The sequence below is a fragment of the Tamandua tetradactyla genome, chromosome 3, assembly GCF_023851605.1.
Source record: "Tamandua tetradactyla isolate mTamTet1 chromosome 3, mTamTet1.pri, whole genome shotgun sequence".
Lineage (NCBI taxonomy): Eukaryota > Metazoa > Chordata > Mammalia > Pilosa > Myrmecophagidae > Tamandua > Tamandua tetradactyla.
In genome coordinates, this window is record NC_135329.1 from 95,425,120 (window position 1) to 95,496,979 (window position 71,860).

The 71,860-nt window shown below is 44.7% G+C and overlaps 1 protein-coding gene across 2 annotated transcripts; it reads left to right on the forward strand.

Moving 5' to 3' along the window:
- The first annotated feature begins 1,297 nt into the window (after positions 1-1,297).
- Positions 1,298-29,982, forward strand: MARCO (macrophage receptor with collagenous structure). 2 transcript variants are annotated; one of them, XM_077153551.1, is made up of 13 exons: positions 1,298-1,524; positions 10,542-10,643; positions 11,541-11,765; positions 13,011-13,046; positions 15,812-15,910; positions 16,018-16,053; positions 16,553-16,651; positions 16,740-16,802; positions 24,370-24,414; positions 27,741-27,839; positions 28,372-28,416; positions 28,950-29,126; positions 29,379-29,982. In XM_077153551.1, the coding sequence occupies exons 1-13, from the start codon at positions 1,416-1,418 to the stop codon at positions 29,507-29,509; spliced, it is 1,266 nt and encodes a 421-aa protein (XP_077009666.1). In that variant the 5' UTR covers positions 1,298-1,415; the 3' UTR covers positions 29,510-29,982. The 2 variants fall into 2 exon arrangements, with proteins under 2 accessions (XP_077009666.1, XP_077009667.1); XM_077153552.1 differs by lacking the exon at positions 15,812-15,910.
- Positions 29,983-71,860: the final 41,878 nt, after the last annotated feature.

The following is a 71,860-nucleotide window of genomic DNA, read 5'->3' on the forward strand; positions in this document are numbered from 1 at the left end:
CCCGGCATCTGCTTCCATCCCATGGCTGAATCAGGTGGCCTCCTGGATGTTGAAATTGTGCTCCCCTGGTAAGCTGTGCTGTGCATGGCAGGGCCAGTTACTCTCACTTTCCGCAGGTTCTTGTTCTCATCACTTTCCTCCCCTCTTAGTTCCAAATAGACCAGATGGCTCTTGGTTTCCTGACCCCAGCTTATCTGTCCGGAAGGCCCCTGCCTTCTCTTGCTCTCCTGGCCATCCCTCTAAACCCAGCGCTGGCCTCTCCTTCAGGAGAGGGATGGTAACAACTGCAGTGATATCCCCACTCCTGCTCCCATCACCTCCACTATCCCCCTTTCCCTGGCGTCCTCTGCTGGTAGGGCACTCCTCCCCTCTCAGGGGCTTTAATCACTGCTTCCCATGACAGACTCCTCTGGACTTCAGTTGTTGCGCATCCACCTTGTTTACTAGGCTGTGAGCCTCTTTAAGGCAAAGTCCTTGCCTCTGTTTCCCTGGCATCCAGGAGGCTTCCAATGATTATCATCGCAGCCCCACCCAAGGGCTTGGCAGATGCCGGGTGTGTCCTCACCGCCTCACGTGTATTGACTCATTTAAGGCTCACGACAACTATTAATATCTTCCTTATTTTACAAATGAGGGATGGGAGGCGCTCAGAGCTTTGGTGGCTTGTCCCAGGTCGCTGTAGGGAAAGAATGGAATTTGAGTCTGTATCTTCACCCTATGCTGTGCAGCTTCCTGGGTAGGGAATGTCAGCTGTGAGGGAGGTTGGGAAGGCATTTCTTCACTCAAGGAGTTCCGATCCCACAGGGTCACAGCCTACGTATGCCATATATACACATGCAGGACGTGGGAAAACTGCAAGGGAAAATGTAATTACGTGCTTAGACATGTGGCATCTTAGTTCCTGGATGATGCTGCTCCTGCCAGTTCAGGGACCACTTGAGTAGCAAAGATATGTGCTCTAAGTGTTGAAGTAAGTCAGAGGAGGGGCATTTCAGTGTGGGCTGGAGAGGTCCCAGGACAGAAGCTGGATCTGGCACAGTGGTGGGGATGAGCTGGGCAGAGAAAGACCTCTTCCCCAGGGACATCCAGCTCTTGGCTCTCAGGGTCATGGGCACAAGGAAGTGGTTTGGGGGGCTTGTAACTTGTGCCTCAGATCCCACCCACCCTGACTCCCTCAACAGGCAGCTGCACTAGGGCAGGAGCTCCGTGTGTGAGTTAGCCTGTTTTTGAGAAATGCCTGTTCTTGATCGTGTCAGGAAACATTTTGCAAATCAGAGATCAGAGCCAAAGGGAAGTGCTCTATGGTCTACAACCAAGTACAGTGGTTAAAGAGGAAAGATCTTTCCTGGAGCGGTTCCTCTTGAGGAGAGCAATTCTGCTGGCTTTGGGACTTTGGTCATCTATAAAGCTTAGCAATGGAAAATAAGGAGGTTTTCAAGGAGGAAGAGTTCTTGGTTAGCAACAAAGAACCAGCAAACCTTGACCAAACAATGTTCACTGCAAGGGAGACCTTCGAAATCAATGGTAAAGTACTATTACCCAATAATGCATTTGCCAGGCAAAATATTCTCTGTTGATGATATCAGAATAGACAAGTCAATAGAAAGATTAGGCTTGCACCATAGTAGTATTTTGTTTCTTATCTTTCTTACTAATACATTTGAAGTGCTTAACTCTGGAATGTCTACAAAGCTAATGATAGATGTCATATCTTTAGTATACAGTTGTTTCTTTTGTCTTTTACCTTCATAATTCTCTTCAGTTGTATTTAAATATTTTCCTTTAGTTAAATGCCAATGCTTATTAAGTGTCCCCTCCATTTTTTTTTTACTGTTTTATTCTTATTTATGGCTTGTGTGATGAAATGTCAGTGCAAAACAAGGGGATTGAAAAAGTTTCAGAAAACTGAAGCCAAGTGCCATGTGTTTTCAATATAATTCCTTTGAAACTCTTTAATGGGACTTCTATTATGACTAATGCCTTGAGCAGAGAACACTTTCTCTATTTTGTGTTGGCTAGAATATTTTCATAGCTTCATAAGTAGCTCACCTTAAATTAAGTTTAGGTTTAAAAAATTCCATCAATTTTTGTCTAGTTCTTCACTCAGTGTTACAAAGTGATGCATTTCTGAAATCATCTAGGATCTGCAGAACTTAAGGTCACCAGAGGACTTGCTTTCCACAAGGATCTCTGATTATCCATTCTAGAGCATCTTCTTGGAATCACCTTCCAAGACCATGAGTCTATCCCCACTCCCCAGTGATTCTGGATGTTGTGTATTCAGGAACAGTTGCTAGATTCTCCCCTGACCTGTGGTCCCCTATGCTCCACATATCCAACTACTAGGAATAAACAGGTTACTGGCTGGAATTTATGGGAGTACAAAGATGAAGAGTCCAGGGCTCTGACCTTTAAAGAATTCATAGTGAGATAACAGACAAAGCATGTGTATTTACATATTTAGTACTTTGGGGAGTGCAGCATTCTGGATACCTGACTATTTAAGCCTACTGAAGATGTTCAAGTCAAATCAGCTGATGAAACATAAAGAGTACTTATACTGCTGGGGATTGCACTCAGCATCCCTCTGGCCTCAAGGAGCTCACAGGCTTGTCATGGGTGAAGGAGTATGGGCAGGTGAGACCCTGTCCACAATTGACCATTCCTATACAATTCATCTCCAGGCATGGCTGAGATGTGCACAGTATTATGGAGGCATCTCACCTGGCAAGGAGTCGGCAGAGGCCAGAGAAGACACCTCTTCTAACGTGCAAAAGATGGATTAATTAGAGAAAGGAGATGATGGCTAGAGCAGGGGTGGGGTGCCACACATTTATGTTATATATTCAGAGAAATGCAAATAACTCCAAATGGTTGGACCAAATCTGGGAGGGAAGCCCAGTAGGGGCTGATTTATTCCGAGGTCAGTGGGAATTTTTGAGGGGTTGAATTTGGAGTTCACTGATTTGCGTTTGAGCTTGCTCCCCATCACAGATGGAAGCAAGTTAGGGACAGTAATATTGAGGACAGAGAGGAGCTTGGCAGCAAGTGCTGATAAGAGGCAGTGGTTGTAAGGAATGAAAAGAAGGAATGTTCCGTAGAAGTGTTAGACATCAAATCGGTAGGACTCTACAGGTGGTGCAGATCAGGAGAGGGAAGTCAAGAATGAATCGCCAATTTCTGCTTGGGTTATGGGTGCCACTAAGTAAAAATCTAATGAAGAAATCAAATCATTCCAACTTGGATGGAGCATTTTCCTAAACGTATTAATATTTCCTGCCTTTAAATTCAGAGGTCATGGGGAAAAATGGAACTTTCTAGATGAGAACCCTGTAAGCATTAATCATTGTGACTCTCTATACATAGAGACCACCTCAGACCACTGAAATGAATAAAACTACTTGCTTCAGTGCAAAATGGTCCCCGACTTCTTTGTTGGTTTTTTTTTTGTCTGCTGAAATTTGTATTTAGTTTTCATAAGAAGCTTGACATATTGTTAACTCTTGTGGCCCTTATGGTCAAACAAAACTCCAGGTCTTTCCTCAGGAAGTGATGTTCAGCAACTTCTCCACCTCTTAGAGTTCAACAATTGAGCGTTCAAGCTGGAAGGAGAGTCTTTATATTTTCCCTGCTGACAATGTATGATTTCTGGCATGCGCTTGTTTCTATTTGTTTTTGAAAAATATGAATGTTTATCTGGCTTGAGTCTTCCTGTCACTTTCTTGATGGATTTGGTTTTCTGAGGAGTTATTATCACACTGGCTAACTTTTAGGTCTGTGGACTGAAATTTGCTTGGACTCCTCACACTCAGTCATAAACTATTTTAGCCTTCAAATCTTTCTTCATGATTTTTTTCCAGCCAATTTCAGTTTCAAGAATGTTCTTGATAGAGAAAACCCAAACAAAATACAGGTAGGGAAATGACAGGTTTTATTGCCATTGTTTGTTTTAATAAACATTATTCCATTGCTCCCAGCAAGGGAGCTTACTGTCCATTCTTCCTGTTCTGAAGATAAATTTAAACATTTTTCCCAAAAAACCTTAACCTTCAAGTCCATAGATACAATCTTGCTGACACTGCTACTATTATTTCATGTGATGACTTTGTTCTTAGTCATGTCAACATTTTTCAACATCCTTTAAACATCTGACTGTACCTTAGTTTTTTTTCCCTCTTTCTTTTATTTCTTCTGTAGAAATAATTAAAGAGTCACAGAAAGTTGCAAAAAAAAAAAAATGTTCAAGGACGTTTCCAGGTACTTTTCACCCAGTTTCCCTTGGTAGTAACATCTTGCATAACTATAGTACAATGTCAAAACCAGGAAATTTATATTGGTATAATCCACAGAACTTACTCAGATTTCTCCAGTTTTACGTGCACTCATTTGTGTGTGTGAATATAGTTCTATGCCATTTCATCTCTTGTAGATGTGAGTAAATACCAGCAACATCAAGATTCAGAACCATCCTGTCATCAACATGGTCCTTTGTGCTAATCCCTTTAGCACCATCACCCTTTCCCAACCAATTCTTATCTTCTGGGGATCACTATTCAGTCCCCATCTCTATAATTTTATTTCAAGAATGATTTACAAATGGATTTGTACAGTATATCACCTTTTAAGTTTGAGGGTTTTTTCACATGGCATAATACCCTTGAGATTCATGTAAGGTGTCACATGTATCAGTAGTTTGTTCCTTTTTATTGCTGAGTAGTATTCCATAACAAGAATGTATCACAGTTTGTTTTAGTGGTGGGCATTGGGGTTGTTTCTGGTTTTTAATTGCTACAAATAAAGGTATGGCCATTCATGTAAAAGCTTTTGTGTAGCCTAAATTTTCTTTTCTCTGGGATAAATGTGCAAAAGTGCAATTGCTGAGTTGTATTTTGGTTTTGTAAGAAACTGCCAATCTATTTTCTAGAGTGGCTGAACTATTTTACATTCTCACCAATAATGTATGAGTGGGCCAGCTTCTCCACATCCTTGACAGCATTTGGTGTTATCACTATCTTTTATTTTAGCCATTTTGATAGGTAGGTGGTGAGATCTCTTTGCATTGTCAATTTCCATTTCCCTAATACCTAATTAAGTTGAACATCTTGCCAGGTGCTCATTTGCCACCTGTATATTCTATTTGGTGAAATGTCATTTCATGTTCTCATGTCTTTTGCCCATATTTTAATTGAATTGTTATTAGTGGTTGTTTTAGTTTGCTAATGTTGTTACAATACAATATACCAGAATTGGGTTGGCTTTTATAAAGAGAATTTATTAAGTTGCAAGTTTATAGTTCTAAGGCCATAAAAAAGTAAGTTAGGCATGATGCCTCGAAGTAAGGCATCTAGAGAAAGATACCTTGACTCAAGAAATGCTGATGGCATCTGGAACACCTCTGTCCAGTGGGAAGTCATGTGATTGGCATCTGCTGATCTTTTAGCTTCTAGTTTCGAACAGCTTGCCTGGAGGTGTTTTCCTTCTGCATCTCCAAATGTCTGTGTAGCCTCTGAGCTTTTTCCAAAATGGTTTCTTTTTAAAGGACTCCAGTAAGTGGATTAAGATCCACCTTGAATGGGCAGAGAAACACTTCCAGGAAAATAAACTAATCAAAAGTTCCCATCAACAACTGAGTGGGGTCCACGCCCGTGGAAACAACTTAATCAAAAAGATCCCACCCAAACAATAGGTCTGCTCCCTACAAGACTGGATTAGGATCAAGAAAATGGTTTTTCTGGGGTACTTAATAGCTTTAAGCCAGCACAGTGGTGATCATGTTTTGTTTTGTTTTTTAACTGTTTAGTTTTGAGAATTCTTGTTAATACTTATGAGGCTTAGGCCATGATGCTTTTAAATTAATTAATTTAATAGCATTATTACTATTATTCTTACCAAAAGATTTCCATTTCTCTAGCACCATTTGTTGAGAAGGCTACCTTTTCTCCATTGAATTGATCCTGAACATTGGCCAGAAATCAGTTGGGACTATTAGTGTTGGTCTATTACTGGGTCCTCCCATCTCTGCTGATCTGTGTGTCTATTCTCCACCAACATAGCACTATGCTTGATTATTAGGGCTGTATTTTAAGCTTTAAAATCAAGTAGTGTGATTCCTTTTACTTTATTCCTTTTTTTCAAACTTGTTTTTAGTTCTTCTAGGTCCTCTGCCTTCCCAAATAAATTTTAGAATAATCTTACCCATATCTACAGAAGACATCACAGGGAATTTGATAAGATTTGTATCATACCTATAGGTCAAGGGGAGGGGAATCTTGACTTGCTCAGTCTTACAAGCCATGAACACAGTACGTCTCTCAATTTATTTAGGTCTTAGCTATCTTTTTATTCTTTTAATCATGGGCTTGTAATTTTCAGCATACAAATCCTGTACATGTTTTTCTAAGTATTTCGTTCTCTTTAGAGTGATTGTAAATGTTACTGTGTTTTAAATTTAGGTTTCCATTTGTTTATTGTTTGTATTTAGAAATGTGATTGCGTTTTATATGTTGATCTTATATCCCGCAGATTTGGTTAACATTAGTTCCAGGAGTTTTTTTGGTATATTCTTCGTGGGTTTCTACATAGATAGGCATGTCCTCTGCAAATAAAGATGATTTTATTTCTCATTTTCCAGTCTCTATGCCTTTTTTTCACTTGCTTTGTTGAACCGGCTAGAACTTTCAGTACTGTGTTGAATAAGAGTGATTAGAGCAGACATCCTTGCCTTGTTCCTAATCCTAGGGAGAATGCAGTAAGTCTTTCACCTTTAAATATAATGTGAACTCTGGAGTTTTTGTAGATGCTCTTTTACAAATTGAGGAAGTGTTTTTCTATTCTAGTTTGTTGAAAGTTCATATTGTGAAAGGGTGTTGGATTTCAAGTGCTTTCTCGGCATAAATTGATATTATATGATTTTTCCTTAGTCTGTTAATATATTTATTAATAAACAATAAATTTATATTTATTTATTAAGTCAGTTAATATATTTATTATATTGATTGATTTTTGAATATTGATCTATCTTTGCATACCTGGAATAAATCTGAGTTGGGGTATATAATTCTTTTCCTCTATTGCTGGATATCATTTACTAATTGTTCTGGTTTTAATTTGCTATGTACTCCAGAAGAGCCATGTTCTTCTAATCGAATCTTGTGGGGTAGACCTATTGTTGGGTGGGACTTTTGATTAGGTTGTTTCCATGGAGATGTGACCCCACCTATTCAAGGTGGGTCTTACTCCACTTACTGAAGTTCTTTAAGAGAGCTGATACAAAGAGCAGAAGATGCAGGTGTTTGGAGATGCAGAAGGAAAAAAGCTCCAGGAGATGGCAGAAGCCGAGAGAATCATTGGAAAGCAGAAACTGGGAGAGAAAGACAGCAGATGTTGCCATGTGCCTTCCTCTGTGACAGAGGAACCTGGGTTCCAGCTCCCTTTCCTCCAAGAAGGTACCTCTAATTGGTGCCTCGATTTGGACATTTTCACAGCTTCAGAAACATAACTTGTAACTTAATAAATCCCCTTTATAAAATACAATCCATTTCTGGTGTATTGCATTCCTGCAGCTTTAACAAACCCAAACACTAATATTTTATTGAGCATTTTGCTTCATAGTTCATAATTAATATTGGTCTTTAGTTTTCTTTTTTGTACTCATTGATTATCATATCAGAGTAATCTTAATTTCATAAAATTTAGAAGAATTCCCTCATATTCCATTTTCTACGAGAGGTTGTGGTAATTTGGAACTATGTATCCCTGAGAAGTATGTCTTTAAATTTTAATCCATTCCTGCGGGTGTAAACTCTTGTAAATAGGACTTTTTGATCAGATTACACCTGCTAAGATGTGGCCCAGTTGAACCAGGATGGGTCTTATCCTATTACTGGAGGCTTTATAGTAAAGGCCACAGAGAGAAAACGCCACAGAGGGAAAAGCCAGAAGCTGGAAGTCAACAGAACACAGAGGCCAGGAGAGGCCACCATGTGTATTCCTATGTGAGAAAAAAGCCAAGGATCAAGGACCAAGGACCGCTGGTATCCCACTCCAGAACACCACAGTCTCATGGGAGAGAGCATTGCCTTGATGACCCCTTGATTTTGGACTTCTCCTAGCCTCAAAACTATAAGCCAATAAATTCCCATTGTTTAAGCCAACCCATTACCTGGCTTCAGCAGCCAGGTAACTGAAACAGAGATTGTGTAAAATTGGTGCAAATTCTTCTTTAAATCTTTATTAGAATACCCTGGTAAAACCATCTGGGCCTCTTGCTTTTTTCAGGAGAGTGTTTAATTAACAATTCAGTTTCCTTGATGGTTATAGATACTGAGATTATCTATTTCATCTTGGCTGAGTTCTGGTAGTTTGTAAGATGCAAGAGGAAAGTTATTTGTAATATTTCCTTATTTTCTGTTTAATGGATTCAGAATATGTATATCAGTGATATCTTCTATTTCATTCTTGATATTGGTGATTTGCATCTTCCCTTTTTTTACTTTTGTCACTCTCAATAGAAGCTTATCAATTTTATTGTTTTTTTTCAATGAACGAGTTTTTGAATTATTGATTTTCTCCCATGGACTCTCCCTTGACAGAACTCATGCATGCTACATCTGGTGGCTCCTTGGTCTCCTGGCTGGCTCACCAATTGTTCCAACCCAGCTACTGGGCAGCTTGGGTTGGGGCAGCCCCCAAACCAAGGAATACACCAGGCATAGAGTTAGACATAAATTTTAATTAGGCTTTATGAACAGAAGATTCTTCCTGATGGCAGCTGATCGAAAAATGGAAGTTGGAAGTCAGTGCTACACAAGGGGGGTGGGGGAGGTGCAAGGGCTTATAAGGGTTTAGGAGAAGGGTAATCTGAGAACGGAGTTTCAGCAAAGTCTCATGGCACAGGGGTCTGGTGGTCTGTTATTAGCAGTGATCAACAGAGGGGAGTTTCTATGTCTTGTTTACAATACCATTCGTACACTCTTTCCCCCTGAGAGGGTCTAATGACCTTTAATGTCTGTCTCAATCAGGTTGGTGGCTACATGCAATGACCTGCTCTCAGTATGGAGGGGATTCCAGGGCCTTGGATCCTCACAGGAGTATTATTGGGCCATGCCTTGCCCTTGATGCCCCTAAACAGGGAGACAGCTGATGTGGAGCAGAGAACAGAACCAGGAGCTTGGCAGCCTTCTCTATAATGTCCCAAACTGGAAATAGCTCATCAATAGAGAGATATTAGAATGAATTGAGGGAATATTTGACAGCTATTAAAAAGAGAAATGTTAAATCTCTGTCCACAAAGACAATGTGGAGAATGTCCATAAAAAATCATTCATTGTGAAAAGCAATGTACTGCATTATATGTATGTTTTCATCTGCTTGGCTGCTGAAATGCCAGAAATGGACTGACTTTCAACAAAACAAATTTATTAGTCTACAGTGTGGAAAATGTCCAAATCAAGGCATCATTAGGACGGCAGCTGCTTCCTAAAGGTAGGCTGCTTAGGTGATCCTGGACACCTCTGTAGAATGGCACCTGGCAGTGTCTGCTGTCTCTCCCTTTTTCTTCTGAGTTTCATTGCTTCCAGATTCTGGTTTCAGCATCTTCCTCTCTATTTCTGCAGCTTTCTCTCTCCACTTTTGTGTGTTTCTTTCTGAGTTTCATTCTCTTATAAAGGACTCCAGTAAAAGAGTTAAGACCCACCCTGCATGAGGTGGGTCACAATTTAAGATCCTACTCCCCAAAACATCCTACTTCAAATGGGTCTTCACCCACAGGAATGAATTAACTTAAGAACATTCTTTCCTGGAGTTCATAAAGCCTCCAAATCATCATAAAGTGAAATGAGCGCATTCATGTAAAATTAAAAGAGAAAGAAAGTCTACCTGCATATACCTGAGTTTGTAAGTTTTCATGATTGGGGGGGATGGGAAGAAGGCCACATCAGAATACCAGCATTAGCTTACCTCGGTAAGATAGGGAAAAATGAACCCTTTTAATGCCTCTCTATATTTTTGGATAAACCATACCAGGCATGTTTTACTTTATCTAATTTAAGAAGGAAGAAAATGAAGACCTGCTTGTGAATTTCAGATCTGCATCTTATAACCTAATAAATTATTCAACTCTCCAAGCCTTACTTGTTTATAAAATGAGACATTCCTCCTCCTCCTCCTCCTCCTCCTCCAGGAATTTTGAAACTTAAACATGTTAATTCACTGGTTCATTCAATAAATTTCTATTGCGAGGCCACCAAGGGCCAAGCACCCTGCTGGGGCTTTGTTAGTGGACAAGGGCTGCACAACATCTGTTCATGAGAAACTTATTCTCCAGCTAATGCTATCTGGCATAGATAATTATTCAGATGCACAGATGAATGACCAATAGGAGGATGGGTGGGGGGAGATTTGGGGACGGAGGCCTTTGCTATCTTTCCCATGCCACCTCACAGGGAGCCCTCTACTCTCATGGTGGGGGTTCCTGGCATAGAGTAGGGCCCCTTGCTCTCCACCCTCTGCAACAGCCACCTTCTGCCTGGGTTGTGTTTCAGATGCAAAGCCCAAGAAGAGGAGAGGAGTGAACTGTTTCTTGGCTTTGATAGTCATCTACCTGATGCTGCTCACCGCGGGTGCCGGGCTGCTGATGATGAAAGGTAAAGCGGTTCTGATCCTGCCTGGGTCCCTCCTGGGGTGACCCAGCATAGCTGTCTCTTACACAGGCTGAGGTTAAGTAGAGAGGCCTGGGGCCACTGCTGCTTGTATGCTGGGAGAAGGTCCTCATTCCCTGGGCAGCCACACCAATGGTGTGCACAGGCTGGGGAGTGTGTGTTCCCTGTGTATGTGTCTATGTGAAGGAGAGACTGTACATGTGAGCCTGTGTGTGCCTACACAGTGAAAAGTGCCGTAATTTCACACAGGATGGGATAAGCCAGGTGCATCTTCCTTGAAAGATGCCCATCCTCCTTGTGGGAAGGGCTTTGCTGATGGGCGTGTTCATTTTAACCTGTTTTTCCTTTTGAAGAGAATGTTACTGGAAGCAATTCCATCAGCATTCCTTGAAGTCACTCAAGGATGTACATACATACCACGCACCTTTCAAGGTCACGCGTGGGTCTGGGTGCTGCTTGTGCCTCTTCAGGTCGGACAGGCATGCTCTATGCCAATGTCAGGCACCATGCAGCTGTTCCCAGAATGCATCATGTATAATTTCCACAGCACACCCTGCATCCACACCCGGAGCCTGTGCTGAGGTCTAAACTGCATGGAGGCTGAAGATTGATTGTGAATGCAGTGGGCACCTTGTTAGGTCATGGAGGAATATTCTCTGGACACGCAATGTCATGCTTGAGTGTGTGTGTGAAGCGCACACATTTAAGATGTAGAAAAAGCTCTGTGCCCATGTCCATCCCTACAGCCTATGAAACCTGTGCTCCTGTAATCAGGAACTACAGAAATTATGTGCCCATTACAGTTACACAAGGATGTGCTTAAATGCCTTGGGCTTGAATAAGAACCCTAAAAAACGTTGGTATATGTGTGCGTCTGTCCAGTTCTGAGTCTGCAGGATCATTTCCGGACCTTGGAGATGTACTTTCTCAATGGAACGCTGGCTGAGGACAACCCGTCCTTCTTGCTCCAATCAGCCCACATCCCATCCCTGGCTGGGGGCAGGTGGGAGAGCGGGAGGCTGCAAGTCCTGCAGGCCCAGCTCATGGAGGTCCACACCAGCCAGAAGTACCTGCTGCGGTGGGTGGACAACTTCACTCGAAGCCCAGGTTTGGCCCCCTTCCCTCTGGGTTGGAATTCCTCAGAGGAGGGCAGGAAAAGAGGTGGAGGTTCTGCTTGGGCTGGAATCTTTCTCCCTGGCAAGTCTGGTCTGGGACTCTGGGTCCCAAGTCAGGTCAGGAGAGCCACATGGGGCTGGCATGAAGCTGGAGTCACCATGAACAGCTGCACCTGGGATCTGGGAGGTGGATTGGTCAGGAATCAAGGACCCAAAGACCCTGCCCAATAAAGTGTGACCTTCAAAGGCCAAGGGGTAGAGCAACCAGCAAAGGCCAGGAGTAGACTAATCCAGATTGTTTAGGAGGGAGGGCAGATAAGATTCAGGGCCTAGGGTGATTCCCATGACCTCTCTCATGCAGCTAGCTTACATCAGCATGAGCTGGGGAGGGAACAGTAGAGGGCACCAAAGCAGGGTGGATACTGTGGGTTCCTGGAAGGGGAGAGGAGAGTTGGAACTGCTGAGGGAAAGGCCGTGGCTTGGGTTACAGGGCTGCAGCCATTGGTGGACACCTCAGTATGTTCCCTTTCATCTCAGGGGTCCTCTCCGGCCTTGCAGCTGGGAAAAGCAAGTGTGCACCTCCAGAACCTCAAGCTGTCCAAGAACTAAGGGCTACTCCCTCATCCAGTGTGGGCAAAACCAGCTACTGGACACAGTGGGGCCCATTGTTCTGGCCCCGGTGAGCTGGGCTTAGTAGGATGACCCCATCTCTGGTCCTGCTGACACAGGATCCAGAAGAGCAAGCTGCTCCCAAGATTTTGGCCTCCCCACTCAGCACAGATGAAGGCTGAGCCTGGACATAAGAAAGGGCCACACAGCTGTGGGCAGATGGGCAGAGTCCAGGCTGGGACAGCTGATGCTGGAACTGTGGGAGTGGACCTCCCTTCACTGAGATACAAGGGAGCTCATTTCCATTCAAGGCCTTTTGCTTGGCCTCACCATCCTCCTTAACTGGTTTGGCGCTGGTGTCTCCTAACAAAGCCTCATGCACCTATGTGCTCTCAACCCTCTTTCCACAGCTCAGTAGTCCCAAGGGACATTTAGATCTTGGGTTGTGGCCACTCAGTGCAATTAAATGTCTGGCCCTTTCCAGGCCCCACTGTCCAACATTGACTGAAGTTTCTGCTCCTCATATTGGTGGGCTCAGCCCTCAGCCATGGAGCTGGAGGCTCCTGGGAGTGGGTAAAGCTAAAGGTACCCTACAGTTCAGCCTGCAATTCGTGCTCTTTCTTTACAGAGCTGTTCGGGGTTAAAGGTGAACCAGGCTCTCCAGGTAGGTTCATTTTTACCCTAAATCACTACACCCCTTCCCCACAACTTTCTCCAGGGCCTCTTGGCCTGGAGCTCCATGTCTGACCCCACCTCCACTGGTCCCCACAGCCTCCCCAACAATCTCCCTGCTGTCCATGGTGGCTCACACTTGTGCTCCCAGCTTCTGGGCTTTTACCCTACTCCTGGTCTGAAATGGCTCCCCCCCTCCACACCACCCACCCAAATCCCAGCCATCCTCCAAGCTCCATTCATTTCCAGCACCAGCCAGGCATGCTTGGTTTCCATCGCTGCTCTGCACCTATTTACCTGTGATTAGGCACATTATTTAATCCTTCTGAGACTTTTTTCCACATTTTAGAAAAGAACAATAATTAAATTAAAATGACAATAACTAAATTAAATAATATACACCTTGTAGGACAGTTGTAAGAACTAGAGACTGCATCTGTAAACTGTCGGTCACATGGTAGGTACTAAATAAATGATAACTATTAATATTATCACTATTATTTGTCCTGTAAAGTAGGAAGGGAAGGACTTCAGTCCAAAATCAGACAGATCTGGGTTCCTATGTGCTCACTATTACTCACTAGATGTGTGACCTTGGGCAAACTTCTTAACCTCTCTGAGCCTCAATTTATTCACCCATAAAAGGGAAGTAGCAACACCTACTTTAAATAAAGGTTATTTATGACAGGAATGTAAGACATCTAAGGTGAGTGCCTGGCAAATAGGATTTCTATTATGAGAATCTGGGGATACTTGCCTTTGAAACGAGAGCCCTTGGCAGGGACATGTCAGCCATCTTCAAGTACTTGAATGGCACTTGTGGAAGAGAAAAATAGACTTGTTCAGGGTGGTGCCCCTCAGTTCCCTTTGTGGGTAGGAAAGGGAAGACCAGACTTTCTTACGGTGACCCTGCCAGTCCCAGGGAAGGGACCGCCAGCCAGTCTTTGCTCTGTGAGTCTGTCGCCAAATTTCCCATCCCATACACACCCAGTGCCACAGAGGAGGTCACAGAGTCTCCAGCCAGACCCAGAAGTGGAAACACTCTGGTCAGTGAGCAGATATACTGCAGTTTCAGTTCCTCAGAAATCAAGCGCCAACTAACCCCTCCTCTTCCCAAATTTCCTCTCCCAAGATCACAAGATCTCTCTCAAGCACTGCTTGCGCAATTCCCTTCCAGCTGATGGGGCTCTACGAAACAAGTGAAACCTGCCCCCAGTAGTTCTGAGGTTTTATGCCCTTCACCCCAGCAGATAGCAATGCCACAGTGGTGAATTTGCACATGGCAGGTCTATTCTCCTTGCTCCACCTTTCAGCTGTGATTGAAAAGTTCTGAAGCCTGAAGCAGCTGTGAGTTCTTGGTTGGAGCCAGAGCCTGGGCCCTTCTCTAATATGATCCTGCCCCGCCTCTCAAGATTGTCCCCTTTGATGGGAACATGGATGTTACAGCAATACAGATGCTGGCCTGGACATTCTGAAGAAACTGTACAGGCGAGCAGTCGCCATAGCCTGCAGATGCCACAACCTGAGTAATAGGGACCAACAGAGGCCTCCAGGGCAGAATCCCGAAACCCTACCAGTGATGGGGGTCGATGACCGGGACCTGCTCTCCATACCGTGTGCACCGCAGGCTGTTCTAAGGACCTCGGCTGTGATCAAGCTCTTTAGGTTTGCCTCGTCTCCCTTCAAGCAATAATCATTCTTCAACTCTCCAACCCATCTTAAAGAATAAGTCCCAAGCCTTGCACCTCACTTCATTCAAAAAGGTTGTCAAGCTGTGATTCAGAAAGACTCACAAGCCAATTGCCTCTTTCTTCCCTGCTTCAGACCATTTTGTCCCCTCTCCTCATTCCTTCTTGAGAGATTTGACCTCACGCTTGATTTCCTCTCCAGTTCTAATATTCTGAAGGGACAAAAGGAAAATGTCTTTTAGCAGAATTACACCCCAACAAACCAGTTTTGGACTGTGCTGATGGTGGGAACTCGCCTGGCTCACTGAATACTGCTAACCCAGTTGGTTACTGATGGTGGGAACTTGCCTGGATGGGTTACTGAATACCAGCTAACCCAATCAGTTACTGATAGTGGGAACTTGCCCGGCTCACTGAATATTGCTAACCCAGTTGATTACTGACTAGTAGCCTCTGTATGGCATAGCTGGTGAGACCTTGCAACCCACTCCTCAACCAACTTGCCCTTTGCTCAGGAGTTGCTCAGCCCTGTCCCCGTGGGGTGGTTCCCTCAATTGAGATGCACCGGGCACTGATGGGAAAAGAAGAGGCAATGACCGAGGACTGAGAAGAGGACAAGCTGAGATGAGCCGTGAATGCTGATGACAAGTGGAAAATTTGAAATCTTGGGCATCAGGACAGCCCGTGTCTGAAGTGCTGGCAGGCATCTGAGATGCTGCAAAATGTTTTTCTCAATCAGTGCGTCTCTTCTCTTCATCATTTGGGATCTGCTTTCTGGAACATTCAGATTTCAGCTCAAGGGTTTTTCAAAAAACAATTCCCAAAGTGCAGATGCTCCAGTGAGCCTGGCAGAGCTGATGGGAACTAGGTCTGGGTCCTCTAATTCATCCACTTCGCAGGAGTTTATGTCTAGTCTCTGGGGCAAAGTGGTGCCCTCCTTGAGTGCAGAGACAGTGTCTTCCACTTGTAGGTACCAAGTGGGACAGGAAGTTTGGGGATCAGAGCAGAATCCTGTCGGTCGGCTTTGCCCTTTTCACCCTTGGCTGACTATGACTTCTTGTTTTTTCAGGAAGCAAGGGTGACATGGGTGTGAAAGGAGATGCGGGGGTCATGGGGCCCCCTGGGGCCCAGGGGAGTAAAGGGGACACTGGGAAGCAAGGCACACCAGGTAGGAGTCACACAGCCAGGCCCTTGACCTGTTGCTGTTCTGGTTTTCTGGCAGACTGAGTCGCACCACATAAAAAAGAAAAAACTAAAAATCCCTCTTCATTTTAGGTTTGGATGGAATTCCTGGAATCAAAGGAGATCAGGGTAAGAACTGTGGGGATCTGGGCATCATTCCAGCAACCATTGTCCAGGACTTTGACCCCACATCCTTCATTTTATTGTACCGTTAACCCAAAGATGGTGTTTACCGCATTTGGGGTTTCTTAAAAACCTGGCCTCTCCCATTAGGGACGGAGCAGAAGGCAGAGGGCATTCCTCAGACCCTTGACCTTATTTCTCAGACCTTCACCTCGGTCCTGCTGCACAGGGGTATGAAGCGGGACATTCACAAGCCGATGTCCCTGATCGGTCCACAAGTCCCAAATCCCGTGGCAGTAGGTGGAAAACATGAGGGCCTTGTCAAGATTGTGATTTCCTCCCACCTATTAGACTAGATCCTGACTTCTACAGAGAGATATTTAAAGAATCATGGAGGTGACATGCAGGTTTTAGGAGATACAGGTCTACTGTTGAGACTGAGAAGGAGGACAACCAGGTCCCCTGCTGACCACCCCAGCCTTGCGGTCACTGCTTTAATTTCCAGGACAACCAGGAGAACCGGGTCTTCCAGGCCCTCCAGGTGTGGCAGGAGCTCCAGGTTCCAAGGGTGACCCCGGCACCATAGGCTCCATGGGGCCCAGAGGTGAGGTTCTGGTCCTGGGGTGGCTGGAGTGATGTCTGGAAATCTATCTGGCCCAGACCTTACGCCCTCTGTGGCATCTGCTTTCCAGGACCGCCAGGGAGTCCTGGGAGCTCAGGAGCTGCAGGTCTGAAAGGAAGCAAAGGAGATACCGGTAAGAGAGGGCTGCCTCCCTGCTGTGCCCTGGCCCCTGCGGGTCTCTGCCACTACAGAAAAAGATAAGAAGAGCAATTTCCTTGGGAAATCCCAGAGGAAGGGCTTTTCCTTCTGTTCAGGGTCCCTGTCAGGCCTTGGGTGCTAAGTCCAAATCTCCAGCATCCGGGAGGAGAGTGGGGCACCCCGCTGTACCAGCATCTCATCTCCAAGCTGTGCACCTATTTCCACGCTCTCCTGCTGACCTTCAGTGGGGTCCCAGGGGTCAGGGTTCTGGCTTCTGGCGGGTAGACCAGAACTCCCACCTTACACATTCTCCCAAGGAGGCTGAAGCTGGAAATATTGACCACCATCCCTCCCCCACTCAGAGACTAGTTTATAAACAATGTTGCTGGTTGAGTCTAGGTTATAAATCCTCATGCCAATTTAGTCTAGGTTTCAATGTGCCAGTTTTATCCATTCACCAAGTATGTCCTGGTCTGGTAAGTTCAGGACCCCATGTGAGGTGCTGGGCCCCAGGGTTCATGAGACCAGGTTCCTGCCCTCAGGTACACAGGGTGGTGCAAGAGACGGATGGCAGACTGTGTCGGGTTACTGTGAGATGTGGACATTTGCATGGCAAGCTGCCATGTGCTATTTCGAAAACCAGACCCAGGCCAGAAGGTGTCCTGGTGAGGACAAGCCTGTGAGAAAGGGCTGCATATCTCCCAAGGCCTCCCGCTCTGCAGGAGCAGAAGGTTACATTTGTGTCAGATGACCTGGGTCACCTCACCTCAGTTCTAATTGGTCAACTGATTGATTGAGTCATTGATTCCTTCTTTGAGCAAATGTAACTGCATTCTGTTGAATGCTTAGATTCAGAGAATGGCTGGATGTGGCCCCAGTCTGGTGTTGTGGAGGGAAAGGCAGGTGAGCACAGGGGTAGGGTATGAGCAGAACTGAGTTCTGAAGGATGAATGGAGCTTGGCCACATAGTGGGAGACGGAGGGAAATCTAGAAGAAGAAACAGGGCCAATGAAGTCATGAAGTGAAGGAGAACCCTGTGTAGGTTGGCGTCCTTGGCATCTAGGGTGTGGGGTGTGGGGGAGGATTAGGAGCTCCAGTACGAGGGGTGGGACGGGCCTTTTCTTAGTGGGGTTTGGTTTTGGGTCCTAAGAGCTTTGGGGATTTTCTCCCTTTGTGATCAACTGGCCTCAGAACCAGCTGCATTTTCACAGCTGGCGTGTGGGGTGGGCAGGGGATCTGCTACCTGATCCCATGCAGATGCCAACTGAAGGCCCCCAAAGAGGTCCCACACCTTCTGGAAAAGCTCCATCTGCGTGTGGTGTTAGGTGTCCCTGACATGTGGGCTGCCTCTCCCCTATCTAATACCTCTGTCTTCCCTGTCCTGAATCTTAGCATCCCTCTGAATTTGGGACCTGAGGCTTTCTTGGTTCTGGAGTTTTCTGCTTGGCTTCAGGAGGATGACTGCTTTCGTCCCTCAGTTATAAACAGTCCTTCAGACAAATGGTTCTTGATTAAACAAGAGTACTGGGAGTAAAACATGATTTCACCCACAAGGGGCACCATGCCCATCCCCAGGCCCGCAGCCTGGTGTCTCCCGCTGCCTGAGGTCTGGGAATCTTGCCCTGCACTCTGCATTCTGGGTGGGTTGCATTATAAGAGCCACTCCTAGTAATGAGCATTTTCATGGCAACACAATGCGATAAGTATTCTTGCTAGTACTGTTTTACAGTAACTTGCTCAGAGTCAAACAGCCAGCAAGAGATGCAGCCAGGCTTCAAATCCAGGCCTGGCGGACCCAGCACTTGGGGCCATAATGCTGTATTCTATCTGGTGGTCTGCCCAGCAGGCCTGAAAGTGTTCCCATCCCCATCCCACCAGGAGACTATGAGAGACACTTCTCTCCTTCCCAGGTCAAGAATACAGAAGCAGTAACAGCTCCTTCCACTCTTAGAAGCAAACACATAACTCTCAGGCTTTGTTGTGGTCTCTTAGTTATTTACCAAAGACCCACATCCATTTTAGCCCGGAGAGTTTTTGGCCCATAGTCTGGGGATCACTTTTAATTCTATTATTGCTGAGTCCCTATCTATCTGTTGAGCACACTTATAGGGTTCTCCATCAATTAAGATGCTTATTTTGCATAAAGACGATAGATGAATGCTAACCACGCAAATTCTAGGGGATATCCTTCCTTCTGGCTGCCCAGGTAAATGTAGCAAATTACACTTTCCATTTGGGACATGTAATCATGATGATTCATATAAAATCACAGAATTGCTCACCTAAATTCAAATGCTTGTCCTGATCAAGGAGCGGACAGACCACACAGACATCTAAGGTGACCACTACCTTGTTAGTTCTAGCCAAGTCCATGCAGCACCCTAACCCCATTTGATCTAACCTTTTAAAGAGGTTAAATTTGACATTTTCTGAACTTGGAGAGAAGGGGCTGGTGTGGGTGGCAGCCAGCTCTTCTCCTGATGGGACATAATGCCTACTTTTTAATTTCAGGATGTTGGTATTCCCCAAACTAATGGTACTGTGGTGCTTTATCCAGTTTTGATTATATCAAGCCAAGTTTTCAAACTATGTAGTTCCCATTCTGTAAATAAAATCGTTAATCTTTCAATAGAATTTCCAGCTGCTCTGGCTGAAAACAGATTTGATCTGGATAACAGCTAGGTCTCATTATTGTGCAATAGTTGCAAAAAATAAGAGACCGTGTTTGTTATTCTTGCTCTGGGACAGGCACTGTGTTTGGGACTTTATTCCCATGATCTTAAGTCGCCTGCCCACATGCCAGCAAGGTGAGTTTGTCCACACCCGCTCTATTGCCAAGAAAACAAAGACTCAGGGAAGGTAAACCCGTTGTTTCCATTGTCACAGTTAGTAGACAACTTAATCCAGCATTTAATCCCAACATCTCCAGAGTGGTGCTTTTCCAGGTCATATTGTATAGAACAAAATGGAGCATATGACCCAAGAGAATTAGAATCTCCCTCAGCCCATCCCGCACACCCCACCTTCCTACCTTGAAGAATGGTCACCGATCACACATCCCCTCGTTTACGTAAAAGGTTTTCCCACGGTGGCTCTTCTTGGGCAAGAGGAGCCATCTCAGATTAAAACTCCTTCCCTTCTGCTGGGAAGTCAAATCTCACAGTTTATTAAGTAGGCCATTAAAAGCAGATCTTTTTCTAATGGTAATTTCCTTCACCTGTTAGAGACAGGGTTTTGTCAGTCCCTCCAAACATATCAAGTTTCTAACTTTTGCTATTGCTTTGATTGCAAATTTTAGCCCTAAATCCCTGAGCCCCTTTGAAAACCAGTTTGTTTGGAACTGAGGAAGGTTTTCAGTTCAATTTATAATCAGGCCACTTTTCTATCCACCATTTTCACTAGGGCAAAATGATTTTAGAAGCATCCCAAACCTGCAAGCTCCAAAACACCAATCTTAGAAATTTTTCATCCCAATGCTTTTAAGTTTAAAATAAAACAAAACCCAGCATTTTTATTTACTTCACAAGGCATAGCCACAGTGCAAATCACTTGAAATCTATTTTCTTATCGGCCTTTTAAGATGTTTTACTTTAAGGATAAAAAGAAAGATGATTCATAAACACAAATAAACCATATATCATAAATGCAATTTAGCTGCTAATTCCTTTCCCCATATCTAAGTCCTGAAGTAGTCCTAGAATTTATTAAATTCTTCCAAATTACATCACTAAACTGTCACTTGTAAACTCTTTCTCATTTTCCATTCAGTTTCTTAGAGACAGTGGCAGGACTCTACATATATTCTGATTTTGGGAACCCCTCCCCTCCATCTTACTTCTTGCCCCACAGCTCAATTTGTCAGTTGTTAGATAATCCTAAATAGATCAGGCTGCACCTAGTATATGGGGGAAGATGGTACTTAAGGGCATTTCCTAATGCAATGGAAATTTATACATCAACTCAGAGTCAGGAAACCTGAACCTCAATTCTGACTTGCCTCTGACCGGCTCAGTGACCTCTCTGAGCCTCGGTTTCCTCATCTATAAAGTGTTCAAAATATTCTAGAAGAATATCCAGGTCCCTGCCAGCTCTATAGCACTCTGGGCTTAAAAAAGGCAATTCTTCTCTGAGTTCCAGGAACATCCTAGATTTGAGGCAGAATACCAGCTGAAGACTAAATTTTCTACCTTAAACAAACTATTTTCTTAGGGAAGGTGTTGTTTCACTGAATAACCCCCTTCCAAATAAAAATTTCAGCCTCTCTCCGTATGATAAGTTTATCAATAGTCAGGGGAAAAAAAAAACAGTTTGTGGCTACGTAGGAAAAATGCAGTGCCAATTTGATTTCTAGTGGAGTTTTACAAAGTGCAGTTCCAGATCGCATCTGTTTGCCAATTCTCCCTTGAAAGTACAGAGGCTGATCTAATCAGTGTGCTTCCTTGATTTATAGTGATTATTAGTCAATAAACAGCCACTCGGTGAAGGCTTTCTTGGAGTTCAGAGAGGCTTGGAGAGAAATGACAAAAAACAATTCCCATTTCCTCCCCTTGGAAAGGAGAGTTTGGAAGACAAAACTGATACCCGTTGCAAGCATATCAGGGGTTGAGTGGCAGCCTCCGTTGTAGGAACGGAGGGTCAGTGAGAGATCTGAAGGGAGAGGGCCTATGGGCTCTTGCAGAGATAGAGAAAAGAATGGCTCAGAGGAGGATGCTGTGAGCTGGCCCCTGAAAGATGAGTGAGATTTATTTAGGGCATCATCAGTTCTCAGAGTGGGGTTCCTCGTGTGTGTCACCCGGGAACTCGGTAGGATGCAAATTCTCAGCTCCCCACCCCAGATCTGCTGGATCTGAGATTCTGGGCAGGACCTAACAAGTTGTTTTTCTAACAAGCCCCCCAAGCAGTTCAGAAGCACACTCACATTTGCCCACTCCCTTAAGGGGAGAGGATCGCCAAAGGGGAGCTAGGATGTCTTTGGAACCAGGTGGAACATCTCACATGCTGGCAAGGCAAGTGCAGCTTCAAGGCCCAGTGGAAGGCTGACCTGGTCACAACTCAACTTTGCCATCCAGTCCCTGTGTGATCTTGAGAAGATCATCTGGTCAGTTCCTGCATGAGGAAATGACACTACTCTGCAGGGTAGCTGAGAAGTTGAAGGTGATAGCGCATGTAAAGCCCCTGACGCTGTGTCTGGCATGGTGTAGCCAGCAGCAAATGTGCATCCCCTGGAGGCGAGGGGCTGGGGAGAGAGAGTGTGTGTGAAATTGAGGCCGGAAGGGTCAGGGCCCATGAGCCAATGAGCTGTGATTTCCCTGGGTCGCCGTCTTGTAGATGGCCTTTTGTTCAGTGCCTTGGAGGATGGCACTTTTGGGGAGTCGAGGAATATATGGGCAGGTTACAGTGTCCTGGGGCCCTGACTCTTGCTGGCCAACTGTTGAGGTGGCAGTTTCTGTGATGCGGCATCCTCCAGGATTCAGGCAGAGAGGGCCAGGGGTCCAGGTGGGGACAGTTTCCCTATTTGATGACAACCAAATGCGTATTTCTGAATGTGCTTTTCTGCCCCCACTTACCCTTGAAATATGCAAGTCAGATGCAGGAAAACAGAGAGAGTGAACCTCCGGTTTCTCTGCCGTGTGACCTTGGCGAAGTTCACTCCACAAGCAAACCTTGCCGGGCAGCACACCCTGTGCTGGCCACAGAGCACAGCCCAGCACTCCAGGCACCCCCCACCCCCAGCCTGGCAAGGAGACAGACACCTGACAGACGAGGACAGACACGTCAGCACAGGGTCAGCGTGGCCTTGTGACTCCATTCCTAGAGCCAGACCCGGGCTCGGCACTGGGCACCCAGGACTTCATTTCAGTCTCACTAGCTGCTCACCAGGAGACTCCCAGAGCAGGGAACTGTGGTCCACAGAGCAGGGGAACTTGCTCAAGTCCACAAAGCCGGTGAAAGCCAGAGAGTCTCTGGAGCTCAGGACTGCCTGACTCTGCAACCACTTTGCTCTCCCACCTTATGGGGCAGAGCAGATCATCCATCTAGGAGGCCAGGGAAGGTTTCACAGCTGACCACCTCTTAGCAGGGTATTTATAAGTCTTATCCAAGCTCTCTCGGTGAACCAAAGTGGGGAGGCATTCCCAATAGCAGCACCAGTCTGTGCATAGAAGGGTGAGTTGGAGCCTGTTTGCCAGGGTCCGACCTTTAGAAGAACCTTTCTGAGCCTCGGGCCCCCTCCCAAATATTAGGGTCTACACAGCTGCCCTCCCAGTGCTTTCCCCTTCTCTACTTGCCCCAGCCTGTGGCAACATTTCCCAGCTCCTCAGTCCTTTGCACCCCTCTATTGTGGGTCATCCAAAAGCCTGCCAGGACCTGGGCTCCCCTTCCGCATTATACCAAAGGGGTCCCTCCCCTCGGCACATAGTGCTTGGGAAATTTCGGGAATTGAATTGAAGTGGGAGGCAGGGGCCGACCAGGTGCAAACTTCCCCCAAGCAATCTGCAGCGAAGACACCTGACCTCACCTGGGGGTCTGGTGATCATGGAAAGGCAGCTCTCCGGTTCGGGTTGGGCCAGTGTCGCAGCAGGGAAACCAGTCCGGGGCAAAGCCGTGGGCACAGCCACCCAGAGGCGGCTACACTCTAGTAACCATCACTTAATAGTCAGTAATGAGCTTGCATTTTCCCCGGCTTGTGTAATTGTCTTGAGGATACATTTCTCTGAGATAAAATCAATATCGGCACTTGAAATCAAGAGAACACAATGTTGCTAAACCAACAGATGATTCTCCTACAGTGACCCGGCAAGATGCTGGGAAAAGAGGGCCTTCCATGAGAGCTTACTGAACGGAAAGATGAAAGAATGGATGGAGAGCTAGATGGACGGATAGATGGATAGGAGGGTGGGTGGATGGATGGAAAGAAGGAAGGAAGGAAGGAAGAGGGGAAGGGAAGAAAGATGGAGGGGCCTTGCACATTGCAACCACAAATAGGAGCACAATGTTAATAGTTACTACCTTTCTTTTTTCCGGACATGGGACCCTTTATCCACATGAATCTTTAGCCACACTGGGGGCCACAATGAAACAAATCAACAATATTTATGAAGCCTCTACTACGGATGAGGCCCCCAAACCTCCTGGTGGCCACTGAGTTCCCTTCACAGTCTTTTTGAAAATCAAGATAACTTTATTTTAAAAATATCTATCAATTCTCTCCCAATAAAAAAGAAAAAAAAAAAAAACTGCAGGCGATGGGATTGGATTTAAACCCTAAATCAGGTTATTGCAGCATGAGGAAGCCCAGCCCGTGAGCCTGGGGGTCTGTCTGACCCAGGCTTTAATCCCACACATTTCTCTTTCACCCCAATTCACTTGACCCCGTTTATCTGCAGTCTCTCTCCTTTTGTTCTCTGCTGAGGAGCTTTTCAACAGCGGTGGAGAGCCGATGTATCTTTCCATCTGCATTAATCAGACAAAAGGTAGAGGTTGTCTAAGATTAAAAGTGTCTAATATCTAAGTTTTATTATCTTCTCTCCCCCCCCCCCCTTTTTTTTTTGTTTTGATCTTAGGACTTCAAGGACAGAAAGGAACAAAAGGAGAATCGGGAGTTCCAGGTAAAGGGCCGGCTTCATTTTAATTTCTCAGACTGACGCTGGAGAAGCCTGCCGTCTTGGCTGGCAGCGCTTGGTGACTTTGTACAGTGACCTTCCCCCTCAAAGCGGCCCAGGCTCAAACCCTACTGAGGCCGAGTCTCCGGACTTGTCACTGAGGCCTCCTGAAAACCTGAGGAGCCACATGAAGTGGTGGAGGGGTTGGGGCAGGGACTGAGGATGCTCAAGGGCAAGAGAAGCTTCTGGTTTGCTGGGCGGCCAGGTGTGGCTTCTGGCCGTGCCCCTGTCCCCTCCGGTCCCAGGTGGGGGGCAAACTCTCCTCAAATCTTCTTTGGTCCTTTCCCTCCACTCCGTTTTGGCCCCTGCAGCTCTGTCTCCTCCTCCTGCTGCTTCTCTCTGGGCCACCACTGCCATCATCTTTGTTGATGAAGCTGCCCGCGTGTCTCTGGTTGCTGAGCTCGTGCTTTCCGCACGTCACTTCCCGGCCTCTTGACAGCCCACCCTCATGGGCACCCATGCCACGTTCCTTAGACACCTTTCTCGAGCAGTTTTTCTTTCTCATGGTCTAGATAGTCTATTACTATTTTAATTTGCTAAAGAAGAATCGAGCCTTAGAAACAATTTAGCAGAATCTCCCAGGATAGCTAGAAGTCCCAAACAGTGATGTCAGGTGAGGATCAGCAGAGCTCGGTCCACGGTTCTCAGGCAGCACTTCTGTAGGGGCCAGAGGCCAGAGCAGTGACCCGGGAGGAGTAAAGAGCCTGTCCGGAGGGACAACTGGTGGTTAAGGGCCACTTGCTCAATAAACCCCAACGCCCTGGACCCTCCTGAGGAAAGCGGAGCACAGTATTGTCTCCAGAAAGTTCTTCTTCCCGGAAAACAAACTAACAAAAATTCTTTGGGAGATAACATTGCTTGTTATTGCTATTACAAGCAGGTAGATGTCTTGTACCTGATATCTTCCCTACACCTCTTCTTTCCTACCAGCAGAGCTAGGGATTTATTAGAAGCAATATATCCCCCAAATGACTCAGTCCCCCGGGCTCCCTTGGAGCTTGGTGTGGATGTGTGGACACTTGTTGACTCTTTATGAGAGCTTGCCAGGATCCGTCTGTTACCAGACAAAAGGCGGTGGATTCTTTTGCCCAATGCACTCAAATGACCAATTCCTAACACACCAGGGTTTCAGAGAGAAAAAGTTTATTACTAGGCACATAATAGGAGAGCAGACAGCCTATCGGCCCAAAATCTGTTTCTCTGAACTGCAGTGATTCTGATAGTTTTATTAGAGAAAAGGATAGGCAGGGTTTAGGATAATGAGCACAGTGGCCCCAGATGATGTAATTAGAGGTGATCTAAGTATTGAGCACACGCAGCTCGATTACATGCTTAGTCAGAGGACATATGTAAGAAAATGGCAGCCTTATATGTTGATGGGCTTGATTTTTTAGTATTATAATGAGGTATAGGTGACTTGTACGTTAAATTTTAGGCTACTATGCATATCAGGCAGGCCTATTTTGGTTAGATCCAGTCTTGGTTATCAAAATAACTTTGGACTTGCAGTGGTTTAGTACTAGACTGACCCAAGGCGCTTCATTAATAAACGTTAGGAGCTGTCCTTAGTGGTTGCAAAACTCTAAAGTTGAAAAACTGGATAACTTGGTACAAATGAAGGCTAGTCACAAGGTTTTTACCATGACAGGGGCAGAAGGTAAGGGCTTTATGATCATTATCAGAGATCAAGGCAGCTGGATTACAATTTAAAGGTGTCAGGAATTTCTCTCTGTCTATTCTAATATACCAGAAAGCAAAAAGGAATATCTGTATAATGATTCAGTAATGAAAATCATCCCTTAAATCCTAATTTCTCAGTTACATGTCTGATGCAGCATTAAAGAATCCCCCTGCCTCAGTTTTGCCAGCAGCGGCTGCCCACTGCCCTTGTGCCAAAGTTACAGTATCTGGGGGGCCAGGGGGCTTTTGAAATATGGTCCATGTTTCTTCAGAACCCTCAGTTAATTGATTGAAAGCTTTCCAAGTGTTGAAGGTTGCCGTGGTGGGGTGGTGGGGCGAATGGAAGGGGGTAGCTGCCCGCTTTTAGTGGGAACCAGGGAAGAGAGAAGAGAAGGATGATGGGTGCCATGTCCCTGCATGTACACACATGCATAAGCTACTAGGATGACATTGTGTCTCAGGTAGCAACACACAAGTCAGAAAGACAAACAAGGTGAGGGGTGGGGGTTGGTCATGCCCATGTGTTCTGTTTTGATGAGTTTCTAAAGGTCCCTCTTTGCCCCATCCTCCGATGCCCCAAATACCTCCATCTGATTCTGCTTTAGTGCCCTGAAATCCTCAAGGTTGGAATTATTCCTCTAGGTCTGGCTCTAAAAGTCCAAGTTAAATTGCAAAAGTGCTGTCTGGTGGCCTCGTCAGCCATCAGCACCCCCATGCCAAGTGGTTTATCAGCCTGGGCAGAAGTGGAGCTGGTTCTGCAGCTTTAGAAGCCTTGAAGGCAGGGTAGGCTCAAAGAGACATGCCAGAAGGTAAGCAACCTAAGACCACTAGGCCCCAACGGAGAATACATATCATTTACTTGTTGATTTGACCCTTCTAGTGTCTGAGAGTGGATGGGAAGCATTGCTGTAATATGTAAAAATCAATTTCAGAAGAAAGAAAAGAGGGGCCAATTTCTCTTGGGAAAAAGTATTGCAGCAGAGTCCCCTCCTGCCTGACCTTCTAGGTTCCAACACCCAAATTTTTGTCCCATGCCTAACTGTACAGCCTCTGCCCCACTCCAACTATTTGTACACAAACCCAGCTTGTCTTTGCTCCCAGCTGTACAGCCTTTGAATGAAATAGGACTAACATCAACATATAACTCAAAGTCTAAACTGACAGATCAGATATCTCAGCAAGATCAAACACACACACACACACACACACAATTAGATACTTTTGTAATCTTGCTGCCCTGCTTTATCTGGGCAGGTAGATGGGCCGACATTGATGAAGTTTGAGGCCTCTCTCTGAACAAGCTGCATAAACCTTAGGACCTACAAAACCCAGGTCCAGCCCTGAATAGCAGCTTTGGCCACACTCAAAGAGCATGCTACAGGTCTTACATGAAGGGTCTTTGCTTTCATTAGGAAAAGCCAACCCCACAGCTGCTGCTGGAATTTTCCCCACAAAACCTAGCATGCTTTTCAACTTTCTGTTGGGCTGTATTTAATGCCCTCGGCTAAACTGCTTCTCTTTTTCCTCATTCTCTTTGTTTTGCATGTGGTTGACCACTCTATTTGGTGATGGTTTTATATCTTCCTCTCCAGGTCCAGCTGGTGGGAAGGGAGAGAAAGGAAGCCTGGGGCAGGGAGGTCCCAAAGGTGCCCCAGGACCCGCTGGCCTAAAGGGAGACAGAGGAGAGAAAGGTAAGGCTTCTGTTTCTCATTTGTGGGTTCTTAGGAGAGGCCTTATTCTAAGGAGGATGGGGATTTTCAGGACCCAGAGGGGTAGAAATTCATCAATTCAAGTGACAAAGTTATGTGCTGGGGATTGTCCCAGGCCTGGGGCTGGCAGAAGGGGCTAAGAACAGCTCGTCCCTCCCAGAGGAGAGATGCAAACAAGCACTGTGCCCAATGTACTCCCAGCCTCCCCGACAATCTCCATGAAACTTTCCACGAGGGACATGCTTCTATCCCACGCCACGTCTCTTCCCTGCCAAACGCCCCTTCCTAATCTAACTTAAATCCATCCTTCTGTAGTTTAGGCCCATTTCTTCTAGTTCAACTTCTGGTGCCTAAGGCAGATCCAGTCCCCATAAGGCCAGGGCACCTGGCAAAACTAGAGGAGCCTGTCCCCTTCCCCACCCTCCACCCTCTTCCCCACCCTCTGTGGTGCAAGAAGCTCTAGGCACCCTCGTTCAGTTGTCGTCAAACTCTGTGGTTTTTCTCCTCCTGACAGGATCTTCTGGGCAGCAAGGGATGAAGGGAGAAAAAGGTCAAAAAGGTATTTGCTATTTCTAGTATCTTGAATTTGTGCTTTAGAGCCAATTGTGTGCTTGAAAACCATGTGTGTGGGAACAAAAGGCCCTAGGTCTCAAATAAATTCCTCGTTTGGGGAGAAGCTGAGGCCAGCTCAGGCTTATGGCCACAGTGCTATAGTTTTCCTGCCCCTCCCCCTCCCTCCTTTCCTCTCCTCCCTTCCATCCCCACCCTCCTCCCTTTCCTTCCCGTCTTCTCACCTTTCCCTTTCCTTTCCTCTACCTGCAGCAGGGCTCGCTGTGCTGGACATGCAGGCCAGGCTTGCACGCTTCAAAAACGTGCTTCAGCGCTTGTGCTGTGAGCCCAGGTGCTCGGAGCCCATTTACCAGGTTGGGCAGTTGCAGTCGCAAGGGACCTCCAGGCTCTGAGAATAGCAAAGTCTCTTTCTTCAGTCGCTAGAGAACTTCCGGAGGGAAAAGGCAGAGCCTGCCTCTGCGCAAAGCCCCCTCCCCTCTGGGTGAGCTCCCTCACCTCTCCCACTGGCATCTCCTCGCCCAGGTGAAGTGTCTACGTCTGTGAGGATCATCGGTAGCGCATCTCGAGGCCGGGCTGAGGTTTACTATGAAGGCGTCTGGGGGACCATTTGTGATGATGACTGGGAAGATTCCGATGCCACCGTCTTCTGCCGCATGCTGGGTTATTCCTCAGGAAAGGCCCTTTTCAGTCTGGGAGCCGGTGAGCGGGTCATCCATAGTGAATTGGCAGGGAAGAAACTGAGTGTCAAGAGACCCCCAGGAGGAGATTTCAAATAGCACGTGGAATTGGTATTAAATATTTAGATGAGACTTTTGCCAAAGGGTTGAGAGCAGAGTGGAGGGCAAACCTTGGGCCAAAAGGATGGGGAGGAACAGAAGCTCCCCCATGGGCAAATATGTTTTTTTTTGCTGGGGCTCTAATCCTTCTCCTTCCTGCTTTCCTCACACCAAGGCACGGGGCAGATCTGGCTGGATAACGTGGCATGTGGAGGGTCAGAGAGCAGCCTGTGGCTTTGCAGCAAGAATGCCTGGGGCTCACACAACTGCAACCATAATGAGGATGCGGGCGTGGAGTGCAGATGATTGCCACGACCTTCCACCTCTCGCTCTCCAGACCATAGCGGTGACCACCTGTCCCATACTATGGCACTGGCTCTCCAATGGGCTTCCTGGGAGTAGCTGAGCAGCCTCTGGGGAGGGGTCATCAATAAAGCTCAAAGCACTCCCTGGCTACATCGTCAGCTATGGATGAACATCACCTGCTCAAACATCCCTTCCTTTTGGTGCCTACCCAATGCATATACCCTTTCATTGGATTCTCACCCACTCACACAGATGGAGATGGTGGCATCGCAACTGATGGCCAGGGTGAGGGTGGGTCTAAATTTGGTGCAGAAGGCGAGGGTCAGTCTTGACCATTTCTTGAGTCCTTCATATAGCATCTCTCATGGGGAGTTCCCCTCCAGCGTTGGAACTGTCTACCATTTCTTTGGCTGTGCATCACATGTAAAGGTTGGTGGGATCTGGTGCCATGTTGTTTGATAAATACAAATTGGGCCTCTAAGCATGGAAATTATTTCTCATTAGACTGTGAGCTCCTTAATGCAGGGATTTTTGCCTGTTTAATTCGCTACCGTATCTCTATCACTCAGAGCAGTAGCAGCTCAGTGAATATTTGTTAAATGAATGACTGTGTTAGACCAACAAGGCAGTGGAGTTCACCCATTCTGAGAGAGCTGGCTCCCTTCTCCATTTTCAGTCTTGCTCCACTCTCTGAGTGGAACCCCTCATGCTCTCTCACTGGCCATGATCTGCCTAATGCACACAAGTGACCAGTTCCTGAGACATCAGGATTTCAAAGAGAGAGAAAGTTTTGTAGTTAGGTGCGAAGCAGGAGACCCAATGGCTTCTTGGCCTAAAAATGTGTCTCCCAGAACTTCAGTAATTCTAATAGTTTTATACATCAAAAGATGGGCAGGTTTTATGGTATTGAGCATGATGTCTCCAGACAATGTAATTAGAGATGATCTAATTATTGAGCATGCAAAGATTGACTACATGCTTAGTCACAGAACGTATATAAGAAAATAATGGCCTTAATGTGGTGGTAGGTGTATTAATTAGGGTTCTCTGGAGAAACAGAATCAGCAAGGAACACTCGCAAATATAAAATTTATAAAAGTGTCTCACGTGGCCACAGGAATGCAGAGTCCAAAATCCGCAGGGCAGGCTGTGAAGCCGACGATTGTGATGGAGGGTCTGGACGAACTCCACAGGAGAGGCTCGCCAGCCGAAACAGGAAGAGCCTGTCTGTTCTGAATCCTCCTTAAACGTCTTCCAGTGATCAGATTAAGCATTACTCATTGCAGAAGACACTCCCCTTTGGCTGATTACAAATGGAATCAGCTGTGGATACAGCCGGCGTAATCATGGTTTAATTCTATGAAATGTCCTCATTGCAACAGACAGGCTAGCACTTGCCCAACCAGTCAAACAGGTACTCCCACATGGCCAAGTTGACACATGAACCTGACCATGACAGTCCATCCTTGTCAACTTGGCAGCTATACACATAACCATAAACCATACCTAATTTCTAAATACAAAACAATAAAACACACATTTTTTTTCTTTCACCAAACAATATCAACTGTCCTGCATATAGCTGGAAACACATTAAATCTCTCCAGAATAGGGTGCAAGTCCTTGGGTAATATTCATTCTTAAACTTGATATCTTACAACTTAAATAGTGTAACATGAACAAAACAGCATTACAGTCCTCGTTTCTATAATTGATCACATGGCCATGGTTCATATTTATCACTACCTTCTTCCACTACCCATTCCACATTCCCTTTCCCCTCAGCAAGGACTTCAGCTAGCCGTGGTTATTTGCCTGGTCGGGTGACCCAAACTTTCATTCCTGAAGTTTCAGAGCCATTAGTAGTCCTGCCTGGATTGGTTTTTTGCAGTTTTCCATTGATTTTAATCACAGGGCATGGTAGTACTAAAAGATGCCCTAGGGGGTCTCCTCTATTCCAAGAAAACTCTTCTTTACCTCCATTATGTAGTTGCAGTCCTACTTCCCCCTGACAGTCAGGGTCAATCACCCCAGACAATAACGTAATCCTCTTCTCGGCTTGTTGATCCAGTGGCATAAGTAGCCCAAAGTGACCAGGTGGCAATCTTAACTTCCAGTTCAATGGAATCATTGTTGTTTCTCCTGGAGGAAGCACTCCCCATTTTGGAACTAAAACCTGTAGACCAGCAAAGCTCAGGGTCTCAGGAACAGGACCTGCGACTTTTCCTAGTGGAGGGGTAATAGTGAGTGGTATCAATTCCATTTCTACCCCTTGGTTCCTGGACCCATGAATCCTGGCTATAGAAGAAACAGCACCATACAGTGGATGCTGATTCAGAGTATATGCAGCTTCCTGGAGAACATTACCCCAGCCTTTCAAGATATTGCCACCTAGTTAGCACCGTAATTGAGTTTTCAAAAGGCCATTCCACTGTTCTATCAATACAGCTGCTTCTGGATGATGGGGAACATGGTAAGACCAGAGAATTCCATGAGCATGTGCCCATTCCTGCACTTCATTTGCTGTTAAGTGTGTTCCTTGATCAGAAGCAATGCTATGTGAAATACCATGATGATGGATAAGGCATTCTGTAAACCCAGGAATGGTAGTTTTGGCAGAAGCATTGCATGCAGGGAAAGCAAACCCATATCCAGAGTATGTGTCTATTCCAGTTAGAACAAATCGCTGCCCCTTCCATGAAGGGAGTGGTCCAGTGTAATCAACCTGCCACCATGTAGCTGGCTGTTCACCTCGGGGAATGGTGCCATATAAGCGGCTGAGTGTAGGTCTCTGCTGCTGGCAGATTGGGTACTCAGCAGTGGCTGTAGCCAAGTCAGCCTTGGTGAGTGGAAGTCCATGTTGCTGAGCCCATGCATAACCTCCATCCCTACCACCATGACCACTTTGTTCATGAGCCCATTGGGCAATGACAGGAGTTGCTGGGGAAAGAGGCTGACTGGTATCCACAGAATGGGTCATCTTATCCACTTGATTATTAAAACTTTCCTCTGCTGAAGTCACCCTCTGGTGTGCATTCACATGAGACACAAATATGTTCATGTTTTTAGCCCACTCAGAAACGTCTATCTACATACTTCTTCCCCAGATCTTTTTGTCACCAATTTTCCAATTATGGTCTTTCCAAGTCCCTGACCATCCAGCCAAACCATTAGCAACAGCCCGTGAGTCAGTATACAAATGCACCTCTGGCCAATCTTCCTTCCAAGCAAAATGAACAACCAGGTGCACTGCTCGAAGTTCTGCCCACTGGGAGAATTTCCCCTCACCACTGTCTTTCAAGGACACCCCAGAAAGGGGTTGCAATGTTGCAGCTGTCCACTTTCAGGTGGTACCCGTATATCATGCTGAACCATCTGTAAACTAGGCCTGAGTTTTCTCTTCCTCAGTCAATTCACTGTAAGGAACTCCCCAAGAGGCCATAGCTCTGGTCTGGGAAAAAGAAGGTAATGTTGGCGGGCCGCGGTGGCTCAGCGGGCAAGAGTGCTTGCCTGCCATGCCGGAGGACCCCGGTTCGATTCCCGGCCCCAGCCCATGTAAAAAAAACAAACAAACAAACAAAAAATAATAAAATAAACAAAATACTTTAAAAAAAAAAAAAAAAAAAAAAAAAAAAAAGAAGGTAATGTGGCAGGAGTGGAGACCATAGGCATTTGGGCCACTTCTTCATGTAACTTACTTGTGCTTTCAGGACCTGCTCTGGCTCTATCTCGTATATACCATCCCCATTTTATAATAGAGTGCTGCTGCGCATGCCCAGCTTTATGGCTTGGTGGGTCAGACAACACCCAGCTCATGATAGGCAACTCAGGTCTCATGGTAACTTGGTGGCCCATGGTTAAGCATTCAGTCTCTACTAAGTCCCAGAAGCAGGCCAAAGCTGTTTCTCAAAAGGAGAATAGTTATCTGCAGCAAATGGTAAGGCTTTGCTCCAAAATCCTAAGGGTCTGTGTTGTGATTCTCCTATAGGGGCCTGCCAAATGCTCCAGACGGCATTTCTATTTGCATTGACACTTCCAGTAACAATGGATCTGCTGGATCATATGGCCCAAGTGGCAGAGCAGCTTGTTCAGCAGCCAGGACCTGTGTCAGAGCCTCCTCTTGTTCAGGTCCCCACTCAAAATTAGCAACTTTTCTGGTCACTCAATAAATGGGTCAGAGTAGCACACCCAAATGAGGAATACGTTGTCACCAAAATCCGAAAAGACCAGCTAGGCGTTGTGCCTCTTTTTTGGTCATAGGAGGGGCCAGATGCAGCAACTTCACCTTTGCCTTAGGGATATCTCAACATGCCCCACACCTAGAAATTTCACTGAGGTGGAGGGCCCCTGTATTTTTGTTGGATTTATCTCCCATCCTCTAACACACAAATGCCTTACCAGTAAGTCTAGAGTAGTTGCTACTTCTTGCTCACTAAGTTCAATCAATATGATATCATCAATATAATGGACCAGTGTGATGTCTCGTGGGAGAGAGAAACAATCAAGTTCCCTGTGGACAAGATTACGACATAGGGCTGGAGAGTTGATATACCCCTGAGATAGGGCCATGAAAGTATATTGTTGACCTTGCCAGCTGAAAGCAAACTGTTTCTGGTGGTCCTTACTGACAGCTATTGAGAAAAAAGCATTTGCCAGATCAATAGCTGCATACCAGGTACCAGGGGATGTATTGATTTCCTCAAGCAATGATACCACATCTGGAACAGCAGCCGCAATTGGAGTTATCACCTGGTTGAGCTTATTATAATCTACTGTCATCCTCCAAGACCCATCTGTTTTCTTCACAGGCCAAATAGGAGAGTTGAATGGGGATGTGGTGGGAATCACCACCCCTGCATCTTTCAAGTCCTTAAGAGTGGCAGTAATCTCCGCAATCCCTCCAGGAATCTGGTATTGCTTCTGATTTACTATTTTTCTTGGTAGGGACAGTTCTAGTGGCTTCCATTTGGCCTTTCCCACCATAATAACCCTCACTGCACCAGTTAGAGAGCCCATGTGGGAATTCTGCCAGTTGCTCAGTATGTCTATACCAATTATACACTTTGGAGCTGGGAAAATAACTACAGAATGGGTCTGGAGGCCCACAGGACCCACTGTGAGATGGATCTGAGCTAAAACTCCATTGATCACCTGGCCTCCATAAGCCCCCATTCTGACTGTTGGACCAGAGTGACGTTTTGGGTCCCCTGGAATTAATGTCACTTCTGAACCAGTGTCTAATAATCCCCGAAATATCTGATCATTTCCTTTTCCCCAATGCAGTTACCCTGGTAAAAGGCCATCGCTCTCCTTGGGGAAGGCTTGGAGGAAGATTGACAGTATAAATTTGTGACAGTGTGACAGGATTCTCCCCCAAAGGGACCTGGACTCCCCTTCATTCAAGGGGCTCTGGGTCTGTAAACTGTCTCAAGTCTGGAAATTGATTAAGGGGCCGTGACTCTGTGTTTTTGTAATTTAAGTTAGACTTCTGTTCACTTGACCTAGAACTCTTTTGTTTATACAGCTCGAACAAGAATTTAGTAGACTGCCCTTCTATTGTATTTCTAGGTACCCCATGATTTACTAGCCAATGCCACAAATGTCTGTGAGTCATATAATTTTGACACCTGCTTTAAGTTTGCTGTCTATTATAATAGCCACGTCTACCCTGTCTTTGGTGATTAAGTGCTGCCACCTGGCTTCTGCCAACTCGGGATCCTGTCATCCCCATTGTGTTTAAGGATTCCAGCTCAGTGACAGCAGTTCCTACAGTAATATCTGACCTACAGAGAAGTGCAACCACAGAGCTCTTGAGGGATGATGGTGCTAGTCTCACAAATTTATTTCTCCCTGTTCTGGTAAAAGGTGCATCCTCCGAACATTCCTGGGGTGTAAGAGCAGGATTTGCATGATAAATCCACTCTAACATTCCAATCTCTCTAAGCCTCTGGATCCCCTCATCTACATTATACCAGGGCAGTTCTGGTATTTCCAACCTCAGGCAATGTTGGCTACCTTTTGATCCATGTTTCAACCAACCATCCAAACAAACTGTTAATACCTTTTCTAACCACTCGAGCTATAGCATTGAATGCAGAATCTCTGCTTAGAGGGCCCATATCAATAAATTCAGCCTGATCCAACCTTATATTCCTAGAGTTTGTCCAGACCCTCCATCAGAATCATTGGCTTCACAGCCTACCCTGCAGATTTTGGACTCTGCATTCCTGCGGTCACGTGAGACACTTTTATAAATTTTATATTTGTGAGTATTCCCTGTTGATTCTGTTTCTCCAGAGAACCCTAACTAATACATTTGGTACCGAAGAGTGGGGTGCTGCTGTGGTTTGCAAATCCCAGATATGTTGGAACGGTTTTTTTGGATGGCTAAGGGGAAGATTTTGGAGGAACTGTGAAAAGAATGATGGAGAAGTCCTGGAGTGCTTGAAGAGATTGTTGGTGTAAATGGAACCACTGTCAATCTGGACAAAGGGGGACACAAAGGGACAAATTGGAATTTGCAGAGTGAGAACCATGGAAACTCAGGTCTGAAGCCAAGAAACCTCGGCCAGGAGAGTGGACCCACCCATACACATGGAGAGGGTGAGTTTACCCTGAAGGATGAGGATGAATCTCCCACCTTGTTGCAGTGGAAGAGTCGTGCAGCCCCAGGCCTTGGAGAAGATACAGCATGCTCCTTGGGGGACTGGGGAGAGCCTGGCTGCCACCACATGGAGGGGTTGAGCATGTGCCCTGGAAATGGCAGAGAGCCCGGGGTGGCCCTAATGCTTGGAGAGAGTGGAGCTGGGAAAAAGGTGGTCTCCTCAGTGTTCCCCGAGGTTGATTTGGAAAGAGGCAGGCCACTGCATAGGCCCTTGGAAAGGGTGGGTCTGCCGCTTTCTAAAGCTGAAGGATAAATGACTTTCAGACTTTGAAATCCAGTGGTATTTGTCTTTTAAGTGTTCTTTCCAGTTTCTCCCTATGGATCCTGTGACTGTCCCTCCTTTGCATATTGGCACCAGACAACTTGTTTTGAGATTCACAGGTCCACAGCCAGAAGAGAACATTTTTTTTCACCTTAATATTGTTTAAGGTGATGCGTGTAGTTGCCACGTTGACAAGGGGTGGACATGTGGTAGTTAGATTCAGTTGTCAACTTGGCCAGGTGAAGGTACCTACTTCTGTAGCTGTGGACATGAGCCAATAGTATGTGAACCTCATCTGTTGCTGATTATATCTGCAGTCGGCTAGGAGGCGTGCCTGCTGCAATGAATGACGTTTGACTTAATTGGCTGGTGCTTAAATGAGAGAGCACAACACAGCACAGCCCAAGCAGCTTGGCATTCCTCATCTCGGCACTCACGGCTCAGCCCAGGCCTTTGGAGATGCAGAAAGGAATCACCCCAGGGAAAGTTGTTAGAACCCAGAGACCTGGAGAGAAGGCCAGCAGAGATCACCCTGAGCCTTCCCACGTAAGAAAGAATCTCAGATGAAAGTTAGCTGCCTTTCCTCTGAAGAAGTAACAAAATAAAACCCTTTTATTAAAAGCCAATCTGTCTCTGGTGTGTCGCATTCTGACAGCTAGCAAACTAGAACAACGGTCATGATTTTTAGCATTATAATGAGATATGGGTCACTTAGAGGTTAAGTTTAAGCTATTGCGCATGTCAGGTGGGCCCATTTTGGTTGGATCCAGCTCTGTCTATCAGGATAGCTTTGGACTTGGGGTGGGTTAATTCTGGGCTGACTTGAGGTCCTTTGTTAATAAACATCAGGGTCTGCCTTTAGTGACTGTAAGACTCTAAAGTTGAAAAACAGGATAAGAGGGTACTAGTGGGGGAGTCACAAGGTCTGCAAAATCACAAGCAAAGGCTCTATAGTTAGCAGTCATTATCAGAGATCAAGGCAACTGGATTACAGTTCAGAAATTTCAGGTATTTCCCTCTCTGTCTATTTGAATATACGGGAAGGTAAAAAGGCATATCTATGTAATGATCGAGTAATCATAGTCATTCCCTAACTCCTACAGACAAGTGTTAAAAGTGGTTCTGCAGAAGGCTGAATCTGGGATCAATGGGTCTCTGTGAGATGGGGCCCCACAGCAGTAGTGTTCCCACCTGACATTGGGGAAGCCCAGCCTTGATGCTTTAGCAAACCTTAAGGGTCTTGCTAAAAGCCACTTGGAAAGGACAGCCCAGGTTAGAACCCAGAGAGGAGCAGGTGGGGGGCCGTGAGTGGAGGGGCTAAAGCCAGCCAGCGTTTCTTGCCAGCAGCCAGCTGCTGCTTGCCACTGGGGCACGGACTAAAGACTATCCCAGTTAGGGTCTTGTGGAGCTTCGTCCCATCCAGCATCCCTCAAGGGAGCCCCGCGAGTTTGCAGAGGGCTGCAGCATGCCATCCTGGCACCGCCCCCAAGGTTGCCGGCGGACAGAGGACACCTGCTCAAGTCGGGGAGGATGTCCCAGCCTGCCTTGGGGAGCACTGAGGAGCTTGAAACCTGATTTTTAGTTTGGCAGAAGCCTTTTCCTGGCAGGTGGGAGTGGTAGAACAGAGAACAAAGAAGACCACTGAAGCCATGCCAAGAGTATCAGGAATAATATTTTGCAAATATGTGATCAGTGTGTCTTATCACCCTCTTCTCCCCATTAATGTCACCTGTTCCTTATCTCCTAAGCCCATTGCCCGAGGGAAGGAGAGGGCAGGCACTGCCTGAAACAAAGATGTCATCCAGCTGAATCTCAAAGCTGATTTTCTAAACCATTTTTTAGGCAGCCTAGAGCGATAAAAATAGAATTGAAAGTAGAAATGATTTTCTAATTATTATTTTTTTCCATTTAGCTCATCAAAAGCCAAGCCTGGCTGACCTGAGCATAGAGTTTTCAGATAAAGGAGCTCTGAGCAGACAGGATAGGAGTGTGAAGAGAGCGCAGCCATTCCTTTCCTGGTGGGCAGAGGGAAAGGAAGTGAGGAGACAGACAGAGCAGCTGAAGACCCAGCTCTTAGTCCTTATTTCTGGTCTTGGCTTCTGCCCCTTCCAGGAATAATGAATGAACTGTGGGACTGGCTGCTGCCTCAGGGGGAGCCCCTTCCTGTGTCTTCAGGGATACAACTTGTTCTTAGGCCCTGACTAGCCTCCAGTGTGGAATGAATCTGCTATAGAGAGTTCCTTCTTAACAACACCCCTTGTGGGTATCAGGAACCCAGACTGAGTTCCCACAAGCCCAGTGTTTCTGTTTGCTAAAGCTGCCAGAATGTAATACACCAGAAATAGGCTGGCTTTTTCAATGGAAACTTATTAGGTTACAAATTTTCAGTTTTAAGACCATGAAAATGTCCAAATTAAGGCATGAAGAAAGAGGTAGCTTCCCTGGGGGAAGGCTGCTGGCATCTCAGTGTCCTAGTTTGCTAGCTGCCAGAATGTGATATACCAGAAACAGAACTGCTTTTAAAAGGGGGAATTTATTAAGTTGCAAGTTTACTGTTCTAAGGCCATGCAAGTCTATAAAAAATGTCCAAATTAGGGCACCAACAAGAGATTACCATCACTCATGAAAGTCTGATGAAGTTCAGGGTTTCTCTCTCAACTGGGAAGGCACATGGAGAAGATGGCAATGTCTCCTAGCTTCCTCTCCAGGCCTCTTGTTTCATGAAACTCCTCTGGGGACGTATTCCTTCTTTATCTCCAAAGGTTCTCATTGTTCTCCCATGACTCTGAAGAGTTTTTCAAAAATGATTCCCTTTTAAAGGGCTCCAGGAAGCAACTCCACCTTGAATGGGTAGAGACACATCTCCATGGAAACCATCTAATCAAAAGTTCCCACCCACAATTGGGTGGGTCACATCTCCATGGGAACAACAAAAAAGCTCCCACCCAGCAATATTGAATGAGGATTAAAGAACATGGCTTTTCTGGGGTCCACCACAGAGTCCTAAACCTGCATACCGGGGTTCCTCTGTCATGTGGGAAGGCATATGGCAATGTCTGCTGGTCCTTCTCTCCAAAATGTCTCTGAGCTTCTATGGGCATTTTTTTCTCTCTTAACTTCTCTCTGTTCTCTCCAAAATGATTCTGTCTTTTATCCTCTCATAAAGGACTCCAGCAAGAAGATTAAGACCCACCTTAAATGGGTCTGGGTCACATTTCCATGGGAACAACCTCTTACCCACAATAGATCTGCACCCACATGGATGGATTGAAAGAACGTAGGATTTTCTGGGGTACATAACAAATTCAAACCAACACACCCAGTCTGGGTATCTCTATAGTCTCCTCTTCATTGATTCTTTCATTCAACAAATGTTTATTGAATCACCACTATATGCCAGGCTTGATGCTAAATACTGAGAGTAACTAGGGTGTAAAATATAATTGGTGCCTGCCCTCGTGGAGTTTCAGGATCATGGCCGAGATGTATGAATCTAATCATCTCACAACTAAATGTAAACTAATAAATATGTTAAGTGCTCTGAAGGAGATGCAGGTGGTTCATTGGGAGCACAGGACAGGAGAGTTGTCCTGTTCATAAGTTAGGGAAGGATAGGTGGGAGTTAACCAGATGAAGAAAGAAATGGAAACTTTCCCAGGCTGCAAAAGCAGTCAGTATGTGCACAGGTTCTGTGGCAAGAGGAACAGTGAAAGTAATGAAGGCATGGAGAAAGGGTGGTGTGGCTTAAACTGAAATGGTGAGGTGAGCATGAAGGGAAACCGGGCTAAGGACATGGGTTGGGCTGCACATGGCAGGATCTTACACACCACATTGGCAGGTTTACCTTTATTTTCAAAATATTTTTATTGAGAAATCATCACACACATATATTCCATACATGGTGTACAATCAATGGCTCACAATATCATCACATAGTTGTGTATTCATCACTATGATCGTTTTTTACATTTGCATCACTCCAGAAAAAGAAATAAAAAGAAAAAAGTCACACGTACCATACACCTTACCCCTCCTTCTCATTGACCACCAGTATCTCCATCTACCCAATTTGTTTTACCCTTTGTCCCCGCTATTATTTATTTATTTAATCCATATTTTTTTACTCAACTATCCATACCCTGGATAAAAGGAGCATCAGACAAAAAGTTTACACAATCACACAGTCACATTGTACAAGCTATATTGTTATTCAGTCATCTTCAAGAATCAAACCTACTGGAAAACAGCTCTACAGTTTCAGGGAAGGTTTTATCTTAATTATAAGAGCAAGGTAAAGCAACTGCAGTGCTCATAACAGGGGAACAGGGTAACATGATAAGGGGTGTAGGTCATTTCTACAAGTACTTCCTGAAGTCATCTGTGTCAGTTCCTAGTCTCCAAGATGTATTAGCTCACAAGAATATATGCACACATGCACACACACACACACACAGTCACACACACACACATTCTTAAATACACATTTACTCCAAATACACACACTCACACACTGTCAAACGCACATCCATGCTCATGTACACTCACAGACACACACATCTGTCTACAGGAAAAAGCAACAGTTTATTGGCAAAATCCTTGCAGAGCATGAAATGTCTGCCCCCACGGTCAACAGGGAACCCAGAGCCTGGGTTGTGGCTCACCGTCTTCCCTCCCATAGCTGTGAACTTCACCCCCGTGTTGATGACACCCCTGTGTACACTTCGCCTGCAGAATCTCCCCTGAACTCCAGCTGTGTATATCCAACCATCTACCAGCTCTCTCCATGCAGGCGCCTCAAAGTTTAGGCAGCTAAACCCTGATCCACCATCTGCCCCCGTGCTAGGTCCCCCATCTCAGTGAATGGCTCCCCTCCACCCAGTCCAATAGAGAAACCTGAGGGTCAAACACCATGACTCTTCCACCCTGACCGCCTCATTCCAAGTCCCATTAATTTTACTTCTCCAACATCTCCTAGTCCACCCAATTCTCTCCATCTCTGCTGTCACAGTGGACTATGTCACAGCATCAATGGCCTGGAGGAAGGCAGCACCTCCTGATCAGTCCTTCCCCTCCACCACTCTCCACCAGCAGCCTGAGAGATCTTTAACAATTGCAAGCTAAGCTGACTCTGCTACTCCCTGCCTACAACTATCAGTAGCTCCCTATTTCCTTAGGCAGTGGGCCAACCCCCTTACCACAACTTATAAGGAAATATCCCTGACTGAGTCTCACATGATACTCCAGCAACCTGCAGTGTTTTCACCTCCTGTCTATCACCTCCAGCCTTTCTTCATACAGGCTGTCTTATACATTGTCTCCAACACAATAGGCTCTTGGTAAATATTTTCTGATTGGCCTGCTCGATGAATGAGTGGTTGAATGAACAAATGATAGAGTGAATGAATGCTAAACAGAGCACTCGGCTTCATAGTCTTTACTTAGAATGGAAGGTGTGTACCTGTCTGGCCTTGTCCTTTCTCTACATTTGTATAATTAAAGGCCCTCACTCAAGGTGTCCCAGATACAATAAATGAATAGTTTTCTCCAAAGGCGTATCTAATTTTTGCCTTTTACATTTTATAAGATTAACTTAAGCAAAAAAAAAATATATATATATATATATACATACATATATATATATATATATATATATATATATACCCCGAGTCTTAGCTAGCACCTCACTTCGTGCAAGTATTACAGTTCTCATGAGTCTTAATAGATGCTGGCTCTAATGTACCACCCCTGTCTTCCTCTGCAGTGGGACTTTTGCAGCTTCCCCACCAAAGGTGGGATCTATTTGCCTGTCCCTGAAATCAAGTCAGGCTTTATGACTGGTATTCGCCAACAGAACGGGGCAGAAGTGACTGCAAAACCATACCAAGTCTGGGCCTTGACAGGCCTCAGATTCTTCCTCTTAACTTCTCAGCATCCCCGCCACCATAGCAGGAACAAGCCTGGCTAGTCTGCTTGAAGATGGTCTCGGCCAAGGCCACCCTCCATCAGCCAGCCCACAGCAAGCCGCAGCCACCTCGGTTGGCCCAGCCAAGACCAGCCCAGCCCAACTCACATCAGCAGTTCTGCCTAATTCGTGTGAAATCACAAAGAGCAGTGGCTTAAAGAAACTGCATGTTGGGATGGTTTGCTGTATAGCAATAACTAATCAACACAATTAACTCACCTGAGGACACTCAGCTAGTAAGGGGCAGTGCTGGGATTGGAACCCATATCTGTCTGATACTGATAACATGAACAGCAGAAGGGCAGCTGCTGCCGCCCAGGACCTCTGCCGGCCAGTTCCTTACGCAACTTCCCGTTCGGATCATCAGGGACCCCAGCACATGGCTGCCCAGAGGTTCCCCGGCTGATCCTGGGACTGAAGAGGAACTAGGTAGAATTAGCACAGCTGCATCCTCCTCCGGCAGGGAGCAGGCGAGGGGTAGGGGCTGCCAGAGTTGGGCAGGGCCCCCCCACCACATCGCTGGCAGGCTTGACTGTTCCGTGCACTTGAAATGGTTCTCCCCCCTCCTGGATGTGGCCGCCTTCCCTTCCAGGAGACACTGTGGGCTCGTGACAGCGAGCAGGGCCGGGTAAGGTGGAGGGTCCCTCAAAGGACACTGTGTGCACAAAGCCTTCTATCGTGCCCCCTGCCCAGCAGAGTGAACTCAGAGAGCACCTCCCAGCATCAAATCTTGGAGACAGGGTTCAGGGGGAAGGTTCTAGAGTCAGGCTACCTAGGCAGAATCCTGGTAGTGCCACCTGACAGCTCAGTAACTTGGACAATAAAGTCGCTGGTCCTGTTTGTTTATCTACAAAATAAAGATAAAAAGCAGTGCTTCCCACATACAGTTCTTGTGAGACTTAGTTGAAATGACAACTAAAAAGGAAGCATTTTAAAGGATGTCTGGCAAGTGGTAAGCACTTGGTGTTATCAGTATCCTTCGAAACCCTTCCCAGTCCACCCTCGCCTTCCCAGCCCTGCTCCCCACAGACCCCTCTGGACCAGGTGGACAGGACTCCTCACTGCCCTCCCATCCATGCCTGGCTAGGAGGAAAGCTGATTCAGGACAGCATATGCCTTGGGTTCTTAGGGAGCTGAAGCAGATAGAGTTAAGAGGGCAAGAGGGTTTTTTTTTTTATTAATTAAAAAAAGAATTAACAAAACAATTAGAAATCATTCCATTCTACATGTACAATCACTAATTCTTAATAACATCACAGAGTTGCATATTCATCATTTCTTAGTACATTTGCATCGATTTAGAAAAAGAAATAAAAAGACAACAGAATAAGAATTAAAACATTAATAGAAAGAAAAAAAAAAACAAAAAACCTATACCTCACATGCAGCTTCATTCAGTGTTTTAACATAATTGCATTACAATTGGGTAGTATTGTGTTGTCCATTTCTGAGTTTTTATATCCAGTCCCGTTGTACAGTCTGTATCCCTTCAGCTCCAATTACCCCTTCTCTTTTTTTTTTTAATTAACAGAAAAAAAGAAATTAACCCAACATTTAGAAATCATACCATTCTACATATGCAATCAGTAATTCTTAACATCATCACATAGATGCATGATCATCATTTCTTAGTACATTTGCATCGGTTTAGAAAAACTAGCAACATATCCGAAAAAGATATAGAATGTTAATATAGAGACAAAAATAAAAGTAATAATAGTAAAGTCAAAACAAAACAAAACAAAACAAAACAAAAACCTATAGCTCAGATGCAGCTTCATTCAGTGTTTTAACAAGATTACTTTACAATTAGGTATTATTGTGTTGTCCATTTTTGAGTTTTTGTATCTAGTCCTGTTGCACAGTCTGTATCCCTTCATTTTGTAATTGGGTTGGCTGTCTTTTTGTTGTTGAGATGAACAATCTCTTTATAAATTCTGGATACTAGACCTTTATCTGATATATCATTTCCAAATATTGTCTCCCATTGTGAAGGCTGTCTTTCTACTTTCTTGATGAAGTTCTTTGATGCACAAAAGTGTTTAATTTTGAGGAGTTCCCATTTATTTATTTCCTTCTTCAGTGCTCTTGCTTTAGGTTTAAGGTCCATAAAACCGCCTCCAGTTGTAAGATCCATAAGATATCTCCCTACATTTTCCTCTAACTGTTTTATGGTCTTAGACCTAATGTTTAGATCTTTGATCCATTCTGAGTTAACTTTTGTATAGGGTGTGAGAGATGGGTCTTCTTTCATTCTTTTGCATATGGATATCCAGTTCTCTAGGCACCATTTATTGAAGAGACTGTTCTGTCCCAGGTGAGTTGGCTTGACTGCCTTATCAAAGATCAAATGTCCCTAGATGAGAGGGTCTATATCTGAGCACTCTATTCGGTTCCATTGGTCGATATATCTATCTTTATGCCAATACCATGCTGTTTTGACCACTGTGGCTTCATAATATGCCTTAAAGTCTGGCAGAGTGAGACCTCCAGCTTCGTTTTTTTTCCTCAAGATGTTTTTAGCAATTTGGGGCAACCTGCCCTTCCAGATAAATTTGCTTATTGGTTTTTCTATTTCTGAAAAATAAGTTGTAGGGATTTTGATTGGTATTGCATTGAATCTGTAAATCAATTTAGGTAGGATTGACATCTTAACTATATTTAGTCTTCCAATCCATGAACACGGTATGCCCTTCCATCTATTTAGGTCTTCTGTGATTTCTTTTAGCAGTTTTTTGTAGTTTTCTTTATATAGGTTTTTTTGTCTCTTTAGTTAAATTTATTCCTAGGTATTTTATTCTTTTAGTTGTGATTGTAAATGTGATTCGTTTCTTGATTTCCTCCTCAGCTTGTTCATTACTAGTGTATAGAAATGCTACAGATTTTTGAATGTTGATCTTGTAACCTGCTACTTTGCTGTACTCATTTATTAGCTCTAGTAGTTTTGTTGTGGATTTTTCCGGGTTTTCGACGTATAGTATCATATCGTCTGCAAACAGTGATAGTTTTACTTCTTCCTTTCCAATTTTGATGCCTTGTATTTCTTTTTCTTGTCTAATTGCTCTGGCTAGAGCCTCCAACACAATGTTGAATAATAGTGGTGATAGTGGACATCCTTGTCTTGTTCCTGATCTTAGGGGGAAAGTTTTCAATTTTTCCCCATTGAGGATGATATTAGCTGTGGGTTTTTCATATATTCCCTCTATCATTTTAAGGAAGTTCCCTTGTATTCCTATCTTTTGAAGTGTTTTCAACAGGAAAGGATGTTGAATCTTGTCAAATGCCTTCTCTGCATCAATTGAGATGATCATGTGATTTTTCTGCTTTGATTTGTTGATATGGTGTATTACATTAATTGATTTTCTTATGTTGAACCATCCTTGCATACCTGGGATGGATCCTACTTGGTCATGATGTATAATTCTTTTAATGTGTTGTTGGATACGATTTACTAGAATTTTATTGAGGATTTTTGCATCTATATTCATTAGAGAGATTGGTCTGTAGTTTTCTTTTTTTGTAATATCTTTGCCTGGTTTTGGTATGAGGGTGATGTTGGCTTCATAGAATGAATTAGGTAGTTTTCCCTCCACTTTGATTTTTTTGAAGAGTTTGAGGAGAATTGGTACTAATTCTTTCTGGAACGTTTGGTAGAATTCACATGTGAAGCCATCTGGTCCTGGACTTTTCTTTTTAGGAAGCTTTTGAATGACTAATTCAATCTCTTTACTTGTGATTGGTTTGTTGAGGTCATCTATGTCTTCTTGAGTCAAAGTTGGTTGTTCATGTCTTTCCAGGAACCCGTCCATTTCATCTAAATTGTTGTATTTATTAGCGTAAAGTTGTTCATAGTATCCTGTTATTACCTCCTTTATTTCTGTGAGGTCAGTAGTTATGTCTCCTCTTCCATTTCTGATCTTATTTATTTGCATCCTCTCTCTTCTTCTTTTTGTCAATCTTGATAAGGGCCCATCAATCTTATTGATTTTCTCATAGAACCAACTTCTGGTCTTATTGATTTTCTCTATTGTTTTCATGTTTTCAATTTCATTTATTTCTGCTCTGATCTTTGTTATTTCTTTCCTTTTGCTTGCTTTGGGATTAGTTTGCTGTTCTTTCTCAGTTCTTCCAAGTGGACAGTTAATTCCTGCATTTTTGCCTTTATTTCTTTTCTGATATAGGCATTTAGGGCAATAAATTTCCCTCTTAGCACTGCCTTTGCTGCATCCCATAAGTTTTGATATGTTGTGTTTTCATTTTCATTCGCCTCGAGGTATTTACTAATTTCGCTTGCACTTTCTTCTTTGACCCACTCGTTGTTTAAGAGTGTGTTGTTGAGCCTCCACGTATTTGTGAATTTTCTGGCATTCCACCTATTATTGATTTCCAACTTCATTCCTTTATGATCCGAGAAAGTGTTGTGTGTGATTTCAATCTTTTTAAATTTGTTAAGACTTGCTTTGTGACCCAGCATATGGTCTATCTTTGAGAATGATCCATGAGCACTTGAGAAAAAGGTGTATCCTGCTGTTGTGGGATTTAATGTCCTATAAATGTCTGTTAAGTCTAGCTCCTTTATAGTAATATTCAGATTCTCTATTTCTTTATTGATCCTCTGTCTAGATGTTCTGTCCATTGATGAGAGTGGGGAATTGAAGTCTCCAACTATTATGGTATTTGTGTCTATTTCCTTTTTCAGTGTTTGCAGTGTATTCCTCACGTATTTTGGGGCATTCTGGTTCGGTGCGTAAATATTTATGATTGTTATGTCTTCTTGTTTAATTGTTCCTTTTATTAGTATATAGTGTCCTTCTTTGTCTCTTTTAACTGTTTTACATTTGAAGTCTAACTGGTTGGATATTAGTATAGCCACTCCTGCTCTTTTCTGGTTGTTATTTGCATGAAATATCTTTTCCCAACCTTTCACTTTCAACCTATGTTTATCTTTGGGTCTAAGATGTGTTTCCTGTAGACAGCATATAGAAGGATCCTGTTTTTAAATCCATTCTGCCAGTCTATGTCTTTTGATTGGGGAATTCAGTCCATTAACATTTAGAGTTATTATTGTTTGGATAATATTTTCCTCTACCATTTTACCTTTTGTATTATATATATCATATCTGACTTTCCTTCTTTCTACACTCTTCTCCATACCTCTCTCTTCTGTCTTTTCGGTTCTGACTCTAGTGCTCTCTTTAGTATTTCTTGCAGAGCTGGTCTCTTGGTCACAAATTCTCTCAGTGACTTTTTGTCTGAGAATGTTTTAATTTCTCCCTCATTTTTGAAGGGCAATTTTGCTGGATATAGGAGTCTTGGTTGGCAGTTTTTCTCTTTTAGTAATTTAAATATATCATCCCACTGTCTTCTAGCCTCCATGGTTTCTGCTGAGAAATCTACACATAGTCTTATTGGGTTTCCCTTGTATGTGATGGATTGTTTTTCTTTTGCTGCTTTCAAGATCCTCTCTTTCTCTTTGACTTCTGACATTCTAACTAGTAAGTGTCTTGGAGAATGCCTATTTGGGTCTAATCTCTTTGGGGTGCGCTGCACTTCTTGGATCTGTAATTTTAGGTCTTTCATAAGAGTTGGGAAATTTTCAGTGAAAATTTCTTCCATTAGTTTTTCTCCTCCTTTTCCCTTCTCTTCTCCTTCTGGGACACCCACAACACATATGTTTGTGCGGTTCATATTGTCCTTGAGTTCCCTGATACCCTGTTCAAATTTTTCCATTCTTTTCCCGATAGTTTCTGTTTGTTTTTGGAATTCAGATGTTCCATCCTCCAAATCACTAATTCTATCTTCTGTCTCTTTGAATCTATCATTGTAGGTATCCATTGTTTTTTCTATCTTTTCTACTTTGTCCTTCACTTCCATAAGTTCTGTGATTTGTTTTTTCAGTTTTTCTATTTCTTCTTTATGTTCAGCCCATGTCTTCTTCATGTCCTCCCTCAATTTATCGATTTCGTTTTTGAAGAGGTTTTCCATTTCTGTTCGTATATTCAGCATTAGTTGTCTCAGCTTCTGTATCTCATTTGAACTATTGGTTTGTTCCTTTGACTGGGCCATATTTTCAATTATTTGAGCATGATCCGTTATCTTCTGTTGGCGTCTGCGCATTTAGACATATTTCCCTTGGTATTGGATCCAAAAGTTTGGAAGATTTTTCTGTGAAATCTCTGGGTTCTGTTTCTCTTATCCTGCCCAGTAGGTGGCGCTCGTGGCACACATTTGTCTGTGGGTCCCACCAGTAAAAGGTGCTGTGGGATCTTTAACTTTGGAAAACTCTAGCCGTCCAGGAGGTTCGCTAGCCGAAGCGGCTTGGAAGGGTTCGAGCCGGCCCGGGGTCCGAATGTGGGGAGGGTTGCTGGCCGCCGCAGCCCGGGAAAGCGCCTGTCCGAATTTCCTAGTTGCCCGGGCGACAAGCGTGGTGAGAGGGCGCCAGCAGCAGCGGCCCGCCCGGGAGAGTGCACGTTCCCGGGGAGTCACGGGTTTGGAAGGGGCCTCCCCCACCCGTCACCGTTCTCCGCGGCCTGGGGATTTCCGATACAATTCTCTCAGTTGGTCCGGGGGGGCCGCGCGTGGTGTGGGCGCCAGCCGCTGCGGTTTCAGGGGACCGCCTCTCCAATTCTCCCAGCCGGCCCGGGAAGGGGGAAGGGAGTGACTCCGGCCGCTTGCCGCCCCGCCCGGTGAAGCCCGCGCGCCTCAGGGATCTCACCCGAGCGGCTTCTCTCAGCCAGCCAGCCGTTCCAGGATGGGGTACGCTGTCTTTTTTATCTCTGTTGTGGCTTTGGGCGCTGTTCTGTATCGTTTCTACTCCCCTAGTAGCTGTCCTGGAGAAGAAACTAAGATCCGCGCGTCTTACTAAGCTGCCATCTTCTCCGGAAGAAGAGGGCAAGAGGTTTATTGGGGGTGGGAGGTGTAACACTGTGAAAGATAAAAGGCACCGAGCAGGATTCGGCAGACAGAGCCTCAGACAGCCATGCAGAGCTGCCAAAATCTACAAGGGGCTCCAAGCCAGGATGGTTTGGGCAGGAAGAGCCAGGCTTTATTACCCCACTGTGCTCAGTCCTCAGCTGGGGGCCGCCCAGGAAGTACCTGGTGGAGGGGACCCCTGCAGGAGCTGCCCTGGAGGCTGAGCACGCTCCTTGCAGCTGCTCAGCTGGTTCTTTCTCTAAAGGAGATCCGAGCAACAACTCTGTGGCTGCTGCAGACGAGGAGCCAAGAGAGTGGGATTTGGCTTCTAATTTGAATCTCAGCACCAAACCATGAGCTGTATGGCTTCAGCAGGTCATCCGACCTCTCCGAGTTTCTGCTTCCACAACTGTAAAGTGAGTCAAGGATAATCATACCTTTTTACATGAATCAGCTGCTGTGCCTGGGGACTGAATACCAGCAGTGCCCATCAGAATGGCTTCCAACTCCAAACCCCAGTTCTACCAGCTGTCCCCACTCAGAACATCTCCCCTTCGTCATCTACCACTCCAGTATCCACCACCCACAACCCCCTGGAGGATCAACTCAAATTGCACTGCCCTCAGGAGACCTTTCCTGAGATTCCTCACTCCAGAGAAATCTTCACATTTTCTCAATCCCTATAGCCCTCCTATGTAGAGAAGGAAAGCAGTGTGGCATCCTAGGATTCAGTAAGAGCCGCTATGTGGCTTGCATCATGCTAGATGCATTTGAGTGCGCTGGAGCTCCATGATCATATTTATTCTTCATGGCAGTGTTGAGTGAAATGTTCCATTTCATCCCCATTTTACAGGTGGGGAAACTGAGGCCTAGAGCAATAAAATGAAATAAATAAAATGACTTTCCTTTGGTCATTAGAACTCATTTCTGGATCTTCTAACACTGAACCCTGTGCTTTTCCATTTGCACCATACTGGACCCAGGAGGCATTCAGTAAATGAATCAAACAAAACATAGGAATTTTTATAATGAAAACTGTACACGAACAGTACTCACCTCATGGGGTTGTTCTAAGTTTGTGAGGTGAAGCAGGTGATTGGAACTCAGGAGTTCACTCATTTAAACAGTCCTCAATCCCTTCTACAGCAGGGTAGAGAGAGATGAATAAGACAAAATCCCAGGGACATAAACTATCAAGTCACAAAAAATGAAAAACTGTAGGCTAGCAATTATATTTTGCTAACACAACAAGCAATCTCACCACCCTCCCCCTGTCTACATGGGACATGACTCCCAGGGATGTGGACCTTCCTGGCAACATGGGACAGAAATCCTAGAATGAGCTGAGACTCAGCATCAAGGGATTGAGAAAAACCCTAGAATGAGTTGAAACTCAGCATCAAGGGATTGAGAAAACCTTCTTGACCAAAAGGGGGAAGAGTGAAATGAGACAAAGTGTCAATGGCTGAGAGATTCCAAACAGAGTCGAGAGGTTGTCCTGGAGGTTATTCTTATGCATTAAGTAGATATCACCTTGTTATTCAAGATGTAATGGAGAGGCTGGAGGGAACTGCCTGAAGATGTAGAGCTGTGTTCCAGTAGCCGTGTTTCTTGATGATAATTGAATAATGATATAGCTGTCACAATGTTACTGTGTGATTGTGAAAACCTTGTGTCTGATGCTCCTTTTATCTACCTTGTCAACAAACGAGTAGAACATATGGAATAAAAATAAATAATAGGGGGAACAAATGCTAAAAAAAAAAACTTATGGGATTTTGTATGGCAATAATAATTATAAAACTAAGAGAGAAAAGAATTCATTATATTTGCAATAAATAAAGACATCCTACAGTAAAAAAAAGCTTATCCTTTCTTATAATAAAATAAATGCAAAAAAGACCATTTATTTATATATCAAATAGTTAATTTAAAAAAATATCCAGACTGGTCAAAGAGAAGGGAAATAGGCACTGTTACCCACTGTGAATGGTATTATAGGTGGATTTTTCTGGGAGGCAATTTGGCAAGATGTATCAAGAGCCTTTAAAATGTGCATTTCTTTTGAACCTGAAAAAGGAACTAATCAGGGATGTTCATTGTATTGGTTAGCTAAAACTGCATAACAAATGAAACTAAAACACCAGGGTTGCAACAATTATTTATGCTCACTCTTGCATTTGCAGGTCTGCTGAGGACTGGCTGATCCAGGCTGGGCTCAACTGGGCAGCTCTGCTTTAAGCTGCAGGTCCAACTGGGGTGGCTCCTCTGCGTCTGTTGGAATTGGATTTGTTCCACCTATATTCCCTCTGGAGCACGTTTCCTGGTGAAAGCAGTAGCACAGGAGGGCAAACAGAAACACAGGAGGCTGAGGTTCAGAAGGCACATACTGTCACTTCTGCCCACATTTCATTGACCAAAACATGCCGCATGCTTGAGCCCAAAATCATAGGTCAGGGAAGTTCACTCCACCTCTAGTGGGAGGATGAATGGCAAAGAGCATGTAAACTGGGAGGGGTAAAGAAATAGGGCCAATAAAGACAGACGGACGCTTCTCTTTAAGTCCTTTGGAATAGCACATATAATACTGCAGAGTCACACAAATGTACAATTAACTTCTGCAAATTCAACTCCAGGTGTCCAGAAAAATTAAAAGAAAAACCATTTAAATAGTGGGTTAACATTATATTTTGCACACATCTTCTTTATGATGTGCTGTATATTACCACACATACCATATATGGCTAGGGATAAAAAATAATTAATTCTGCACCTCATGAGTGATTTAAGGGGCTTTCAAATATATTTTGACTATAGCTGAGACTTGTTTCTATTGTAGGGGAAAATTGGAACTAGCCAACAGCCAACATAGTGCATATAACGCAATTGCATACTCGTCAATATGTAAACCACATTACAGAGGATATTTAAGAATATGGGGAAATACTTGAGTAATATTTATTCTAAGAGAAAATCATTATAAAGCAGTTTGTGCAGAGGGAGCACAATTTAATCAAAACAGTCTCCTCCTTTTCCCTCTCCACCCTATCCCAGGTTCAATCAAGCACCAACGACCCAACAGACTTCTTGGGTCTGTCCACTTATCTCCACTCTCTCTGCTTCTTCCACATTGTCATGGACATAGATTATTACAACAGCCTCCTAACTGGTCTCTCCTTTCTGTCCTGCCTCTTCCAATCCATTCACCACAAACAGCCAGAGAAATTTTTGATCTTATTATTTTCCCTGGTTTAATCCTTTCAGAGGGCACCAACTGCCACTCCAAGGGTGCCACACTCCAGCCATGGCACATCCAGCCCCCACTCACCCCTCAGTCCTTGTCCTACCACTTTCCATCCAGCTCAAGTCTCCTCTACAGCCCAAGGGATGCCACTGGTTTCCTCAGACTTACCAAGTCATCCATCTCCCTCCACTTTCCCACATGCTCTAGCTAACTCCGTCTCATCCTTCACTTCTCAACTGGAATGCTGCCTTCCTTGGGAGGCCCTCTCCAATGCCTGCCCATGTCAGATGGCCAGCAGAGCTTTATGAGAACTGTCCACTGCCTTTCTCTGCTCTGTAACAGCAGGAACTGAGTCTGCTTTATTGCACCCTGTTTTAGTTTGCTAGGCTGCTGAGAGCAGATACCATGAAAGGGGTCGGCTTAAACAATGGAAATTTATTAGCATACAGTTGGAGGCTGAGAAAATGTCCTAAATCAAGGTGATGCTTTCTTTCTGAAGACTGGCTGCCAGTAACCCTTGGCTCCTGTGTCATATGGCAAAGCACATGGTGACATCTGCTGGTCTCTCCCTTCTCTTCCGGTTTTTATTGCTATCAGCTTCTTGCTTTCATGACTTTCTTCTTTTTCTGACTCTTGTAAATGAAGATTAAGGCCCATTTTGATTTAAGTAGCCTTGTCAAATGTCCTACTTACAATGGGTCCACACCCACAGGAATGAAATAGATTTAGGAACATGCTTTTCGGGCATACATACTGCTTCAATTCAAACCACCACACCCTTTGTTGTTAATCACGGCACATGACACATAGTTGTTGTGTATATATATATGTAACTATGTGTGTGTGTGTTTCAATTTGTTAATGCTATTGGAATGTAATATACCAGAAATGGATTGGCTTTTACAAAGGGGATTTATTAAGTTACAATCTACTGTTCTAAGGCCATAGGCCATGAATATGTCAAAATTAAGGCATAAATAAAAGGTTACCTTCACTCAAGAAAGGCTGATCACATCTGGGGTTATTCTGTCACATTGGAAGGCACATGGTGATGTGCTGTCCTTCTCTCCCAGCTTTTCATTTCAAAAAGTTCTCCCAGCTCCTGTTTCCATTGGCTTTCTCTCTAAGCACCTATGGGGCCTCATTTAGCCTCTCCAGGGCAAACTCTGGGTTTCATCTCTTAGCTTAGGAGCTCAGAACATTTGTATCTGGCACCATCTCTCTGCTTGCTGTGTCAGCTCTCAGTTCTCTGTGCTGACTCTCCAAGCATCTGAGCTTTCTCCAAAATGTCTCTCTTTTAAAAGACTTCAGCAAACTAATTAAGACCCACCTTGAATGGGCATAGTCACATCTCCATGGAAACAACCTAATCAAAAGATCCCACCCAAACAATAGGTCTGCCCCCTACAAGACTGGATTAGGATAAATAAAACATGGCCTTTCTGGGGCACATAACAATTTCAAGCCAGCACAGTATGTTTAATAAATGAATAGTTTTAAAAACGTATGTTTAGAGAAAAAAGACTGAAAGGAAACACATCTTTGATAGTAAGGTTATGGTTGACTTTTGTTTTTTTAAAAAATATTTTTTCATAATTCCAGGACTATATATACATAAACAGAAAAAAATATCACTTGCTAATTACAGTAAACAAAAACAAAGCAGAATATGTATCATCAAAAAGCCTAGAATCTTCTCCCTTCTGAGCCCAGACTGGCAGTCCCAGCCCCCCGTGGGTCTGGGGTGCGGGTATGTGTGCAACCCTTAGAGGATGGGAGGTACAGGGCCCAGTGAACATCCACGCTGGGTAGGCTGGGGAGAGAGATGGGGCTGCACCAGGGCCAGACAGCTGGGAGGCAATAAGTCAGGTCTGTGCACTGATGAGCATGACCCAAAGGGAGGGAGAAATTAATAATTCAGGAGAGAGGGTACAATTTCTGAAGTGACACCCTCCTGGGAATTAGAGGGTGAGGGGTTCTGAGCAGTTGGTGGCAGCAGGAATAGTTCTTCTACTCGAGCAGGAGGGAAGGCGAAAATATGAATCAAGCTGCAGGCAGCCAGCGGATTTCGTGGTGGACAGATAAAGCATGAGGCAGGTCTCCTCTGATAGTTTCTTTTTTCTCCAAGGGAATGAGCCGAGGTCCATCCACTGAGCAGAAGGGGAAGGAATGAGCCCTGAGAGTTGTCAAGGACAGAAGGGTCTAATTCTGCAGTGGGGAACACTGGGCTGCTGCCTCTATCGGAGCTGTTAGGAGCCCACTCATGGCTTATCCTGTGCCAAGTGGCTCCTTTCATTGAATCTTCAGCACAACCTGTGAGGAATTCCACCAGAGCCATTTCTCAGATGAAGAGCCATGGGTTTCAAGTCACACAGACAAGGTAGAGGCGGGATTCGAACCCAAGTGCACCTGATGGCAGAGACAGCGGCTCTCCACACCCTGTGAACACTTCCTGGGGGGCCCCTCCCTGCTAAGTTTGGCACCAACTCATTCTTCTGTAATCTTCCCCCATTAAGTCCCGTTTCCTGGAGGCCCTGATCAAGAATGGTACATTCTGACAAACGTGGGAAGTTCTAATGTAAACAGCTGCCAATAGTTTACTGTCTTCCCCTCCAGGAGCGTTTGGGGGTTCCTCACTGAGCCTTAACCCTGTCCCTCACCTCCTCCATTTCCCTTTCCACCCATCACAATCCTGCTCCCTGCCTCACCATCTTGCATGGGAGCTTTCCCCTGCCATTTAGCAGACATTTCCCCGTGTCTCCCGCATGCCTACCGAGTACCAGGCGCCATGCTGGGTGCTGCTGACACAAAGATGAAGACCAGCTCTTGTGCCCACAAGAGACGCCTGACCTCAGCGGGGTGATGAGCTGGGTGGCCCCATACGTGGGCTCTGAATGCCTACCAAGTCCAGGGATAGACTGGGATTCCTTCCATAGTCCTGCCCCCTCTATATTCTAAAATCTTAGTGAACAGGGACAAATCAGTCTCATGTGCCTCCCCACAAATGCACCCAATACTAAAGATAAAACATGAAGTGCGTGTGTTTTGCTAACCTTAAAAATGCATCTTTCAGGATTTTCTAATTGCAGTCCTCTTATAAGTTGACTGGAAGCTCTTCTCTACCCCCCACCCCTCCCCCGTGTCTTTGGGTGGAAGGTGAGAACTATACAGAAGGCGCTCATGCGGCACAGTGGGTGCTCATGCATATAGCAAGTGGTCGGTACACGCAGGAACTTGGCTCTGGGTGAGGGTTTGGCAAACCCTGGGCGGATGTGACCGCCCATTGCAGGTGGGGCCCGGGCTGGCGAGTGAAGGACACAAACATTAGCTGCGCAGCCTCCCCCTGGGACTACCCGCCGGACCCTGCTTCCCTTCGGGACCCCGCCCTTTCTAACCTGCAGACCCGCCGCGCTTCAGGAGGTCGCTTCTCTCTCCGGGCACGCGGGGGCGCTGCAGGCCGTGCTCCGCCGCCAGGCGCCCGCCTCCGAGTCCGCGCTGTTCCCCGGCGGATGTCAGGATCCGGGGATGCTGCGGGTGGATGAAAGTTCACCAGGCGGGCGCGGCCGCGGAGTCAGCCCACTCGTCTGGGAAGAAAGGCGCTCCTTTCATCTGTGCACAGTCTGGACCCGGCCAAACCGCCCCTCCTCGCTGCCTGCCCCCCCGCCCCCATCCCTTGGCAGTAACAATCAGGTGGCATTTGAGAAGGGCACGTGCAGCTGGCTGGCACCTTAGGGTGTAGGGAAACTTCCACTTATTAAGCACAGACTGTGAACTGGTACCTTCCTCGGGACATTCCCCACACTTTCCACAGCTCCCGTTTTACTGAGAAAACCCAAGTTCAGAGAGGGTAGGTTGCTGACTCAGGGGCACACAGCTAGCTGGTGAGCAGCAGAGCTGGTGGTACAAGCCCAAGGCTGACCCAGAAGACCCTGCCATCCCCCTCCCACCCCACACCTGCTGAGTAGAGAATTCGGGCAGGAGGAGGTGGCTGCTTCAGGTTTGAGAACTGGAATTCTAAACAGACTGGGGGAAACTGAGGGTACTTACAGGAGTAAAAGCACCAAAGTAGGCAGGAGACCTGAGCTCTGTCGTGACTGGGTCAAATACCGGCTTGTGACCTGGGGACTGTTCCATCCCCTCTGGTGCCCTTTTCCTTGGAACATCAGGTCGTTGGACTTGACCATTTCAAGGCCCCTGCCATCTCCAACAGTTTGTGCATCAAGGACTCCCCAGCTGCCTCCAAGGGCTGGCCAGCGGGGACAGAGAAGAGTGCGGCGGGGACCTTCAAGCAGACTATCTTGTGATTGTGCTTTCTGTGAACGGGAGGTTGATGAGCATCACGGGCCCAGAGGTCTGAAAAAAAACAAGCACCCACAGCCCAGGACAGCCTGAGAAGGGAGGGGAGCAGGTGGGGAGGGGGCAGGGCAATAAATGTCTCCACCAGCTGGAACTCACATCTCGGGTTCTCTCGCATCAGGAAACAGCCCACCTTCTCTCTGCCGGGATCTGCCTCTCTTTTAAGGTTCTTTCAAATCTAATTCTGCTCCAGCAAGTCCTACCTGGTACATTGTAAGTGCCAAGCCCTGTGGGAGGTTCTAGGCCTGGAGAAGGATGTGACCTGTGCCAGCCAGGCCCCAAAGGAACTCTCAGTCCAGCTGGGGAGATAGAACCATCGACAGACCACTGGACAGCCCAGTAAGGGGTCTGGGGACACAGAGGTGAAGGACATGGAAGGTTACCTATGGGAATCTGATCTCTGCTGGGAGGATGAGGCAAAGTTATCCAGGGAAGTATAGGGGAGAGGGAAGACACTCTAGGAAGAAGGACTGTCTGAGCAGAGTGTGGGGCTGGATCTTCTGGGGAGCAAGACCAGCGAGCCAGGGAAGAGAGGACCAAGAACCAAGACCAAGGGCAAGGGGCATGGAAGGAGGGGACCCTGACGTTGAGCTGGAGTGGCAGGTGGAGTCTAGGCAGATTTCTCAGGTTGCTGGCTGGGCTGGTGGGAAATGTAGCTTTGCTATTCACCAAAACAGAGAATTCAGGAGGAGAGCAGGTGTGGGGAGTGAGAAGCTCCCATTTAAACTGTGGAGCCCTGAGAGGAGATGTCCAGGCAAGCGATAGGAGTTTGCTGGGGCTACCTGGACCTGCTGAGAAGACCCTTCCAGGCCACCCAAAATATGGAGAGTTCAGAGAAGTCATATTTAAAGTCATATTCTGATGCCAGTTGTGAACCCTTCTGTCATTGATAAAACAGGCTGCAAGTAATTAAAAATGAGCTTCCTTAACTGGAAGTGGAGTTTACAGATGCTCCCCCAACTTGGCTCTTGATCTGCTGGATGAGTGGACTTGTCTCTCAGAGAGTCTCCCTGTGACTCTGGTTCAGTTCTGGTGTCAACTTGGCCGAGTGATGATGCCCAGTTGTCTGGTCAGGCAAGCACTGGCCTGACTGTTGCTGCAAGGATGATTTCATGGCTGATTGATAAACCAGAAGGCTGGTGTATTAAATCATCAGTCAGTTGATTGCATCTGTGGCTGATTACATCTGCAATCAACTTAGGCATGCCACCCACCTACCAGATAATCCAATCAGTTGGGGACATTTAAGAAAGAAGAGACACGTTTTCACTGTTTCTTCAGCCATTGAGCCTCTCCTGTGGATTTCGTCCAGACCGTTCATTGCAGCCACCAGCTTCACAGCCTGCCCTATGGATTTTGGACTCTTCCATTCCCACCTTTATAAATCTCATATTTTCAGATATCTCCTGTTGTTTCTCTAGAGAACCCTGACTAATACACTCCCCAGGGATGCCCTGAAGGTCACTGTTTGCATCCTTATGGGTACTCCAGGGGTAACTCAATGGGAGGGGAAGCAGATGGACTGGATAACAGCGTGTGCCAAAGCCTCCCAGGCCTACCTGGGAACAGGAAACCATGTGTTGTGCTCACTAACGAAGGTGTATCCAGTACCTTGTCTGTGCCAGGCCCCGTGCCAGGTATTGGGGACCCAAGGATGGAAGTCATGACCCAGATCCCCAGGGAATTCATAGTCTAGTGGGGAAGACTGCATCAGCAGGCAATTTCAACACGGTATGACACATACAGCCCAGGAACACCCACAGAAAGAGTGTTTGAAGAAAATCAAAGGAGGGGAGGGAGGGGTTAGGGCACACAGGATTGAACACTCTCAGCTGTGCTCTCCTGACATTACTTTCTGGCATGATCAGAGACTTCCCCTTTTTTGAGTGTTATGTGTCAGGCCTCTGAGATGGTACATCTCTTATTTGTGCCTACCTTGAAGTCTCTGTATAGAGGGAGAAACCAAGCCCCTGAGAGGATGCTATACTTGTTCTGGGTCACATAACTGGTGAAGAACAGAAATGGGACGCAAGTACAGGGGTATCTGAGTTCAAGACCCAAACCCTCCATCCCACAGTGCCATCTTGTCATTCTGCTGCCAGCCAGCCCTGCAGGAGGCACCTCAGGTCAAGTAGTGACTTGCAAGAAAACACAACCAAGGTTTGAGATAAAAAATCAGAATGCCTGACCTGGGAGGGTCGTTAGAGGTCATGGCTTAAAGTTGAATCCCTTCGTTTTAGAGATGAGCATTGGAGGGTCACAGAGGCAACGAGATGGGTCCCAGGACATCTTGCTTGACTGCAGAGCTGGATTAGAACCCAGTCTGCTGCTTTCTGGTCCAGGACTCCTTCCATCCACCAAGCTGAGCCACTCTCTGTGGGACACACACACACATGCACACACACAGTTGCCCAAACTATTGATTTTTTCTGTCCTTTGGCAAGACAATAATTGAAGATTTGGGATCATAAAAAGATGGAAATTGCTTAGAACAAACTCCTGCCGTGGCTGTAGCTTAGGGTAAGATGGTAGGAATTGGTGATGGGGTTGGGGGGGCATCTGAGTCCTAGGCAGGGGACTTTTCCAAAGCCTTCCATGAATAATACACAGTGACCAAAGGACTTCCCAAAATAGAGAAACAATGTGAGGCAGAGGGTGGTCACAGGAGCTTCCTGTCTTAGCTCTTGTTGACAGAACAATTCAATAACTCTTCTCATGCATGGCCTTGGGCCAGTGTTTAGGTTTGCTAAAGCTGCCAGAATGCAATATACCAGAAATGGACTGACTTTTACAAAGGGATTTATTAGGTTACAAATTCACAGTTCTAAGGCTGTGAAAATGTTCAAACTAAGGCATCCAGAGAAAGATACCTTGTGTCTGAAGAAAAGGCCAATGTCATCCGGGGTTTCTCTGGCACACAGGAAGGCACATGTGACTGTCCTTCTCTCCTGGCTTCTGGTTTCAAATGACTCTGATTCCAGTGACTTTCTCTCTAAGCATCTGTGGGTACTCACTTAACTTCTCCAGGGTAACTCTGGGTTTCGTCTCTTAACTTAGTATCTTCAAACATCTGTCACCTGGTTCCATCTTTCTGCTCTCTGTGCTGGCTCTGAGCTCTTTTTCTCTCCATGAGCTCTTTTAAGGACTCCAGTAAACTAATTAAGACCCACTTTGAATGGGCGGGTCACATCTCCATCCAGTTAAAATGTCCCACCCACAATTGGGTGGGTCACATCTCCATGGAAACAACCCAATCAAAAGGTCCCCCCTAAACAATAGATTTGACCCCACAAGATTGGATTAGGATTAAAAGAACATGGCTTTTCTGGGGCACATAACAGTTTTAAATCAGCACAGCCAGCTATCCAGTTACCTAGTTATGGTTCCCGTATTTCTTATCTCATTTAATGGAACAACCATTCATATCATTTTGCAAGCCAGTAACAGTCACCAGCATCACCTGTACCCTTCCAAAACAAAACAAAAAAATTAAGTGTAATCTGTATACAGTACATGTGCTTGTTATTAACACAAATGGAGTTTTCTATTTAGCTGATTTCACTTACGTCTCATTCGTCCTAGTAGCTGCTTGATATTCCTCAGTTTGGATGCAGCGTAAGTCATCTACCTGGTCCCCATCTGATGTGTAATAGGTTTTTATGGTTTTTGCTGTTACCTGCAGGGCTGCACCCTTCCTGGTAGGCATTGTTACCCCTCTGCGAGGGTACCCGGGGAGTTCACTCCTAGCAGTGGAATTACGAGGTCAGAGGGCCTAAGTATTTTAATGCTCATGTATTGCTACATTGTCTTCCAAAAAAGTTGTATCCGCCTATTCCCATCAGCAGCAAATGGGGTGCATGATTCACCACACCTTTGACAACTCTGCAAACTAACAAACATTTTAATACTTGCCAATCTGAGATACGATTAATGAAATCTCGTGGCTATTTTGAATTACATTTCTTCAACTATGGTTAAGCTGAGACTATTTCCACATTGATTTTCATTTTTTAAAAACTTCTGCTCACATCTTCTGCTCATCGCTCGGTTGAAATGGGGGCTTTCTCTCAATAAGTCCTTCAGTACAAATTAAGGAAATTAGTCTTTTGGCTGTCAGATGCATTACAAACACCTCTACAGTTTTTCCTGAAGCTTTTTTTTTTTTTAATGTATCCTTGCTTTTAATTTTTTGCGTACTAAAATTTATCAATCTTTTTCATCGTGGCTTCCGGGTTAAGCTGTTATTCAGTTTTCAACTGACTAGAGAATAAGCTGCTTTAACAGCCAACATGCATAACTGCAGATGTTAACCCAATGCCTTGTTCATGGAAGGTGTGTTGTTAAATATTTACAGATTAGAGATGATAGAGATAGCTAGCTGGATGACAGGCAATGCACTGATAGATGACAGACAGAAGGCAATAGATAAGAGATGGATAGGTAGATATCGGCAGTATCTGAGAATGTTGAGCCTGGCTTCCCTTTGGGAAAAAAATGTTTTAAAAATAGAAAAATGCATGATGTGCTTTTTGAAACATTCACCTTGATCTCCTCAATCATCCTTTCTTGGAGACCCCCTTCCCCCCACCCCAGCATCCATGACGCCCCGGTCAGTTGCTCCTTTCTCTCTACTCACCCTGTAAACATGGACATCCCTCTCTTCTTCGCGTCACCGTGCTATGGTGTCGATGAGGGGCTAAGGGTGGTTACCCCTCAACTCCATCAGTGTCCTTCCAAGTCAATGCCCAAAGAAAAAGAAGAAGGGAGGGAGGAAGGAAGGAAGAAAGGAAATCGTAAGAGAAACATGTGTTTTCTCGTTCTCAAATAAAGCTTGGATGAAACGCTCTTTAGAAAGACTTGCTGTTTCAATCAACATGCCCCGACGTACAGGCAGAACACGTGGCTACCCTGGTACAGTTCCTGCCCTCCCACGTTACCGCCGCCCTATCAGGAGGGAAGCAAGGGGCTCATCTCAGTTTCCCAGTTCTTTCAATTCTATCCCCAAAGGTCGTCCTCAGACCCTTTCCCTCTCCCCAGCAGCCACTACTTTAATCCCACTGGCCGATACTCTCACCCTAACCAGCCTCGAGCTTGCAACCTGCCTCGTTCTTGGCCCTTTCTCATCTCTATCCACCGCCCCTCCCCCCCCGCCCCGCCTGGCCCCCACAGCATGAGCCGTTAAAATACAAATCTGACTTCTTCATTCCCTGGGCAAAACCTCAGCCAAGGGCCTGGCAGAGAGCGGGTACCTGCTGAGGTCTGCAGTGAGGGAGGGGGTGCAGGGTAAGGTTTGGGGAATGGGGCTTCTGCAAATGCTCCCGGCCCCTCAACTCCAGGGAAGTCTCCACAGTCTGCCACACTGGCCCTGAAGTGGGCTCCTGCACTTGGTGGTCTCCAGGATATATTTGTTGAATAAATGACCACGTGCCTAGCTGTCCTCTGGCCTGCCCTTCCTTCCCTTCAGATCCAGCCTCTGGGGTCACTCTGCCGGCTGCTCTTGCCCCTGCATCCCCTCGAGTCCCCCGCCAGCCCCTGCCAGGGCGGGGCATCTGCTGCTTCAGACTGGGGTGACTGGGAGGGGTCGGTCGGCAGGAAGGGACTTGTGATATGTTCTTGGAAATTAATGAGGGTCCCAGTTAAGACATGGAAAGTTTCACTTCTGTCATTTCCTTAGCTAGTTGTTTTTTATTTTAATTTATTTTTTTGTGAAAGTTATTCTTACAAGTGGTAAAAGAATGAAAGCAAAGCACTAGGACATATTGTGAAAGGTAAGTCTCACGCTGACTCAGAGCCATAGTTCTCCTTTTCTGGCTTCTGCTTACTATTTCTGGGGTTTCCTTCCACAATATTTTGTAGTTATAGAAGCAGGCATGCTTTTCCTTCTACACAATCATCGGCTTACGATGCAGCCAGTTCTGGACATCACTCTTTCACTTAAGTACCTTGGAGATGGACATAATTTTCAGAAAGATAATTTGAGTTCCCAAGGGTGTATTTGGGGACTAAATGAAACCGTAAAATCTCAGTGACAAAAAGAAAGAAAAAGAGCTCCCACCTGGAGCACACAGCTTGGCCGTTCAGGTCTAGCCTAATGGATGTGCCATAATGGATTGAACTGGTCCGCCACTAAGAAACCATCAAGCCTTTCAAGTTCTTTGCTGTTACACATCATTCTGCCAGGAATATCTTTGTGTATAAATACCACTAGAATATTATCTCCATGACCCTCTGTGGTAGACAGAAAAATGCCTTCCCGAAAAGACATCCACGTCCTGACATGCCCTTCTCCCTGGAATATGTGAACACATAACCTTATGTAGCAAAAGGGGCTCTGCAGGGTGCTGGCTTAAGGCTTCTGGGGTGGGAGGTTGTCCTGGATTGTCTGGCCCTAAGTGTAACCACAAAGCCCTTATAAGAGGAAGGCAGGAGGAGGGTCCAAATAGGAGAGTGAATGATTCAAGGAGGGGGCCACGAGCCAAGGAATGGGGGCAGCCTCTAGAGGCTGGAAAAGACAAGGACACGGATTCTCCCCTAGATTCTCCAGGAGGAACCCAGCTCCACCAACCCCTTGGTATTAAGACCTCAGACCTCCAGGATTGTAAGATACTACATTGCGTGGTTTGAAGCCACTTAGTTTGGAGTCATTTGTCACAGCAGCCATAGAAAATGCATTGAAGTGTCATTGTTTGCCTCCCATTGGATCTCCAGTGCTGAGAAGAGTCTGGCATACAGGAAACGCATGCTGCCGATTTGTCAAATGAGTAGGGGTTCATGTGTTAACACAAGAGTAAAATAAATTGCTCCCACCAATGGCATTGCCCTCCCAGAGGGGATGAGCATTTAAAATGTCTAATCACCTTCCACGAGGCTGGCACCAACTGCATTCCATCAACAAGCCACAGCTGTGTCTGTCTCCCCAAACCCAGCACTCACTCCATATGGTCAGCATTATTTTGCCCATGTAATTGGGAAAAATGGCACGCTGTTGTTATGATGCGCGTTTTTTTAAATAAGGGGAGGTTCTGATCTTCTTTTCATGTTTTTTTGGCCATATGTACATCCCTTTCTGTAAACTATCTATCCATGTGCATTCCCTATTTTATTTTAAAAAAGTGAGTCATCATTCTTTTTCACTTATTTGTAAGAGCTCGTCATATTCCCAGGATATGAATATGTAAATACATTCCCTTGGCTTGTCCTTTTACCTTGCCCCCAAGACTTTTGCCTTGGAGAATATTGTAATTTGACAAAGAATGTGAATGGGGTGCTCCTCCCCATTTGCAGAGAGGAGACAGGATATCATTTAGTTGCCCCTGGCAGGAGAAGAGGCTCAGTGATAAGAAAGAACAAGGAAGATTAATATGACTGGAGCAGTTAGGGGAGAGAAAGATTGATGAGCTGTATGTTTCGGGCTGTGGGGACGGGAAAGCGACAGCGGAGACGGCCAGAAGTTGTTTGGGAGATTTGAATCATTCACTCCTTGTAAGGAAGAGGGCAATCTTTTTTTTTTTAAATTCTTTATAACATGCCAGGTACTGCTCTATGTTAGGTATTTAAAGTATTTTCTCCTCTTCTATCTTCACAATCTAGGCAACCCTGGGAGGTAGTACTGTTATGCCCCTTTAAAAACTGGGGAAATGAAGGCTCAGAGAAGTTAGGTAACTTCCCAAAGTCACACAGCCAATAAAGAGCAGAGCCACAGCTGTCTGACCCCAGAGTCCATAGTCTCAATCACTGCATTCACAACAGTCCTAGGACACATACATTTTACAGTGAAAGAATCAAAATCTCAAAAAGGTTAACTAACTTGATTGAGGTCACACAGCTAGCAAGTGGCGAAATCAGGATTTGGCCTCAGGTTTGCTGACCCCAAAGCCCTTGCTGTTCTCATTCCTACTCTGTGGATTCCCTGAGGACAGAACCCCTCAGAGATTCTGATCTACCTGCTCTGCTCTGGGTGGTTGCTGAACCTTCCCAGATAGCTCCATTGTGCAACCAAACTAGAGCCCCTCCCAGGCACAGGAAGGCAAGATGCAGGGAGAAGCCCTGGCTTGTTGAGTAGCAACCTCCCTGGGGGTACCGGGACATCACCTCCCAAACCAGAGGCCATTTGCCCAACTGCAGCCCAGCCAGGCCCCCAGCCATTAGACTGAAAGCTGAAATTATTAAGCAACTCTGTTTTCATTAATAGATTTGTAATCTCATCCAGCATTTCTTTGGAAGTACCTCCCTTAGACCTAGGCAAGTAGGACACTGCCCAGGCCCTGAACCTCAGGGGGTCCCACGTAGGAGTGCCTTCTCTGAAATCTTCTCAGCCCCTCTAGGACCTGGGGCCAACTGGGGCTGGGTTTTCTGTCCAGACAGGGCACCCCAGGCCCAGACCAGATCCTGCCTGGGTCTCAGGATTAAGAAGTACCTTCTTTGAAATTTTGTAAGGCCCCAGCTAGATGCCAAAGCCATCTGTACAGGGCAATTCTAGCCCAGACCTGGACTAGCATGGTCCCTGCCCCTGTCTCCCCATTTCTGGGTGCTCCCAGTTCCCTACCTGTGCATGGGATCCACTGGACAACTGAAAGGACTCATGCCTGGGAGTTGAACCTGGACAACTGAGCAGATGACCCCACTGGCTGGCATGATATTTCTTCACTGGATGGCACATGACTGTGACCCCAAAAAGGTGCTGACACATGGATTTTTTTTTAACATTTTTAAATTAATAAAACCAGTCACCATACAACATGAACAGTCTTAACATGTGAACGTTCCATACTTTGTGTGCAATCATTGGCTCACAATGTCATCACATAGTTGTATATTCATCACCATGATCATTTTTCAGAACATTTAAATCACTCTGGAAAAAGAAATAAAAAGAATAAAAAAAAATTCATACATACCAAACCCCCTACCCCTCCCTCTCATTGAACACCAGTATTTCCCTCTACCCAATTTATTTTAACATTTGTTCCCCCATAAATTATTTATTTTTAATCCATATTTTTTACTCATCTGTCCATACCATAGATAGAAAGAACATCAGAACAAGGTTTTCACAATCACACAGTCACATTGTGAAAAGTATATCATTATTCAATCATCTTAAAGAAGCAATGCTACTGGAACACAGCTCTACAGTCTCAGGTGCTTCCCTCCATAATCTCCAATCACCTTAAACTAAAAAGGGGTTATCTATATAATGCATAAGAAAACCTCCAGAATAACCTCTCGACTCTATCTGAAATCGCTCAGCCACTGATATTTTATTTTGTCTCATTTTTCTCCTCCCGTTCTGGTCATGAAGATTTTCTCAATCCCTTGATGCTGAGTCCCAGCTCATTCTAGAATTTCTGTCTTATGTTTCCAGAGAGGTTTATACCCCCTGGGAGTCACGTCCCACGTAGAGAGGGGGAGGGCAGTGCTTGGAGTGTTGACTGAAAGATAGGCCACATCTGAGCAACAAAAGAGGTTCTCTGGGGGGTGACTCTTAGGCCTAATTTTAAGTACGCTTAGCTTTATCCTTTGCAGGGATAAGTTTCATATGAACAACCCCCAAGATTGAGGGCTTTGCCTATTGATTTTGTTGTCCTCATTGTTTGCAAGAATATCAGGCCTTCTCCAGATGGGGAATTTGAATTTTCCCTCTTTCTCACCATTCCCCCGAGGGGACTTTGCAAAAATTTTTTCCATTCACTGTTCAAATCACTGTGTGATTTATCAGGGCTTCACTCTGGACAAACCTACAAAATCTCATGCCCTACTCAAGATTCCATGTATTTATGGTGCTCAGTTATATTAGGAGATGCACTAGTCAAGATATTTTTTACCAAATAAATAGTTTTTACTTTAATATCACACATAGGTTGAAGTTTTAAAATATGAGTTACCATCTATTTCAACACACTGCGATATTGACATTTCTTCATTCTTCCTCATGCAAAAACATTTTTTAATTTGTACATTTAGTCACTATCATTGTACACTCTAGGCATTCCTAGATTATACCATCTCAGTCTTTATCGTCTATCTTTCCCTTTGATTTCATTTGTGTTCTAAAACCTCCTCCTTCTATCATTCTCACATTCAACTTCATTCAGTGTACTAACATTATTCTATTATGGTTAGGTAGTATTGTGATATCCATTTCTGAATTTTTACCATCAGGCCTGTCGCACAATCTGTGCCCCTTCAGCTTCAGTTACCCAGTATCTACTCTACTTCTATCCCCTGATGGTCTCTGTTCTTAACTGAAATTCTCCAAGTTCATTCTGTAATGTTAGTTCATATTAGTGAGACCATACAGTATTTGTCCTTTTGTTTCTGACTAATCTCACTCAGCATAATGTCCTCAAGGTCCATCCATGTTGTTACATACTTCATAACTTTATTCTGTCTTACAGCTGCATAATATTCCATCGTATGTGTTCTAGTTTGCTAGCTGCCAGAATGTAATATACCAGAAATGGAATGACTTTTAAAAAGGGGAATATAATAAGTTGTTAGTTTACAGTTCTAAGGCTGAGAAAATGTCCCAATTTCAATAAGTCTATAGAAATGTCCAATCTAAGGCATCCAGGAAAAGATACCTTGGTTCAAGAAGGTCGATGAAGTTCAGGGTTTCTCTCTCAAGTGGAAGGGCACATGGCGAATACAATCAGGGTTTCTATCTCATCTGGAAAGGCACATGGTGAACACGGTCAGGGTTCCTGTCTCATCTGGAAGGGCACATGTTGAACATGGTGTCATCTGCAAGTTTTTTTTCCTGGTTTCCTGTTTCATGAAGCTCCCTGGGAGGCATTTTCCTTCTTCATCTCCAAAGGTCACTGGCTGGTGGACTCTGCTTCTAGTGGTTATGTCGTTCTGCTCTGCTCTCTCTGCTCTCTTTCTCAAAAATATTTCCTCTTTTATAGATTCCAATAAACTAATCAAGACCCACCCAAATGGGTGAAGACACACCTCCACCTGATCCATTTTAACAACCACTTTTGATTAAATCACATCTCCAGGGAGATGATCTGATTAAAGTTTCAAACATAAAATACTGAATAGGGATTAGAAGAAACAGCTGCCTTTACAAAGTGGGATTAGGATTAAAACAAACCCTTTCTAGGGTACATACATCATTTCAAACCAGCACAGTATATATGTATATACCACAGCTTGTTTAGCAACTCATCTGTTGATGGACATCCGGGCTGTTTCCATCTCTTGGCAATTATAAATAATGCTGCCATAAACATTGATGTCCAAATGTGCATTTGTGTCCTTGCCCATGTGTCCTCTGAGTAGATACCTAGCAATGGTATTGATGGATCATATGACAATTCTATACTCAGCTCCCTGAGGAACCGCCAAACTGTTTTTCCCGGCAGTTGTACCATTTTACATTCCCACCAACAGTGGATAAGGGTACCTCTTTCTCCACATCCTCTTTAGAACTTCGTGTTTTCTGTTTTATTCATAATGGCCATTCTGGTGTGTGTGAGATGATATCTCATTGTGGTTTTGATTTGCATTACCCTAATAGCCAGGGAAGTTGAGCATCTTTTCATGTGCCTTTTGGCCATTTGTATTTCCTCTTATGAGAAGTGTCTGTTCATGTTTTTTGCCCATTTTGTAATTGGGTTGTTTGTCTTTTTGTTGTTGAGTTGAACAATCTCTTTACATATTCTGGATAGTAGACCTTTATCTGTATATATCATTTCCAAATATTGTCTCACATTATGTAGGCTGTCTTTTTACTTTCTTGGCAAAGTTCTTTGGTGCACAAAAGTGTTTAATTTTGAGGAGTTCCCATTTATCTATTTCTTTCTTCAATGCTCGTGCTTTGGGTGTAAGATCTAGGAAACTGCCTCCTATTATAAGATTTATAAGATATTTCCCTACATTTTCTTGTAACAGTTTTATGGTCTTAGATCTAATGTTTAGGTCTTTGATCCATTTTGAGTTAATTTCTGTATAGGGTGTGAGATATGGGTCCTCTTTCATTCTTTTACATGTGGATATCCAGTTCTCTAGGCACCATTTATTGAAGAGACTGTTCTGTCCCAGGTGAGTTGGCTTAACTACCTTATCAAAGATCAGTTGTCCATAGATGAGAGGGTCTATATCTGAACACTCTATTTGATTCCATTAGTCAGTATATCTGTCTTCACGCCAGTACTATGCTGTTTTAACCACTGTAGCTTCATAATACTCTTTAAAGTCAGGTAGTGTGAGACCTCTGACTTCATTTTTCTTTCTCAGGGCACCTTACCTTTCCAGATAAATATGGTTATTGATTTTTCTATTTCTGAAAAGTAGGTTTTTGGGATTTTAATTTGTTTTGCATTGAATCTATAAATCAATTTAGCTATAACTGACAACTTATCTATATTTAGTCTTCCAATTCATGAACACAATATGCCTTTCCATTCATTTAGGTCTTCTGTGATTTCTTTTAGCAATTTCTTGTAGTTTTCTTTGTATAGATCTTTTGTGTCCTTAGATAAATTTATTCCTAGCTATTTTATTCTTTTGGTTGCAATTGTAAGTGGATTTTTTTTCTGATTTTCCCCTGAGGTTGTTCATTACTAGTGTATAGAAACACTACAGATTTTTAAGTGTTGATCTTGTAATCTGCCACTTAGCTGTATTTATTTATTAGCTCTAGTAGTTTTGCTGTGGATTTTTCGGGGTTTTCGACATATAGTATTATATCATCAGCAAAACAGTAAGAGTTTTACTTCTTCCTTTCCAATTTTGATGCCTTGTATTTCTTTTTCTTGTCTAATTGCTCTGGCTAGAACTTCCAACACAATGGTGATAGTGGACATCCTTATCTTGTTCCTGATCTTAGGGGGAAAGTTTTCAGTTCTTCCCCATTGAGGATGATGTTAGCTGTGGGGGTTTTCATATATTCCCTTTATTATGTTGAGGAAGTTCCCTTCTATTGCTATCTTTCAAAGTGTTTTCAACAAGAAAGGATGTTAAATTTTGTCAAATGCCTTTTCTGCATCAATCAAGATGATCATGTGGTTTTCTGCTTTGATTTGTTGATATGGTGTATTACATTAATTGATTTCTTATGTTGAACCATCCTTGCATACCTGGGATGAATCCTACTTGGTCATGGTGTATAATTCTTTTAATGTGCTGCTGGATTCTATTTGCAAGAATTTTGTCGAGGATTTCTGTATCCATATTCATTAGAGAGATTGGTCTGCAATTTTCTTTCCTTGTAGTATCTTTGTCTGGCTTTGGTATGAGGGTGATGTTGGCCTCAGAGAATGAGTTAGGTAGCCTTCCCTCTTCTTCAGTTTTTTTGAAGAATTTGAGCAGGATTGGTACTAATTCATTCTTGAACGTTTGGTAGAATTCACATGTGAAGGCATCTGGTCCTGGACTTTTCTTTTTGGGGAGCTTCTTAATGACTAATTCAATTTTTTTACTTGTGACTGATTTGTTGAGATGGTCTGTTTCTTCTAGAGTCATTGTTGGTTGTTCATGACTTTCTAGGAAGTTGTCTATTTCATCTACATTGTCTAGTTTATAAGCATAGAGTTTTTCAGAGTATCGTCTCATTATCTCTTCTATTTCTGCGGGGTCGGTGTTTATGCCTCCTCTTCCATTTCTGATTTTATTTATTTGCAACTTCTTTCTTCTTCTTTTTGTCAACCTTGCTAAGTGTCCATCTATCTTATTGATTTTCTCATAGAACCAACTTCTGATTTTGTTGATTTTCTCGATTGTTTTCCTATTCTCAATCTCATTTATTTCTGCTCTAATCTTTGTTATTTCTTTCCTTTTGCTTGCTTTGGGGTTAGTTTGCTGTTCTTTCTCTAGTTCTTCCAAGTGAACAGTTGATTCCTCAATTTTTGCTCTTTCTTCTTTTTTGATATAGGCATTTAGTACAATAAATTTCCTTATTAGCACTGACTTCACTGCATCCCATAAATTTTTATATGCTGTGTGTTCATTTTCTTTTGCCTCAAGATATTTACTGATTTCTCTTGTAATTTCTTCCTTGACCCACTGGTTGTTTAAGAGTGTGTTGTTGATCTTCCATATACTTGTGAATTTTCTGGCACTCTGCTTATTATTGATTTCCAACTTCATTCCTTTATGACTGAGAAATTGTTTTGTATGATTTCAGTCTTTTAAAATTTATTGAGACTTGCTTTGCAACCCAGCATATGTTCTATGCTTGAGAATGATCCATGAGCACTTGAGAAAAATGTGTATTCTGCTGTTGTGGGATATAATGTTCTATAAATTTCTGTTAAGTCTAGCTCATTTATTGTATTATTCAAATGCTCTGTTTATTGATCCTCTGTCTAGATATTCTGTCCATTGATGAGAGTGGAGAATTGAAGTCTCCAACTATTATGGTAGATGTGTCTATTTCTCTTTTCAGTGTTTGCCTCATGAATTTTGGAGCAGTCTGGCTCACTGCATAAATATTTATGATTGTCATGTCTTCTTGTTGAATTGCTCCTTTTATTAGTGCATAGTGTCCTTCTTTGTCTCTTCTAACTGTTTTACATTTGAGGTCTAATTAGTTGGATATTAGTATAGTTACTCCTGCTCTTTTCTGATTGTTATTTGCCTGAAATATCTTTCCCCAACCTTTCACTTTCAACCTATGTATATCCCTGGGTCTAAAATGTGTCTCCTGTAGACAGCATGTAGATGAGTCCTGTTTTTTAATCCATTCTGCCAGTCTATGTCTTTTGATTGGGGAGTTTAATCCATTAAGATTTAGTGTTATTATTGTAAGGGCACTACTTTCTTCTACCATTTTGCCTTTGGGATTTTATATGTCATATCTAATTTTCCTTCTTTTTACCTTTACTGAGAGTCTTCATTTCTACACTCTTCTCCATCCTCCTCTCTCCTGTCTTTTCCTATCCACCTCTAGTGCTCCCTCTAGTATTTCTTGCAGAGCTGGTCTCTTGGTTACAAATTCTCTCATT

Coding starts and splice junctions, on each gene's coding strand:
- MARCO (XM_077153551.1), top strand. CDS start 1,416: ATGGAAAATAAGGAGGTTTTCAAGGAGGAAGAGTTCTTGGTTAGCAAC. Junction 1,525..10,541: donor GGAGACCTTCGAAATCAATG/GTAAAGTACTAT, acceptor GTTGTGTTTCAG/ATGCAAAGCCCAAGAAGAGG. Junction 11,766..13,010: donor CAACTTCACTCGAAGCCCAG/GTTTGGCCCCCT, acceptor CTTTCTTTACAG/AGCTGTTCGGGGTTAAAGGT.